The 69,646-nt window shown below is 37.6% G+C and overlaps 10 protein-coding genes and 2 non-coding genes across 14 annotated transcripts in view; 5 read left to right on the top strand and 7 right to left on the bottom strand.

Annotated features, from left to right (window-relative positions):
* Positions 1 to 12,705, top strand: part of Dhc98D (Dynein heavy chain at 89D) — a gene marked incomplete at its 5' end in the record, with an annotated part of 78,290 nt that extends 65,585 nt beyond the window's left edge. Inside the window, 7 exons of the mRNA XM_028321762.1 lie at positions 5,545 to 5,716; positions 6,529 to 6,660; positions 7,686 to 7,845; positions 8,792 to 9,011; positions 9,447 to 9,626; positions 10,818 to 10,964; positions 12,301 to 12,705. Of these exons, the coding sequence (XP_028177563.1) occupies positions 5,545 to 5,716; positions 6,529 to 6,660; positions 7,686 to 7,845; positions 8,792 to 9,011; positions 9,447 to 9,626; positions 10,818 to 10,964; positions 12,301 to 12,447 (1,158 nt within the window). The remainder of the gene's footprint in view (positions 1 to 5,544; positions 5,717 to 6,528; positions 6,661 to 7,685; positions 7,846 to 8,791; positions 9,012 to 9,446; positions 9,627 to 10,817; positions 10,965 to 12,300) is intronic.
* Positions 601 to 719, top strand: LOC114365265 (5S ribosomal RNA). The gene has a single exon (XR_003656931.1). It is a non-coding gene; the product is annotated as a 5S ribosomal RNA (ribosomal RNA).
* Positions 2,101 to 2,219, bottom strand: LOC114365260 (5S ribosomal RNA). Its single transcript, XR_003656927.1, has one exon. It is a non-coding gene; the product is annotated as a 5S ribosomal RNA (ribosomal RNA).
* A 58-nt stretch (positions 12,706 to 12,763) lies between the features above and the next one.
* Positions 12,764 to 14,159, bottom strand: Ufsp1 (UFM1 specific peptidase 1). Its single transcript, XM_028321772.1, has 4 exons — positions 14,010 to 14,159; positions 13,595 to 13,765; positions 13,096 to 13,308; positions 12,764 to 12,925 (listed from the first exon to the last, which is right to left on the bottom strand). Exons 1-4 carry the CDS (start codon positions 14,136 to 14,138, stop codon positions 12,779 to 12,781), a joined length of 660 nt encoding a protein of 219 aa, XP_028177573.1. The 5' UTR covers positions 14,139 to 14,159; the 3' UTR covers positions 12,764 to 12,778.
* Positions 14,160 to 28,944: 14,785 nt separating this feature from the next.
* On the top strand, positions 28,945 to 32,152 carry LOC114365228 (uncharacterized protein DDB_G0292186-like). The gene is made up of 8 exons (XM_028321761.1): positions 28,945 to 29,004; positions 29,939 to 29,978; positions 30,077 to 30,438; positions 30,475 to 30,613; positions 30,704 to 30,742; positions 30,962 to 31,003; positions 31,133 to 31,342; positions 31,497 to 32,152. Exons 1-8 carry the CDS (start codon positions 28,987 to 28,989, stop codon positions 32,150 to 32,152), a joined length of 1,506 nt encoding a protein of 501 aa, XP_028177562.1. The 5' UTR covers positions 28,945 to 28,986.
* Positions 32,153 to 37,466: 5,314 nt separating this feature from the next.
* Positions 37,467 to 43,302, bottom strand: LOC114365239 (uncharacterized). 3 transcript variants are annotated; one of them, XR_003656914.1, is made up of 3 exons: positions 43,003 to 43,289; positions 42,340 to 42,650; positions 41,679 to 41,888 (listed from the first exon to the last, which is right to left on the bottom strand). XR_003656914.1 is itself a non-coding variant. In XM_028321778.1 (2 exons), exons 1-2 carry the CDS (start codon positions 43,015 to 43,017, stop codon positions 37,940 to 37,942), a joined length of 216 nt encoding a protein of 71 aa, XP_028177579.1. In that variant the 5' UTR covers positions 43,018 to 43,302; the 3' UTR covers positions 37,467 to 37,939. The 3 variants fall into 3 exon arrangements, 2 of the variants coding, with proteins under 2 accessions (XP_028177579.1, XP_028177578.1); XM_028321778.1 differs by lacking the exons at positions 41,679 to 41,888; positions 42,340 to 42,650 and adding an exon at positions 37,467 to 38,140 and having other exon boundaries at positions 43,003 to 43,302; XM_028321777.1 differs by lacking the exons at positions 41,679 to 41,888; positions 42,340 to 42,650; positions 43,003 to 43,289 and adding exons at positions 37,467 to 38,140; positions 38,723 to 38,876.
* Positions 43,303 to 43,739: 437 nt separating this feature from the next.
* CPG18 (cuticular protein glycine-rich 18) lies at positions 43,740 to 45,442 on the bottom strand. The gene is made up of 4 exons (XM_028321785.1): positions 45,393 to 45,442; positions 44,520 to 44,559; positions 44,156 to 44,238; positions 43,740 to 44,068 (listed from the first exon to the last, which is right to left on the bottom strand). The coding sequence occupies exons 1-4, from the start codon at positions 45,402 to 45,404 to the stop codon at positions 43,790 to 43,792; spliced, it is 414 nt and encodes a 137-aa protein (XP_028177586.1). The 5' UTR covers positions 45,405 to 45,442; the 3' UTR covers positions 43,740 to 43,789.
* A 1,144-nt stretch (positions 45,443 to 46,586) lies between these two features.
* Positions 46,587 to 48,691, bottom strand: LOC114365238 (fibroin heavy chain). Its single transcript, XM_028321776.1, has 3 exons — positions 47,862 to 48,691; positions 47,730 to 47,772; positions 46,587 to 47,641 (listed from the first exon to the last, which is right to left on the bottom strand). Exons 1-3 carry the CDS (start codon positions 47,874 to 47,876, stop codon positions 46,755 to 46,757), a joined length of 945 nt encoding a protein of 314 aa, XP_028177577.1. The 5' UTR covers positions 47,877 to 48,691; the 3' UTR covers positions 46,587 to 46,754.
* A 659-nt stretch (positions 48,692 to 49,350) lies between these two features.
* On the bottom strand, positions 49,351 to 51,546 carry LOC114365234 (uncharacterized). Its single transcript, XM_028321770.1, has 4 exons — positions 51,442 to 51,546; positions 50,746 to 50,872; positions 50,307 to 50,401; positions 49,351 to 49,894 (listed from the first exon to the last, which is right to left on the bottom strand). Exons 1-4 carry the CDS (start codon positions 51,466 to 51,468, stop codon positions 49,496 to 49,498), a joined length of 648 nt encoding a protein of 215 aa, XP_028177571.1. The 5' UTR covers positions 51,469 to 51,546; the 3' UTR covers positions 49,351 to 49,495.
* Positions 51,547 to 52,914: 1,368 nt separating this feature from the next.
* Positions 52,915 to 54,008, top strand: LOC114365242 (uncharacterized). The gene is made up of 2 exons (XM_028321781.1): positions 52,915 to 53,116; positions 53,518 to 54,008. The coding sequence occupies exons 1-2, from the start codon at positions 53,087 to 53,089 to the stop codon at positions 53,827 to 53,829; spliced, it is 342 nt and encodes a 113-aa protein (XP_028177582.1). The 5' UTR covers positions 52,915 to 53,086; the 3' UTR covers positions 53,830 to 54,008.
* A 2,895-nt stretch (positions 54,009 to 56,903) lies between these two features.
* Positions 56,904 to 58,330, top strand: CPG17 (cuticular protein glycine-rich 17). Its single transcript, XM_028321779.1, has 3 exons — positions 56,904 to 56,960; positions 57,528 to 57,570; positions 57,862 to 58,330. Exons 1-3 carry the CDS (start codon positions 56,946 to 56,948, stop codon positions 58,236 to 58,238), a joined length of 435 nt encoding a protein of 144 aa, XP_028177580.1. The 5' UTR covers positions 56,904 to 56,945; the 3' UTR covers positions 58,239 to 58,330.
* A 10,669-nt stretch (positions 58,331 to 68,999) lies between these two features.
* Positions 69,000 to 69,646, bottom strand: part of LOC114365227 (tigger transposable element-derived protein 4-like) — an 887-nt gene continuing 240 nt past the window's right edge. Inside the window, exons 1-2 of the mRNA XM_028321760.1 lie at positions 69,473 to 69,646; positions 69,000 to 69,377 (exon numbers count right to left, since the gene is read on the bottom strand). The exon at positions 69,473 to 69,646 is cut by the window's right edge and continues 240 nt beyond it. Coding sequence (XP_028177561.1) covers positions 69,000 to 69,377; positions 69,473 to 69,646 — 552 coding nt within the window. The remainder of the gene's footprint in view (positions 69,378 to 69,472) is intronic.

Raw genomic sequence — 69,646 nt, 5'->3', positions numbered from 1 at the left:
AAAAAAAACATTTTTTTAAGAAAGCTTAAGAATAACGAATAAAATAAAAATAAATGTTGAGCTTCATACAAAAAAAAGTAATTATTGTCCATAACTTTTTAAATAATAACGATATCAAGAAAAGTTACATAACATAAAATATTTCTTTTTGGCCAAGGAACACATTGGCGTAGTTATTTTCACAAAATTTGGCAGTTATTTAAATTTTTTATTTTTTTTATTTTAAAGTCCAAAATGACAATGTTCCGAAGATTTCCGAAATGCGACACTTGGGGATAACATAGCTTATATGTTGCATTACATAATACAAAAGTCAATTTCTTAAGAAAGCTTAAGAATAACGAATAAAATAAAAATAAATGTTGAGCTCCATACAAAAAAAAGGAAATTGTCAATAACTTATTAAATAATAACTTTATCAAGAAACGTTACATAACATACAATATTCCTTTTTGGTAAAGGAACACATTGGCATATTTATTTTTCCAAAATTAGACACTTGATTTTTGAGCGATGCTAAGTCTATGAACTTATGAAGCTCTAATATCAGCCCACCGTGCTACGCCCTCAATATTCTTCCTTTATTTTACTTCGTCTATCGCCAACGTCCATACCACGTTGAAAACACCGGTTCTCGTCCGATCACCGAAGTTAAGCAACGTCGGGCGCGGTCAGTACTTGGATGGGTGACCGCCTGGGAACACCGCGTGATGTTGGCTTTTTACTTCGACATCCTTTATATTTTTACTATTTATTAAAACATTTTTGTTTTGTTTAGTGGTGACGGAGCCTCCGAACGGTTTGAAGCTCAACCTTCGCAACACGTACTTCAAGATGCGAACTCACGCGCTTGAAGAATGCCCTCACCCCGCCTACAAGAAGCTTGTATACGTGCTGGCTTTCTTCCACGCCGTCGTGCAGGTGACTATAAAAAAATCCATGATAGAAACAGTGTTAGAAGGACAGCAGAATCACGAAGTAATACGTCATAGATATCTGATGTTATTCTCAATATTTATGATCATGGCATGGTGATTTTGAATATTGTATGAAAAGCGGATCATTTCCGTTTATTCGCCACTTTGTCAATAACACTTCGGTTGCTCAACTTTGAAAAACAGAAGCTAGGAATGACATCATTATTGCCATACAAATTCAAAAAGAAACATTTACAGCTCATAAAAGTAATTTCTGTAGACAGATGGTTTCTGATTTCTGAGTCGCTACACATAATAAACTGCCAATACACGATTCCTAAATAGCTTTTGTAGAGCTATAAGAACGTGTGAAGTCACTTATTTGCCATCTCCTTTCATGTTTTCTTGCGCTACTGTTACGTGTTAAATAAGTGTCTTATGCCAGTTTTCACCATCAAGCCCTAATTTTTAAGTGATTCCTATGAAAACAAATTCCGGTTATTTACTAAGGGTTCACTAAAAAATTTGTGATTGTTGGTGAAAACGGGCATTAGGCCCTTAGCTCGTATTGAATAGGTAAATGTATTTTTCTTTTAATTCAACATTTACCATATTCAATGAAACAATCGTTCCCAGGAGCGTCGCAAGTACGACAAGATCGGCTGGAACATATCGTACGACTTTAGCGAGTCGGACTTCGTGGTGAGCATGCAGATCCTGCAATGCTACCTGGAGCGCTGCCACGCCGCCAAGGGACCCATACCCTGGTCTACGCTCAAGTATCTCTTTGGCGAGGTGAGTGCTTACATTATCAGTGTGCTTTGTGCTTAGTGCGAGTTTGCATAGAAAGTAGTCGCTAGCGAGTGCATCAAAAAATCTATGAAGATTTTAGTTCATGAAAGTATCCGCTAGGAACGCTCGTACTCGTATTACATAATTATGACATTTAATGTAATTTTTACGCAGTTTGATGTAAACTCGCACTAAGCCCCCTGAACAAGATAAAGGCGATAATATGTACCTCAACGGCTTCGGTATATTGTGTGGCTAGATTACCGCTTCAATTCGTTCGTAAAAAATACTGCCAAATCTACTATTTTTTCCAAAACTTACGACAAAATAAAAAAATGGTATCTATGTAAAATGAAGAAAGAAAGAATACAAATGTCATAAAAAAGCAAAAAGCCAACATCACGCGGTGTTCCCAGGCGGTCACCCATCCAAGTACTGACCGCGCCCGACGTTGCTTAACTTCGGTGATCGGACGAGAACCGGTGTTTTCAACGTGGTATGGACGTTGGCGAAAGAGCGTGCGAAAAACATCCTTTGTTTCCATTGTTCTTTGTAGTGGGCCGTGCGTAACAATGATGGAGAAAGAAAACCGGCTGAGTGTGAATCCGACACAACATTAAAAAAGAACCGCCTCATACAATTTACAACAGCTGCAATATATGTCAATTAATTTATTGGCACGGAGAAGTTTTTTTCTATAATACTTAAACTATAAAACTTGTTGTATTTTAATACGAAAATCACCCTGTTTCGGATTTTCGAGGTTATACACTTGGTAAATTGTTCATATTCAACCCCTACTCTTCCCGCGGGTGTCGTAAGAGGCGACTTAGGGTCCACACATCAAACAGAGAACGGGCAGCAGCGCTCTCTGAAAAACATCAATCTTTTAAACTGCGATCTCCAACCCGCCTGCCAAGCGTGGGGATTATGGCAAAACCCTCCAATACAGTGGAGGAGGCTCATAGTCCAGCAGTGGACTGTAAAGGGCTGTTGATGATGATGATGATGACGAATTTGTTCATAGGTGATGTATGGCGGCCGTGTGATAGACGACTTCGACCGGCGCGTGGTGCGGACCTACATGGAGGAGTATATGGGAGAGTTTTTGTTCGACAAGTTCCAGCCCTTCCATTTCTACCGGGACTCTGTTTTTGATTACGTCATCCCGCCGGACGGCGAGAGAGATCAGTACATAGGCAAGTAAGATTTTTTATTTTTTAAGAGCTATGTGTGTAAAAAAGTAAATAAATACGGTTCTGCCATGAACCGATACGATTGAGCTTAATCACCTGGGTGCTTATCCTTACAGCAGGGGGGTCTCCAAACTACGGCCCGCAGGCCATATCCTGCCAGCCACTGCCATCAATCCGGCCCGCGACAGCTTAAGACTTAGCCTATGTTTGCATAGTTGGGCAGAAAAATTAAAAATTTTATGGTCCTAGTAATATACCGAAAAAAATATTTATTATGGCCCCCAGGCTTCAAAGTTTAGAGACCCCTGTACCCCTGTTCTAAAGTCTAATGGAAACTGAGCTAGTAACTGAGGTTAGTATGTGTTATCAGAACAGTAGATCCTTGTGATGTTATCGTCTAATTTTGACTGCTAAACGCCGCGATACTGAGAATCCATCTGACAAACAATAATAAGTACTTACCATGAATTTGCGTTAAATGAACAAATATTGACTCATCAACGTTCGCTGGCGACTGAGTCTTGGAATTTGAGGTCTCAATACTCAATATGTTTATTGCTTCCTTAAGTACAAGGTCTTTTTGTTTATCTATACTAATACATATTATTAATGCGAAAGTAACTCTGTCTGTATGTCTCGCTTTCACGCCTAAACCAATGAACCGATTTTGATGAAATTTGGCAGGGAGATAGTTTGAGTCCCGGGAAAGGACATAGGATAGTTTTTATCCCGGTTTTTAAACAGGGACGCGCGCGATAGTTTTTCTGTGACAGACAAATTTAAAGACAAACGGAAAGCTAGTAATAAATAAGTGACTTTTTCCAGAATTCATCGACGTGCTACCCCTCGCGAATACTCCAGAAGTGTTTGGGCTCCATCCCAATGCCGAGATCGGCTACTTCAGCCAGGCCGTGCGCGAGATGTGGGGACACTTGATCGAATTGCAGCCGCAGACAAGTAACGTTCTGGCTCATTTATTTTGGCTATGACTTTCAGGGTGCATGGACTGTTCAGCAGTGAAGTTCCAAGTCTGCTTTGGTTTGACTATTTATAATTGTTACTATTTTTTTCTTTGGAACTATCTGGTAATAATCGCGGGAAATACCTGGATGCGGGCAGCGGCGCGCAGGACCGGTCCTTGTAGAAATCCTTGGGAGAGGCCTTTGCCTAGCAATTTTGGCTCAAACGACCGATTTGAAATCTTGTTTGAAATGTTCCAAGTAGGTACTCTTGGTCTCAAGTTAGAACCCATAATTGACATAATGATATTGCAAATTGCTACGGCCACAGTTTCGGTCAATGACAAAAACTAGAGACAGAACAAAAACCTTAAATTATGCCTATGATTCGGAAGAACGAATTATCATTTTTATTTACTTTTCATGCTGCTTTAGTCACCAAAGAGGAGGGTAAGTAATCAAATGGGTTAATAAACTAAAAATGCTTTTTTTTATTTATCTTTTATTAATAACGTCTTGATATTTTGTTCACGCTGCTTAGTTCGCGTGGTCATTGGTAAGTTGCTATTATATTTATTTACGAACAGGTTTTAGACTTGACTTATTCATTAATGGTACAAATATGTCTTGTTATGACAATGGTGTTTTCATACCGCAAAGACGACAGTCGACATGACTTAACGTGGTAGGGACACAACAATTTTAACATGTTTCAAATACTTATTTGCCATTAAGTTTCCTTCGACCTTACGTATTCATTTGTCATAAGGTCGAAAATTAATTAAAATTTTCACTATTAGTCCAGTCATTTGGTAGTTTAGCCTGGAAAGTTTTACGGGAGTTTTGAAAATTGGTATTTATATAGTTTTCTATGTACTCTTTCCCGCTTTCCGAATTTGCGACCTCCTATCGTTGCCGCAGGCGCCGCCATATTGGAAAAACTGCGCCTAAAAGATTTTGATTAATACCTACAAAATTAAACTACAGAAAATTTCCTGTTTTCGATATTCTGGTATTTTTTTTGTGAAATCAATCATTTAGGTGTAAGATCGCCGCAAATTATACTTCAGTATGCATTTCGGCTACTGTGGCTCTAAAAATGTTTTTCCATACGACAGGCGACTCGGGCGGCGCGATGAGCCGCGAGGACTTCATCGACATGATCGCGGTGGACGTGCTGGGCAAGCTGCCGCCGCTGTTCGAGATCTGGCGCGTGCGCAAGCAGTTCGAGATGAACATCACGCCCACGCTCGTCGTGTTGCTGCAGGAGCTTGAGAGGTTCGACCAGTGGCGGCGTAGCATGGGTTGGCACCCGGGGCGATCACNAGGATACCGGTATGGACGTTGGCGAAAGGCCATGCGAAAACATCCTTTTTTTCACATTATCCTTTGTTGTCGGCCGTGCGTGACAATGATGGAGCAAAAAAACCGGCTGAGTGTGAATTCGACACGAAAATAAAAAAACATACATACAGCCGAACATATAACCTCCTGCTTTTTTGAAGTCGGTTAAAAAGAACCGCCTCATACAATCTACAACAGCTGCAAACTTACCTACTTTATTTATTGGCACGGAGTAGATTTTTTTCTATAATGAACCGATACTAAAACTTGTTGTATTTTAATACTAAAATCACCGTTTCAAATTTGCGAGGTGATCACATGGTAATTGGTTCATAGGTGATGTACGGCGGCCGAGTGATAGACGACTTCGACCGGCGCGTGGTGCGGACTTACATGGAGGAGTATATGGGAGAGTTTTTGTTCGACAAGTTCCAGCCCTTCCATTTCTACAAGGACTCGGTTTTCGACTACGTCATCCCGCCGGACGGCGAGAGAGATCAGTACATAGGTAAGTAAGACATATACAAAAATACAGGGTGAACATGACTATACGACACCACCAGTAATTTTTAAGAGCTATGTATGTAAAAAAGTAAATAAATACGGTCCTGCCATGAACCGATACGATTGAGCTTAATCACCTGGGTGCACCTTATAGCAGGGGGGTCTCCAAACTACGGCCCGCAGGCCATATCCTGCCAGCCACTGCCATCATCCGGCCCGCGACGGCTAAAGACTAAGCCTATGTTTGCATAGTTGGGCAGAAAAATTAAATTTTTTATGGTCCTAGTAACATACCGAAAAAATTATTATGGCCCCCAGGCTTCAAAGTTTAGAGACCCCTGTACCCCTGTTCTAAAGTCTAATGGAAACTGAGCTAGTAACTGAGGTTAGTATGTGTTATCAGAACAGTAGATCCTTGTGATGTTATCGTCTAATTTTGACTGCTAAACGCCGCGATACTGAGAATCCATCCGACAAACAATAATAAGTACTTACTTACCATGAATTTGCGTTAAATGGACAAATATTGACTCATCAACGTTCGCTAGCGACAGGGTCTTGGAATTTGAGGTCTTTTCGTTTATCTATACTAATATTATAAATGCGAAAATAACTCTGTCTGTCTCGCTTTCACGCCTAAACCAATGAACCGATTTTGATGAAATTTGGCAGGGAGATAGTTTGAGTCCCGGGAAAGGACATAGTTAGGATAGTTTTTATCCCGGTTTTTGAAACAAGTTTTTCTGTGACAGACAAAATTCCACGCGGGCGAAGCCGCGGGCGGAAAGCTAGTAATAAATAAGTGACTCTTTCCAGAATTCATCGACGTGCTACCCCTTGCGAATACGCCAGAAGTGTTCGGGCTTCATCCTAACGCTGAGATCGGGTACTTCAGCCAGGCCGTGCGCGAGATGTGGGGACACTTGATCGAATTGCAGCCGCAGACAAGTAACGTTTTGTGACTATTTTGGCTATGACTTTCAGGGTGCATGGACTGTTCAGCAGTGAAGTTCCAAGTCTGCTTTGGTTTGACAATTTATCATTGTTACATTTTTTGGTAGATACTATCTGGTGAAGGTCGCGGGAAGTAACAAAAACCTTAAATTATGCCATAATAAGTCTGTAATTCGTTCTTATATACCTAATCAGTTTGATTCGGTATATAAGAACGAATTATTATTTTTATTTACTTTTTCATGCTGCTTTAGTCACCAAAGAGGAGGGTAAGTAACCAAATTGGTTAATACACTGAAGTACTTTACGTTTTATTTATCTTTTATAACGTCTTAACATTTTGTTCACGCTGCTTAGTTCGCGTGGTCATTGGTAAGTTGCTATTATATTTATTTACGAACAGGTTTTAGACTTGACTTATTAAACAATGGAAATAATGGCATATTTATGTCTTGTTATGACAATGGTGTTTTCATACGGCAAACACGACATGACAAACGTGTGGAAAAACAATTTCAACATGTTTCCAATATTTGCCATGCATATTTTCCTTCCGACCTTACTTGTTCATTTGAGTCGAAAATTATGAAAATGTTCACCATGTTGTGGCATAAAGTTGTATAAGGACTACAGCAGCGATGCTACTTTTAGCATCGATTTATATCGATGCAGCATCGCGAATTCGCGACTTCATGCGTTTGAACGCGGTATCGGATCGCTTTTTAGCGATGTTGCTGCGTCGAACTTCCGAAAAGAGACTCAATCGCCGTGTTTGGTGTTTTTAAGTGTGCGATGTAAAATGTGTTGGTCGCTGCATTCAGCTTCTAAAAAGCGACTAAATCATTGATCGCCGATGCTAAAAGTACCAAGTGTGAGTTTTTTAGACTGTAAGCTCTAAAAACAGTAAATATTAAAAAGCACTTTTACACGTCCCCGTATTAACCCTACCACTGTTTCGGGACAATAAATGGGCCCAGTGCTGAGAAGAAGCAGCGCATAATAAAAATGTTGTATGGCAGGCGACTCGGGCGGCGCGATGAGCCGCGAGGACTTCATCGACATGATCGCGGTGGACGTGCTGGGCAAGCTGCCGCCGCTGTTCGAGATCTGGCGCGTGCGCAAGCAGTTCGAGATGAACATCACGCCCACGCTCGTCGTGTTGCTGCAGGAGCTTGAGAGGTTCGACATTGATTTACTTACTAGCGGCCGCCCGCGACTTCGTGCGCATGGACCCCGTTTTACCCCTTTAGGGATGGAGTTTCATAAAATCCTTTCTTAGCGGATGCCTACGTCTTAACATCTACCTGCATGCCAAATTTCAGCCCGATCCGTCCAGTGGTTTGGGCTGTGCGTTGATAGATCACTATGTCAGTCAGTCAGTCAGTCACCTTTGAGTTGTATTGTATATTTAGATTTTTATCATCAGTAGGTCAATCCTTTCGTCATCATCACTTCAACCACAGGACTCGTTAGCCAGGCGAATTGAAGGCCTGATGTTCGCATATCTGCCCCTTTGCCGCCTTTTACGAACGCAAAATGGAAGTTATCCTGCAACTTAGGGCTGATTTTTCAATCGTTGGATAACTTTTAACTGAAGAATAAGTTTGGCATATTATTTACAGTTTCAGTATGAGAAATATGTCAAAATGACAAAATCATTCTTTAGTTAATAAAAGTTATCTGACGATTGCAAAATCAGCCCCAGGACTTCTATTCTTCTACCGTATAACTCGAGCGAAATCAACAACATTTTACTTGAGGATAATAACAAAAAAACATTCCTATTACTAGAAGTATATTTTATGTGATGATCTTTTATCATTTACACTAAGTCAATAGTGAAACGCTGTTTATTTAAAGTGGATTAGAGTAAATAGGCAGTGTCAATGGCAGACTATAATTGACTCAAGACAAAAAATGAATACATTAACTAGGCAAAAACTAATTTGTTTGCGTCATCGATTGGTGTCTGGGTTCTAGGGGACTTCCCTGCTTCTATGTACAATACAATAATTAACGTACCTACGCTCTTATTTCTTGCGATCAGTAATCTAATTGCTACCTATCGTCATCTAAGATATCCGGCCGTTTTTTGTTAATGTAAAATGTTTTTCCAACGGAATAGATTCAATCGCCTCGTGGGACGGATGCGTAGCACGCTATCTTTACTACGCAAGGCTTTGGCCGGCGAGATTGGCATGGACGCGGTACTGGACAACGTATCCTACAGCCTGTTCAACGGGCAGCTGCCTCAAGTATGGCGGAGCCTCGCACCCGCTACTTGCAAGGGGCTGGGCGGCTGGATGGATCACTTCACCACACGAACTAAGCAGTACACCGACTGGGTGAGTGTAAACTGGACTCCCTCCCCATAGTCTCATAGATGGTTCGATAGCTACTGCAACTATAGTTAGTAGACTACTTCACCGCGTGTAACAAGCAGTACACCGACTGGGTGAGTGTAAAGTGGACTCTCTTTTCTACAATTGGACTCATAAGCCATCCTTTGTGCTGTGCTGCTCAGAACTGTTGGTCGTTGGCTGTATCACTTTACCGTGCTCCAAGTAGTACATTGACTGGGTGATTGTGCGAAGAGAAGAGAACTCCCTTTTCCTCATTTCGAAGGTCCATTAAAGAGAATCTATGAGGTACGAAGGCTACATCTACGCCCAAAGTTTTCCTGTATTTTCACAATCTTCACGATATGATTATGAGCTGTCAAGGGTTGCACGCTGTGATACCTCTTAGAACTTAATTACCCGTCTTAATATGTATCACAGGCAACGATGGAGGAGCCGATCGTGATCTGGCTATCAGGGCTTCACATCCCGGAATCGTACCTCATCGCGCACATCCAGATCGCGTGCCGCCTCTACACGTGGCCGCTCGACCGCTCCACGCAGTTCACACGTGTCACTAAGTGGACTAACGCGGACGACATCGAGGAGCGTCCGGTCACTGTGAGTTTACAAGTTTTCTTTTGTTGTCTTTCCCGGTTGCTGAGCTAAGTCAGCTTAGCTCTTGGTCTGCATCCGGCAATAACCTGTAGCTTAGATTCGTTTCCCTAAAAATCCCCCGATAGAGGTTCCGCGCAGGATTAGGGAAACTTAGTGCACGCAAATCCGGCGCTTATAACTGGATCCATAACAAAGTTCCTATGTTCTTCTGATTAATTTCGTTGCGGGTCCACTGACAGTTTCACTTTCCCCCGGGACAAACTTGGCTTTCACTGGTTGGGTTTTATCGGCGGTCAAGCTGTAGATCCTGGCTACACAGGAGTTGTAGCGGTGGGAACGAGAGACGGAGATAGTCCCGATCCATAACAAAGGTTTGCCCATGCAAGGCTGCTAGGTTTCAGTGCACGCTATGGTGAAACTTATAACTTGACCAGTAACAAAGTTTGTTCCATGCAGGGCGGCTACGTGTTAATGCACGTATGCTGGACCTTTAAAACTTGATCCATAAGAGTTAGTTCCATACAGGGCTCCTACATGTTAGTGGTCACTATTTTGAACAAGTGTACACTATTTTGAACCTTGTAACTTCCATATAGAGGCTGCTACACGTTAGTACACGCTATTGTGGACCTTATAACTAGGTCCACATCAGAGGTTGATCCATGCAAGGCTACTGCGTGTTAGTACACGCTATATTAAACCTTATAACTTGACCCATAACAAAGTTTGTTCCATGCAGAGCTGCTACGTGTTAATGCATGCTATGCTGGACCTTAAAACTTGATCCATAAGAGTTTGTTCCATACAGGGCTCCTACATGTTAGTGGTCACTATTTTGAACCTTATAACTTCCATATNTCGCTAACAGGCAGAGTAAATACAAATGAGTAGGTTATCTTCATAGAAACGCACCGAGCGCGGTTTGTATGTGAGCGCGCCAATACGTATACGGCGCGCACGCACACTGACAAAATTCGGCGCAACTCCCCGCTAATCCACGTTAAATTTTGTCAGTGTGTGCGCTGTGCGTTCGCGCTGCATACGTATTGGTGCGCTCACATACAAACCGCGCTCGGTGCGTTTCTATGAAGATAACCCACTCATTTGTATTTACTCTGATATAGGGTCGTACACGTTAGTACACGCTATGTTGAACCTTACATCCTGATCCATAACAGAGGTTGTTGCACGCAGGGCTGCTACGTGCGAGGCCTGTATTTGGAAGGCGCGCGCTGGGACCTAACAGACGGCTGCCTGCGCCGCTCGCACCCCAAGGTGTTGGTCACCGAACTGCCCATCATGTACATCATCCCCATCGAGTTCCACAAGCTCAAGCTGCAGGTCAGACTTCCTTACCCTTTATAGCTACCTTAAATTGAACCTTATTCACTTATCATAGGATTGAAAACAGTTGAAAAAGTTGAACATGTCGTGCCTTAGGCCTTAGAGCAGTGTTTTTCAACCTTTTTCATGACGCGACCCCCCTGTATGAAAAAATATTTCGCGACCCCCCGACCGCTCGCTTTTTTTTTCATGCATTTTATAATGTTACAAAGATGTTGTAGGGACCGAATATTTCAAAATTTCAATCCATACAACATTTATGCATTTGTATAATTAGATTTCGGATAAATATATCATTATAACTTTACTGATTCTTTTACTGAGGTAGTTTTTACGACCTCTCGTGACCCCCCTACAGAAGCTTGGCGACCCCCCAGGGGGTCGCGACCCACAGGTTGAAAAACACTGCCTTAGAGGATAAAGCTAAGCGTCCACTTGTCAGTATCGTACGCAACGGACGCATCGTACGAAACACATCGTATCGGATGTGCGATGCATACGATGCGGACAGGTGGACGCACTTATATGAGTTTTTATATAAATAATTCTATGATCCGTTGCGTGCGATACGTCCGATGCGTACGATACCGACATGTGGACGCTTAGCTTAATGCAGCAGCGAAGCTTACAACGTGTCTATTTCTGAATGTAGTCCAAAGGACGTCCACTGAAGGAAATACACTTCCTCACAGGGATTGATGAGAATACAACTTCAATAAAAAAAAATACCACTTTAACTGGTTTTGGGCATTATTTTATCGAGTTTCCTTAATGTGTTTATCAATAGATTTCTTAAAATATAACTATTTGGCCATGACTCGGCTTATACAGCAAACATTGCCTAACCAACAACTATACATTATTATGTATGTTGACTTTGAATAAACCTTGAACTTTTCAGATAGCCCCAATTTCAAATACTCATTATTGAAGTCTCTCAATGTGCATTATTAATGAAAACCGTTTAAATATGAAAATCAAATATAATTATATGGAAAAAATCAACATACATGATGACAGCCAATAGCTGTATAGGGTACGGTTCCCGAATGGTGGTCCGCGGAACCCTAGGGTTCCGTGGAAAGGCCGCAAGGGTTCCGTAAAAAATGTTATCCCACGTTTCGTGACCGACGTCGTTCGCTCGCACCGACTTGTTTACGCACAAGGGAGGGGCAGGGCGTGCGGGCAGAGTAGTACGGGGGTTCCTCTAGGAAAAGTATAATCAATTAGGGTTCCTTGGCAAAAAAAAATGGGAAACCCTGGTATAGGGTATGAGTTAGTCACTGGGGCTGCTCTTGTACGCATCAAATCAATCATATTGTCTGTTCTTTAGAACACCCTACGGACGCCGGTATACACGACGTCGCAACGCCGCAACGCGATGGGCGTCGGACTGGTGTTCGAGTCGGACCTCTGGACCACGGAGCACTACAGCCACTGGGTGCTTCAGGGAGTCTGCCTCATCATGAACACTGACTGATTACATATAGTTTACTTCCAAAGCATGAATGGATCATATTCAAGCATGAATGGATCTTATTCTAATAGTTTTTGAATGCAAACAATGTTTGATTGCAATACTACATATAAATAAGTACACAAGATCAATGTTTTTAACTAGTCTATAGTTATACCATTAATGCTATAACATAAAGCTTGTGTGCAATGACTAAGTAATGTACCTGAAATTGAACTATTTTTAATTTTATTCAGTATTATTAGATTTATTACATTTAAATAGTAATAAAATAAAGGCTGATTTGTAAAAATATATTTCTTTAATTTCATAACACACATATTATACCTAACAATCAATCAATTTTATTTTTAGATTTTACTTGAGGTAAACATAGGTTGTAAAAGGATGAACTCAAAAAATCTTTTAGTGGCTGCCATTTAACCCAGCCTTTGCTTTGTAAGAACTGATTTGACTGTTCTTTACCCACATAGTGAGGATCCTGGAACAACAAAATGGATTTAAAAAACTATCCCATGGCTGGCTAACATAATCAATAATTCTATTTACTCAAACTTTAGAATAAAACCATTTTTATAAATTGTGGATAGATTGGTTAGACTAATCCAAGATATAAAAAGGTGGTAAGATAGATATGTATTTGATACTTACCACTACCAATAAACTGGCATCACCTTGTTGATTGACATATATTCCCATGATGCCTTTGGAGGAGCAATCAATGTCTCCGCCCATCATGATCGGGCTGCCAAATTGTTCAAAGTGGGTCACTAAAGTATTCACTATGGTTTTTAAATCTTCGCCTTTGTTTACATGCACTATTTTGCATGGTATGTCATATAGCTTGTCTATTACTAAACATACCTAGAAAAGGAAAAAATGAGACCCAATTAGTTTCAAAAGCATTCATTTGAAAGATTGAGCTACTTTTAGGCTCATAGGTGCTTAAATACGCACACCTAATAGAAGTACAAGTGGCAGCATGTAAGTTTAGCGTATAGGTCGGCACTACAGAGATTTGTGCTGCTACTTGTAACACAAAATAAAATAATCCAAAATTAAGTTATAGTGAATATCAGATTGTTTGTATTTTAAATTGTACTAGTATTTATCTAGGTGTGCAAATAGTATTTTTCGGAAGTAAACTCACTTCAAAACTGCCAATCCACTGTCTGGATCTCAAAAATGACTTCGGCTTATCCTCTAGCCCAACCAGAATTTCTTGAATTTGGTGAATGGACGGCACTTCACCATTTTCTTTATAGTTAAAGTTTATCCATGAGCATATTGTTTGGAGTGTTCTGTATCCACAGCCCCAACCCTTCAGAAATAAATATGTTTTTAGGTTATTATTTCATGTTAAAAAAGGTCTCTCTGTTAGAACTTCTCGGATGTAATTAGCTGATTTACTTTCTTAATTTAATTTATTTACTGTGTGTACTTAATACATGTGTGTATTAAAATGAAACATTTTAAATACATGACATACACAAATTACAAATCCAATTTAGGTTATGACGGGAAATTAAAATTCGCATCTGACTACCTATTTTAAAAACACGTACCCTGTCATCAAAACCATCGCATAAATAATGATAATATTCATAGTTTCCTGATACTAAATACACTTTTCCCAAATGTTTCTGAATTTCAAGTCCTTCGTGAATGTTTATCAACAATTTTGACGTTGTCATCTTGACATTTTGTTTTTTTTTATCACGCGTTTACTTTATTAATAGAAGGCATGCTCAGTAATGTGCCTAATTTAAACTTCCAAGATATTTCTTGACAAAATCGAAACAACGATAATGCAGTGTAATCGGATACAGCTTTGATGGTTTTAAATCTCATATCTTGGCAGGTTTTATCTGATTAAAACTTTGTAAATGAAACAAAATCTGCGACTGAATACAATGACTATTTAGGTATCCATGCACAGTGTGCAGTGCACAGCACACCCACCATGCAACCAAACCTGCTATCGGCATTATCAAAAGGCTGTCGTCGCTCCATAAGTAGGTACCTACTAAAAGCATGGCGGTCTCCAAGGTAAGGCTTCGTTCGTTTCAGCCAAATGATTTCCCCTTCTAGACAAGCCTTATTTACTTCGTTAGTTCTTTCGTTTCAGCCAAATGACGTCCATTGCTGGACAAAGGCCTCCTCCAAGGTTTTCCACAATGCACGGTCCTGCGCTGTCCACATCCAGGCTCTTCCCGTGACCTTTACCAGATCGTCGGTCCACCTAGTAGGAGGCCTGCCCACGCTACGTCTTCCAGCCCGTGGTCGCCACTCGAGAACTTTTCTGCCCCAACGGCCATCGTCTCTACGCATGTCTACGAGCTATAATGTGCTATGTGTGTGCGAGCTATGTGTATTATCTACTTGTAATTACATAATTCATCGCAAACAGAGTTTGGAAGAATTTATCTATAATATAAAAAAAAATGAATCGCAAAATGTGTTGGTAAGCGCATAACTCTACAACGCCTGGACCAATTTTACCAATTCTTTTTTTTAATGTTCGTTGAAGTCCAAGGATGGTTTTAACGGCGAGAAAAGTTCGAATAATTTCTGGGGAAACCCTAAAAAGAACTCGAAACTTCACCCCTAAGGGGATAAAGCGGGGTCCACATGTACGAAGTCGCGAAAGTATAGAAGTTTATAAATAAAGCGGTAGCGTTGATATCAGCACTGTAATGAATGGGGTCACGGGTTCGAATTTTATTTCCAAATATTAAATGGAATCCCTACAATATTATTTAAATACTCTCTATACACTTGTGAGCCTTATCACTAAAAATTACCTAGAATATTTAACAGAAAAATCTCGTTGAATCATTTATGTAGGTCGCGAGTGTATCAAACTCAGATTAATATAAATGGTGACATCTGAATAATGAGACTAGTAAACAACCGATTTTTGTACATTAAACATTAAACTTGCCTAAATCGTTATTCGTTTCCAACTATGAAAGCTGCTTTGGTAAGTAAACTATTATATTAAGTATAGGAAGTGATTAATAATTAGACAAAGCAATTCCTACTCTACAAAGTCTATGAGTTCATAATATGGTTTAGCCAAACTTTCATGGAATCCTTTCAATTTCAGGTTTTTCTGTCTGCTATGCTAGCACTGGCCTGCGCACAAAGCGGCAGTTCAGGTTAGTGTGTCTTACTTTTAGCGATTGTTTTTCCTATGTTTAGCTGTAGAACTGTTCACAGGCGCGGATCCAGCCACCAAAAATGAGCAAAGTGAGAGTTGGATCACTACATGCCCGGACAAGCCGGACATACATACATGCCTATCGATCTTATCAATAGATCATAATAAAACAAGCAAATTAGGGTTGTGGGCATGCCCACAGTGCCCACAACGGTGGATCCGCGCCTGACTGTTCAGCAATCCTGTGAAGCCGCAGACCACCGATTTTTAGTCGGCCGATAAGTTGGGTCGGGCTGTTAATCAGTACGGAGATGTATGAAAGTAAGTACGCACATCACACTGATTTGGTATCGGCCGATTCTTCATACTAATTAGAATCGGGTCCAACAATCGGCCAACTAAAAATCGGTGGTCTGCGCCTAGGCTTAAAGGATATTATTTTTTATTACTAAGGCTGTTAGATACTTATTATTAATTTATGAAGTTTACCTTATCTAGAGGTACCTACTAATTCCTTAAACAGTGTGTCCCAAAACTTAATTACAAGCGGGCTTATTTACTTAAATAAACTTACGGTTGTTTTGTTTTTTACAGTGAACTTCGTGGACAATAATCCACCTGCTGATTCTTCATTTGGTAAGTTACTACTGTACTTACCTATTTATACTTTTATTAAAATCTATCATTTGTGCCAATGTTGCGCAGTTCTTCTGCACTGAAATTCAAGTTATTCTGTTTATCTTCTGTTGCTGTTCTGTATATTTATATTAATTTAATGTTCTTACAGTAATTGACCCCGCATTTTCAAGGCCCAGTGTCCACGATAACCGTGAGTATAATATAACTAAATAGGTACCTACTTATAGGTAAAAGCTGTCTTATCTATGAATTGGTATACTTAGTAAACATTTTACTAACTACTTAAGTAACCGTACTAAATTTGCTTGCAGCTCCCAACAATGGCGGGTACCAACAACCAAGTAAGTTCTTCATTATCAGTATAAACTAGTAATTTTATTTAATAAAAAAAACTAAAAAATCATATTTTTTACATATTACAGGCTTCGGCCCCACCTTCGTGAACCAACCAGGTCAAGAACCATACCCGTACCACCACCACAACCAAAGTATGTAACCTATCTCAATAATACATTATAAATACTACTTAATCTTAGGCCATTTCCAGGGCGCTTATACAGGGTGTGGTTTTGTAAAACAACGCCCATCTCAGGGGTGGTAGTATACACGACGGAAAATTCCATGAAATCAGGAAAATGGTAAGTATTATTACGCGGGCGAGCTATCAGTCAGTCCCCCCGATCTCACGGGGCGGCGGCCGCATGTGCTCGGTGATGTAGCGGGGTACGCGGGGGTGGTGCGGGCGGTAACAAGCGCCGTCTCGAAAGTTTTAGGAGATGTTTGAACAAGGTTGTATACTAATAAAGTATACTTAGCTAAAATTTTATTTATATTTTTCTTGTAATTACTTTCAAGTGTAGGTACTACCACCCCTGAGATGGGCGTTGTTTTACAAAACCACACCCTGTATACTCGTCCCAAATAGCTTGCCTTACCACCACTTCTGTACAACATGTTATTATTATGAACCGGTGCCGCGGTCCTGGAGAAGGAGTGGCGGAAAAACTACTCAGTCACCTGACATCTACTCGTATCTAAATACTGCGACACTGTAGATACGCATTTGAAATGTAATTTTGAGCTATTTATTATAATAAAATAAAAACATGTGTAATTTGATATTCGGGGTACCTGAGCACGAATAACACTTGTATAAATGACCATTCAGTAGGTCGCATTCCTTTTTAATCGACCGATGATCGACGCTGTTAGAACGATATTCATTCGTGCTCGTGGTACTGAAGATTCGATCAAGTGCCAGTTATAGCTGTCCAGTTTTTAGAATTTTCAAAGTATTTCAGCCATTTGAAATATTTTTATGTTGTTTCAGACCCAAACCTTCGTAACAGCAAGTAAACCCGACGAGAATGGACGTCCCCCTGCTCGCAGATGATAACAACTTAACAACTGACCATTTGTTGAATTTCTCACGCTCTTGATGTTAAAAAGCATTAAAAAATAAATCTCTTGAATTCATTTGAGACTTATTTATTTTCCCGTAAAATTAAAGTTTTCCTAAAAGTTTAACAAAATACATATTTCTAACATTCTGTGTCTTTTCAAATTAACAATAAAGTTACGTTATATTTTATTCTTGCACTTAACGATAATAATAACAAAAACCATTGTTTTGTTTACAATATTGCAGTCTAGACAAACAGACGACACGCAATAAGTACACATGTGAACCTTATCAATTAAATCTTGTCAATAAATGTTTACAAACACTTGAGATTACCAGAATTTTAACAGGAAAATCTCGTCTTCACAAAACAATTCAATTACTTGTGTACATAACACCGACTTATGGCTATTTACACGAGCAGATGGCGAGTGTATCGAACACAGATTCATATAAAATGGCCCCATCTGAATTTTTGAGACTAGTTGACAACCGATTTTTGTAGAATCAACATAGACTTGCCTAAATCACTAAAAATTCAGCTATGAAGGCCGCTTTGGTAAGTGAACAATCGTTTGTTAAATCGAGGGAAGTGATTATGCTGTTACTATTGTTAGAATAAATTGATTATTATCGCCAGCATAACTGCATGCATTGTTATTAAGTGTAAAAAGTGTTAGCGTTATTCTTCTGCCATTTGCATAACGAGTGTTTTTGTAAAGTATTTGCTGTAAGTGACTTAAGAATATAGAGGCCTGAATATAAACTACGAAGTCACGGTCATTTTAATAATTAACTAAAGTTAATTTTAAGGTAATTGTTCGTATTGGCCGCTGCGATTTTCCTGCTTAGTGCAGAGACCACCAGAATAATTTGTAACTACAATGTGTCATTTTTTTTAGTAATAAATACTTTTTTACTTTTTTTTTTTACTTTAGTTCATAAAACCAACCACCATGGTTCCTGTAGACGTATATTTTAAATTTACAGATTGTTTTGTTCGCTGTGCTGGCAGTGGTTTGCGCACAAAGAGGTTCAGGTAAACTATAAGAGAGGATATTTTTTATTAAATACTAATTAGATCACTTTTTATAGAAGCAAATTATAAATTACCTAAATGTATACTAATTCCCCCTAACTCTGATAATTCCGAACATGTAATTAACATATAAGTAAGTTATTCATCCTTAATAACTTAATCTTACCTATTAAGTAGATCAGATCGACACCGGTATCGGAAATGTCAGTCGCTTGGTTGGCTATTCTTCATATCTTCTGCTCTTATTACGTGTGTAACCATCGACGTCTAGTAGCCTTAGAGAGATGCCACACGGCGTTGCCGCAGCGGCGTCGCAGCGGTACCTCACCGTAGTTTCTACAATGCATAATTCTAAACGACATGCCACACGGGGGTTGACATTGTGTTGGGGTGCTGCAACGCGCCCGTAACGCCCGTGTAGCATATCGTTCAAATTTTTCAGAACTACGGAGCGGCATCGCTGCGGCGACGCACCGCAACGTCAAAACCCGTGTGACATCTCTCTTATGCCCGTTTTCACCATCCCTAATTTTTAAGTGACCCCTTTGAAAACAAAATTCCTGTTATGTGTTACCATAGGGGTCACTTAAAAATTAGGGATTGATGGTGAAAACGGGCATTAGACTAACATTTCTATTTATTAAACTTTAGGTCACTTTCCTTTTTACAGTGAACTTCGTGGACAATAATCCTTCTGCTGGTTCTTCATTCGGTAAATTATGGCTTACCCATACTTATATTAAAATCCATCCATTCATAATGTAATACTGTGCCTATAAAATAATGCGCAGTTATATTTCTGTTTCTCGGCTGTTGTTATGCTTCGACACTAAAACATACCTATTTCGATGAAATTGTGGAATAATTATATTAGGTATTAATAATAATAATATTTTCGTCTTATTTTTCAGTAATCGACCCGGCATTTTCAAGGCCTAGTGTCTACGACCGTCGTAAGTACAATTTAATAAGAGTTATGTATTTTACTGTAATTAATTAGATGGATTATTCTCGCAAGCCCTTTTGAATTTGATTTTTAAGATCTTTATTATCTAAAACTCTTAACTGTTGGATTTTTATCAAGTTTATTTTGTTTGAGGTAAATAAAATTATAAATAACCGTACGAATTTTCTTCTAGCTTCCAATAATGGCGGATACCAGAAACCAAGTAAGTGTTAATTATATAATTAAAGTTCAAATCTCACTACATATATGAGTATATATTCTAATGGCTTCATTTTTAAAAGTCCAAAGACACCTAAAGGATGTAACGTGTAAGTTAGTAGCATAACCTTGTAATTCGAAATCGATATTTTTTTATCTAACAGCTGCTATGTCTAGAAGAGATCGCTTCCTAGCGATAATAGCACATAAATGGTGACATTCCCTCGTTTAGTTTACATACAGACACAGTCCATTTAAGTAAGTATGGAATGATTACGACCTCATTTTATTTAGAATTTGGATACTTATTGTTTTTATAGGAAAGTTTGTTGCATTTGGGCAGTAGAATCAATGGTTTTGTTTGATCCATACTTTAACGGACAGCCTGTGTAATATAGGTAGGTACTAGTGTTATATTACTGTGACAATATCCTCAAAACACATACTTTGTTATTACAGGTACCGGACCCGCCTTCGTTGGCCAACAATACCCACGGCCTTACCAGAGTATGTATCCCAAAGACCTCATAATTTATTACCACAGTCGATTCAAATCCTAGCAAAATCGGTCAATATTGTTAAAATGTTCAATCTAAGTAACTACGTACTTAATTCGTTTAAAGTAGGTTTATTAAGTTTATTAAGTAAAGTAGGTGTCTGACTGGCAGAATCAGTACTCGTAATTGTATTTACAATAATAATATACTAGCGAACCGCCCCTGCTTTACATAAATTATACTTAAAAACCTTCCTCTTGAATCACTCTATTTAAAAAAAACCGCATCAAAATCCGTTGCGTAGTTTTATAGATCTAAGCATACAGTCATAGGGACAGACAGACAAATATGTAGTGATTATCACTAATATTTAAAAAAAACTGTATTCATGTGCTCAAAAAGTGAAGATGGTATGAAATTCCATTAGGAGATGGGGTGTTGAAATTCCGGTAGAGGAGAGCATGAGGGCACGGGACCCTTAGGTTTTTAATATTATAAGAAGGCATTTAACGTTTTTTTTTATTGTTTCAGACCCGAACCTTCGCAATGGAAAGTAAATAAATCAAGTTCCTGCTGTTCCTGATTTCCCGCTGGTTTATTGAACTTGTATACTTACCTACTTATATGACAACACATTAACAAGGATTATTAAATAAATATCTTGAAACTTAATCAATGCCGTCTATTATTTAACTGTTTTACTGGCACATAGCTCGTAGGTAGAGCAGTAGAGCTGATGGCAGCTGGGGCAGAAAAGTTTTCGAGTGGCGACCACGAGTCCACGAGTCGAAAGACGTACTAGTGTGGGCAGGTCTCCCACTAGATGGACCGACGATCTGGTGAATGTCGCGGGAGGTGCTGAATGCGGGCGACATACAGAACCGGTCTTTGTGGAAAACTTTGGGGGAGGGCTTTGTCCAGCAGTGGACGTCTTTCGGCTGCAACGAAGGAATGAACGATTTAACTGTTTAATTTAATTGGAGCATTTTGATGTAGGTAGGTGGGTACTCTCAGATGGGTAAATATAGGTACCAATTCAGTTTTAAAGCACATACACACATAAACACTTAACTCTGGCAATTATTTCCTAATCACATCTCCCCAAAAATCGGACTCGTGAATGAATACGGATAGGACGACTTCTAAACGTCAACGACATTTTGATTTACAAAATAAATACGTGAATTTTAGGCCACTGTATAGGAACCAGGACGTGGCGCTAAAAATGTTTTCCTGAAACTGATAACTCTTTTGTTGTCATCGTATTGGGGACCTCAAACCGAGAAAAAAAGGTCATGTAGTTCAGCCCCGTAGGACCAACCCTCTGACCACTTTAAGCGATTTAACGATTTTTCAAAAAAATTCGTATTTTCGCATATCTATGCGTTATCTAGATGATGTCGAAACCAAGGCGAAAAGGTCATGTAGCCCACCCTCGTAGGACCCTACCCCGATCATGTTTAGAGACGAGTGAAGTTCTAAAGCGCTTGTGACCTAATTCACGTAACAAAACTTCGACATGCTAAGTAAGGTAGGAACGTAACTTTAAAGATGACAATTTTAGAAAGATAGATGATCTTTTTCTTATAGGAACATTTTAAGAAACACTCATATTAAATTATGATAGGATGGAGCGGCAAGAAATTGTCCAATTTTGCTTTTCTTAATGAACCCAAGTAATTAGATGTACTATAATTATTATCCTCAATTCAAATATTTCATACAAACGATTTTAAATAATATTCGAGGCAATGTTTACAAACATTGAGTATTTAAGCGGAATTTTGTAAGGAAAATGTGTTCTCATAAAAAATTCAGTTCGCATATCAATGTGTACTTAGCTAATGTTTAATCGTGGGTCGCGAGGTGTTATCTATAGTCATAAAAGGTTAACATCCAAATTTTTTTGATTAGTACACAACTGATTTTTGTGAAGTGCAGTACATTTTTACAACAATGAAAGCAGCTTTGGTAAGTAGGACACGAAAATAACTATGCACAACGTGTTGACGAAGCAATGGCATACCTGTATAGTTACGATAAATATTGATTCCAATATCTATATTACTTGATAACGCAATCAAACACTGCTGAAACGGAACAGTGAAATGTCTGTGTTAATTTCGTCATAGCAAGTAAATAAAATATAACTAACTATAGTACCTTTTCACTAAGGACGATTACGCACAAACTCTACCCTATTAATTATTGTGCCTTATGAGACAAACTCAGATTCGAATCAGTTGCAGTAGCTATTGCAGCAGTACGTAATGAGTGGCTCTACATTATTCCATGCTGTGCTAATCGTGTGAACTTGGTCTAAAATAATACACTAGCTTAGGTATGAGCTATACATATAATCCTTGAAAGAAAAAATCCTGTTTTGGTAATGAAATTTCTTGGGGACAAACGATAGGGACAAATTGATTACCCCAAACTTTATTATCCGTCAGAGATTATAAATGTTGATAACATTGCCCAATGCAGCGGTGAGTAATCTACGTAAATCCACTCAGATGCCTAATATAATGTTCATAGGTAGGTAATTAATGTAATGTGTTTTTTTTATACTGAGCGGTTTTTTTTTAAATATTTTTACAGATTGTTTCATTGGCCTTGATGGTGATGGTCACCGCTCAAGAGCCCGGTAAGTAAACATACACACAAAGAAATAAATAGGTACTTTATTTCATCAAATTAGTACCTACATCACTAATTACATACTAAACTCACTCGGATGTCTATGTGTCGATGACAATTAAGAAAGTAAAAAATTAAATTTTGCACATCACTGAACTAAAGTTATACGTTTTATTTTTGTAACCCTACTTTTATAATCATCTAATCTTTTAATTTTTCAGTGAACATTGTGGACCCAGCCCGTAAGTAACCTAGGCGCTTTCTTTGGTAAATGGGTTTGGGAAGATTAATCGCTAATCAGCTAGTGGTGCAAAGAGGCAAAGCATGTTTGTAAGATGGGGACAGCGGTGCGGGTTGTACAATAACTAAATGTCGATGTATAACTTTACTGCATATCTGAATTGTACAATTGTTTGTTATCCTAAATAAAATAAAATAAAATAAAAATAAAATAAATTAATTATTTTGTTAAGAGCAATTATCTTAAAAACGGATTCTGATTTTCTTAATTAATTAGAATTATTAGAATAATTTCCAAAATAAAACGTGCGAACGGAAGTAATTTTGTCTAGACTTTAACAGACAGACTTTTAAATTTTCATAGAGGCACTAGACATATTTAAATTATTTAGGTATAGAATAACGATTTTATAAGACTTACCATCATAAAACATCATTTATTTAATATTTAATCATTGTTCCACAGTTTTTGATCCGGCCTTTTCTCAACCCAGCATCTACGACAGTAAGTAAATAATATTGAAAAATTTTACCTGTTGAAGTGTTGATATTTAATGCAAATTGAGATTACGAATCTATCATAGTACGCTCCTTCATCCTAGAGTATTCGTATGTACCATCGGCAACAGTGTTAACTATCCATTGCCTGTCATGTCGTCTCGTTCTATCCCAAAGAATCGCCATTTGATGAGAGCGAGAGCAAAAACGGAAATGTATAGTTAACAGTGTGGCCGTGTGTACAGGTCAAGCACTTAACTCAGTGAGTCTGAGGTAAGGGAGCGGCATGAGGGGGGGTATTTTTGAGACAGCGAACGTTATCGAGACTAAAGTTGCTTACATAGCCTGACGGATTAGCAAGCTGAAGTGGCAATGGGCAGGGCATATAGTACGCAGAACTGACGACCGATGGGGCAGCAAGGTTCTGGAATGGAGGCCGCGTACCGGAAACGCAGCGTGGGACGTCCACCTACAAGGTGGACTGACGACATCGTAAAGGTAGCAGGGAAGCGCTGGATGCAGGCTGCTACCAATCGATCAACGTGGAAAGCATTAGGGGAGGCCTATGTTCAGCAGTGGACGTCCTATGACTGAAATGATGATCATGATGAACGTTATCGAGACTTCAGCTAGGCTTCAGATTTGTATGCTCTGTGACGTCATAATATGTCAAAATCACCCCTTCCGTGGCACTCCCATACCTCATACACAGGCTGAGTTAAGGGCTACCTAGATCATATTGCAATGCGAGATTCCATTTTTCAGCTCTGCGAGAAGCAATTTTACTTTTATTACGCTAAGCTCTGCATAAAGCTCTACATCAAATCTTGCATCGTTAGATTACATGCGAATGCTCCAGAAGAGGTACCTTCTCACTCGCATGTAATCTAGTAATTACCCACCTTAGAAACATATTTTTTTTGTCAACAGATCAGAACCAAGGCGGTTTCCAAAACCCAAGTAAGTTTTAAAGTTTTTACTGCCCGAACTTTAACCGTTAACTCTATTTTCTCATAAGAAATTAAAAGTGTAAGTAGGTTAAAACTGTAAAGAGAACCAACAAGATTCTATTTTATGAACCCGCTATTGTGTATCTGAGGATTGTATCTGAAGAAAGCCTAATTTACATAATTATAGTTTTTATGAGATGAGATTGAAGGACTAAAATTGGTTTGTGTTGTGATTTCTATTCTTTTCTTATAGTTGACCCTGCCTTCTCTCAGCCCAGCATCTACGACAGTAAGTGATTTTAATTTATTTTCAAATATACGGTATGTACTTTTCTTATATGTAGATTTTCAAATATACGGTATCGTACTTTTCTTATGATTTCCAAAAATATTTTATATCTCAGTCATGTGGCTCAAAAACACAAATCTCTCCATTCGTAGATCTAGGTTCAATTTCTAGATGAGAATGAGACACACAAAAATTAAACCTTGTAGTTAAACAATTGACNGACCATGCCACGCACCAAAACGTCCGGAAGTTGTAATAGTATTATAGAATAAACGTTAAAAGACTTATTTATTTAATTTTTCAATGCTTAAGTGTCCATTAGAATGAAAGGGTGCTTAATGTATTAAAAAAAATAGAAAATAATTATGATGGGTTAATGTTTTTGGGCGGTTTTTTAGGCGGTTTCTGACAATGTCCTTTAATGCAAATTGAGATTACGAATCTTTCATAGTACGCTCCTTCATCCTAGAGTATTCGTATGTACAGGTCTAGCACCACTTAAAAAACTCAGTCAGTCTGAGGTAAGGGAGCGGCATGAGGGGGGGTGTTTTTGAGACGTCGAATGTTATCGAGACTTCAGTTAGGCTTCAGATTTGTATGCTCTGTGACGTCATAATATGTCAAAATCACCCCTTCCGTACCTCATACACTGGCTGAGTTATGGGGTAGACCTAGATCATATTGCAATATGAGATTCCATTTTTCAGCTCTGCGAGAAGCAATTTTACTTTTATTACGCTAAGCTCTGCATAAAGCTCTACATCTAATCTTGCATCGTTAGATTACATGTGAATGCTCCAGAAGAGGTACCTTCTCATTCGCATGTAATCTAGTAATTACCCACCTTAGAAACATATATTTTTTGTCAACAGATCAGAACCAAGGCGGTTTCCAAAATCCAAGTAAGTTTTAAAGTTTTTACTGCCCAAACTTTAACCGTTAACTCTATTTTCTCATAAGAAATTAAAAGTGTAAGTTGGTTAAAACTAAAAAAAAAGAGAACCAACAAGATTCTATTTTATGAACCCGCTATTGTGTATCTGAGGATTGTATCTGAAAAAAGCCTAATTTACATATAGTTTTTATGAGATGAGATTGAAGGACTAAAATTGGTTTGTGTTGTGATTTCTATTCTTTTCTTATAGTTGACCCTGCCTTCTCTCAGCCCAGCATCTACGACAGTAAGTGATTTTAATTTATTTTCAAATATACGGTATCGTACTTTTCTTATGATTTCCAAAAATATTTTATATCTCAGTCATGTGGCTCAAAAACACAAATCTCTCCATTCGTAGATCTAGGTTCAATTTCTAGATAAGAATGAGACACACAAAAATTAAACCTTGTAGTTAAACAATTGAGGGCTGATTTTTCAATCGTCGGATAACTTTTAACTGAAGAATAACCTTGTCATTTTGACATAATATGAAAAATTATTTCCCATACTAAAACAACTGTCAATGTGCCTAACTTATTCTTCAGATAAAAGTTATCCAACGATTGAAAAATCAGCCCTACAAGTACCTAAGTATTAAGCTCATTGTTTTGTTTCTTTATGTTTATAGATAGCCAAGGCGGATTCCAAACTCCTAGTAAGTAATTTCTTTTTGAATTTGTTACTCGTCTCACTATTTATTTTAAAGTAACCTAGTAATTCGTTGTATTGTATCTAATTATTTAACAATGTATACAAGTTAGTGAAAGGCGAAAAGAGTGAGCCAAAATATGAATTTTAATATTTTTTTTACAGATATTGACCCCGTCTTCGTGGAACATTATAATTCACAAGGTACGTCCAAGGTCCCTGGGACTATAAAGAGTTTTAAACATTTATTTTATCTATATTTATTTTATTTATTCTATCTATATTAAAGATCCGAAAAATAATTTAAGGTCTACCTACTGTCAGCATCAATAGTTCGTGACATCCAAAGTGGCAAACAAATTGATAACACAACCTTATTGCAATTATTGTAACAAAGACGTGTTGCAAACTTAGGCTGGCTTGCATCATCTTACTTTAACTTTGACAAACGTCAAAAATCTGTCAAACTCCATACAAAAAGCACCGGTTATCGATTTACGGTCAAAGTTAAGTGGTGCAACTCAACCTTATTGGCTACTATGGGTCTCACGAACTGTTTGACGCTGACAGTGTGTACTAGGCAGACTTGAGTCAGANAGACTTGATTGCTGCTTAGAAAACATAATTTTTAATCGTTATCCATCAACGTTAGGCCAACGAAATCTTTCATACATAAATTTTTAACAAATCAAACTACTTTATTTACAGATGCGATGGCTCGAGATGCCTGAATGCGACGTAACCTGAACTACACATGCTGCTAGATTGGCATCACATTCTCGGAACCCTACAACAAAATTTTGAAAGCATTGTAATAAAACACATGTTTACAATTTAACTGTTTCTTTTTTTTCACTGCAACTCTAGCCCCAAACAGTTTAAAGTCATAGGATTTTTTTCTGCTAAAATAGAATGAATGGGATTAACATGACGATGACTTCAAATTCTATTAGTAGCTTCTGTTTAATTGTATTTTAGTTAGCCATAACGGAATTAGTCACATTAATGTTACTTCAGTTGTACAAACATTATGTTATTATGATTCAGTTAGCATTATATAATTTTCAATTTTATAATTTTGTACCTTGAAATTATAAATGTTTGTACAGATGACCTAAGACGTAATGATAAGTAAAAATAACAGTAAAATTGTCCAAAAAAATCCTACAGTTCTACAAATACTCCGAAAATGCAATATTTTTAGAGTTCTCTGACAACCAAGATATTAAGATACTGTTTGGGAGAGCCTCGGAAACCTAAGAACGATATCGCAACAAAAATGTAGATAATCTGAGTTGTAAGTCCTCTCTCTGACCAATTTTTGTAGGCAAATGCGTACTTAAGTTTGATTTGACAACGTAAAACAAATTAGGTACTTTGAAGAGGTTTTTGAGTTAGAGAAGGGTCTAAAGTGGCACCAAATGGTTCATGTACCTAATATTAGGTACACTCGGCGCTGGCTAGCTAGTTCCTTTACTTGAATTTGGCTTGACATGCTGCCGCGTGTCTAGATCTAAATGTTAGGTACATAATATGATCGCACCCTAATTCCAATCAATTCAAAGTCTTTATTTGCACAATAATTACAAGCTTTTTTAAGTTTTGTAATATTATGTGTATCTGCTAATGCGTCGAACTCTTTTGTATGTAGCGATGATTATGTAATCACTATACACCCTTAATTTTGTATCGGACTTGTGAAAATCACAGGAAGCGCCTGGATGAGGGCAACGAAGCTATGAAAATATACAACAGGCAATGGAAATCCTTGGAGGAGGACTTTTTCCAGCAGTGAACCTGAACGTGTTTGGGTTGATCGCTATCGTAGTTCGTAGTATAGTGATAGAGATTTATTACTTCGGCTAAAGAAAAATCTTCATGAACATAGTGCTCATTTTAACAATTGCATCTTATGATGATTAAAATAATTTGTTTTTTTTTTTTAATTCTATTGTTTATTGTAAAAAAAATCTTTATTTTTCTTTCACACACAGGCATCATCAATAACAGTTTCAATTAACATGTACAACAATTTATTTTTTAATTAATATGTTCGCAAGCTCATGTTAGCTCAGCTTGTTAGAAGCATGTGAAGACACTGGTCTTCCGCGGACACCACCGTTACTTACGTAACTACGAGAATGACTGAAGCATCTACATTTCTAGAATTGGTGACGCTCACACAATACAAATATTTTGTTGGGTAGGTATTTCAACGGCAACGTTAATCCACGTCAATTAATAATTTATGTACAAACAATATCAAACACAATTGGAGCGGAATCCACCAAATTCTATGGAACATCTGTTATTTTTGTGCTATATTTGGTAATCAAACATCAGTTTAAATGGTTTAAACCGGGTATAAAAGCCAAAGATACCGGTAACCCATCACTAAGCTCCATACAGCAAGCAAAGGTACAACCAGCTCCACCATGAAGTCTTTCGCCGTAGTAAGTATCACTTGCTTTTATTTTTATTACTTGTACCACTTGTACTTACTAATATTTCGAGTTCTGTAATATTCTGCGCCTTAGTATTAAGCATTTTATAAAAATAGACTGCATCATAGACACCACCCACCGGTCTAGGTCCACCCAATGGTGTCGGTGTCGGATCAGAGGTGGAATTGTGTAAAGCAATCGTAATCATTTGACAGTTCATAACGTACGATAAAGTCAGTTAAACAAAGTGTTTGACAGAATAATCGTACGTTATGAACTGTCAAATGTTAACGATTGCTTTACACAATTCCACCTCAGGTTCGATCCTCGCTGCGCTTATGAACTATTGTTGTGAACCCACTCGTAACACAAGCATATTTCGCTTGCCACAAAGGTAACGGGACTTCTTCTTTTCGTGTCGACAACAAACCTACACAGTGACTGACTTGTACTAATATTCTATCACAATCGCATTTCTACTTGGTCTTAACCAGGTCTTCCCTAATGCCTGCCTTAAAGTACAAGGGTAAATAAAATACCTTTCAAAAATTCACTCTAAAGCCAATGTCCACCCAATGTCATGTACGCAGTTTGTGTACAGTCAAATGCAAAAGTTGAAGATCAAAATCAAAAACTCATACTAATGATGTACGAAGTTTGCGTCCAAACTGTATGTTGTTAGTAGCGTAGTACTTATAGGTAATCTACTTTAATATCATCTCAATGCTACAGATAAGAGTTCTAACGCGAATATCGTTCATTAGTGTATTGAATTTCTAATAATCATCGACTTATTGCTGTTGACTGTACCTGATGAGTTAACGAGTAGCTTTCCTGGAAGCGATAATGAAGGATAACGCACTCACACTTGTAAAGAAAGTTATATGTAGAAGTTACATTATTTGTTTGTTAGTTCCTAACCGAATATTTGTTGCAATTTCAGATCCTTCTTTGCACTATTGTTGCCTGCTCGGCGAGGCCAGGTACGTTAATTTATATAATTGTTGCTTGCAATTTGCAACTTATTATCGTATGTTATTATTATTATCGTTCCTTTGTTATATTTATGGTATTTTTCCAGAATGGAATGGCTACCAAGGTTGGAACCAAGGGTCAGGTCTAAACAACGCTAACCAAGCACAACAAGGCGTGAACAATGTTGCTAATCAGCCTGCATACCAAAACTTAAACAACGTTGCCAATCAAGGAGTGAACAACATTGGCTACAACAACCAAGCCTACAACAATGCTGCTAACCAGGCCTCATACCAGGACGTAAACAACATCGCTAACCAAGTGTATCAAGGTGTAAATAACGGCGCTAACCAAGCCCAACAAAAAGTGAATAACAATCAAGTCTCATACCAAAACGTTGCAAACCAGGCTTCATACCAAAACGTCAACAACGTTGCCAACCAGGAAGTCAACAATGTTGCTAATCAGGCCTCATACCAAAACGTCAACAACGTTGCTAACCAGGCCTCATACCAAAACGTCAACAACGTTGCTAACCAGGCCTCATACCAAAACGTAAACAACGTTGCTAACCAAGCCTCATACTTGAATAACCTGAACAATGCTGCCATCCAAGGCTCCCAAAGAGTGAATCAATGGCAAGGTATTCATAATGTTGAGCATATAAATGCATTAAATATTTTTTGAAACTTTCAATTCATTATTCTGATTAATTACTTATTTTTTTATACAGGTAAAAATTGGAACGTAAATCGCTACACAGGACAGCAAGGTAACTAAATAAGCTTTAAATTACTATTTACATAACTTCATATTTACAATTTAATATATTTTATACAAGAGAGACAACTATGTAGTTAACACGAGTTTTTTAGAAATTAATAAAATTGTGAATACGAACTTGGCGGCAAGTGTCAGTCATCTAATAACATAAAGCAAAAAGTATCATTCTTTGTATTTAATACTTAAAAAGATTTACTTGTATCCACAGCTGAGGAAACCGCTACGTCCTGGCAAAACTACGCAAGCGATGGTATGTCACGGAAACATAATCTAGCCAAAAGTTTAAAAAACATTTTAGCTGTAATTAAAATCGACTTTGGTGCTACGTTTCTAAAAAATTGTGTTTGGCGGTGAGTTTAAATGCTTTTTTTCGTTACAGTTACTAACTTTGCCAAGAACGTCATTGCTGAATCCAACCAAGCTCAACCTCAATCTCAACCTCAAGCTCAACCTCTAACTCAACCTCAACCTCAACCGCAACCTCAAGTTCAACCTCAAGTTCAACCTCAAGTCCAACCTCAAGTTCAACCTCAAGTTCAACCTCAAGTTCAACCTCAACCTCAAGCCAAGGAACAGTACGCAAACCAAGGTCTGTGAACAATGAACAAATTATTCAAGATATTTTTACCAAAACACATTTTTTTCGAATTGCTTGCTTTCATTTGTAACCAAATATTTTTATGATAAACCCTAACATTTTTTTTTAAATCGAGAAAACTAATCGTCTCTGCATTTATTTTCAGTAAGCCCTGTCGCTTACCAAAATTCGTACCCAGTCGGAAACCAAGCTGTGAACCAAGGCGCTTACCAAGTTCCAAACCAAGCCGCGAACCAAAATGCTTACCAAGTCGGTAACCAAAACGCTTACCAAGCCGTTAACCAGAACGCTTACCAAGTCGGCAACCAAAACGCTTACCAACCATTGAACCAAGTTGGAAACCAAGCCGTCAACGAGAACGCTTACCAAGTCGGTTACCAAAACGCCAACCAAGTCAGTAACCAAAACGCTTACCAACCATTGAACCAAGTTGGAAACCAAGCCGTGAATGAAAACGCTTACCAAGTCGGTAACCAAAACGCTTACCAAGTTCCAAACCAAAACGCTTACCAAGTTGGTAATCAAAACGCTTACCAAGTTCCAAACCAAAACGCTTTCCAACCCTGGAACCAAGCTGGAAACCAAGCCAGAAACCAAGTCGTGAACGAAAACGCTTACCAAGTCGGTAACCAAAACGCTTACCAACCCTGGAACCAAGCTGGAAACAAGGCCGTGAACGAGCCAAGCCAAGCCGTTAACCGAAACGCTCCCCAAGTTGGAAACCCCGCCGTGAACCAAGAAGCTGCTCAAAAAGAAAATCAAGCTGTGAACCAGGCTGACCAAGAATACCTTCAAAATTAAAACCAAAACCAAGGTACACATGCTTTCTGATTTAATATTGCTAATTTTATTCTATGAAGGTTACCGCTTCTTCGGTCAAAATTACTGTAGAGTAACTATTTAGTATTGTAAATTGTTATTTATGCTGATATTAAACCCTTTGACCCATTATTACATCCTATGTAAAATCGATGNGTATAGTATAGTATACTTCCCTCTCAAATTATTCAAGATATTTTAACCAAAACACATTTTTTTCGAATGCTTTCATTTGTAACCAAATATTTTTATGATACACCCTAATATTTTTTTTTTAAATCGAGAAAACTAATCGTCTCTGCATTTATTTTCAGTAAGCCCTGACGCTTACCAAAATTCGTACCCAGTCGGAAACCAAGCTGTGAACCAAGGCTCTTACCAAGTTCCAAACCAAGCCGCGAACCAAAATGCTTACCAAGTCGGTAACCAAAACGCTTACCAAGCCGTTAACCAGAACGCTTACCAAGTCGGCAACCAAAACGCTTACCAAGTCGGTTACCAAAACGCCAACCAAGTCAGTAACCAAAACGCTTACCAACCATTGAACCAAGTTGGAAACCAAGCCGTGAATGAAAACGCTTACCAAGTCGGTAACCAAAACGCTTACCAAGTTCCAAACCAAAACGCTTACCAAGTTGGTAATCAAAACGCTTACCAAGCTCCAAACCAAAACGCTTACCAACCCTGGAACCAAGCTGGAAACCAAGCCGGAAACCAAGCCAGAAACCAAGTCGTGAACGAAAACGCTTACCAAGTCGGTAACCAAAACGCTTACCAACCCTGGAACCAAGCTGGAAACAAGGCCGTGAACGAGCCAAGCCAAGCCGTTAACCAAAACGCTCCCCAAGTTGGAAACCCCGCCGTGAACCAAGAAGCTGCTCAGAATAAAAATCAAGCTGTGAACCAGGCTGACCAAGAATACCTTCAAAATTAAAACCAAAACCAAGGTACCTACACATGCTTTCTGACTTTATATTGCTACTTTCTATTAAGGTTACCGCTTCTTCGGTCAAAATTACTGTAGAGTAACTATTTAGTATTGTTATTTATGCTGATATTAAAGCCTTTGACCCATTATTACATCCTATGTAAAATCGATTAGCCAATACGATTTACTTACACTCTATATGGTGCCTATCTATTATTATTTAACCATTATGATTACATGAACTTAATAATGACTCTATACTCTATATTATTGATACTTGCTAAAAAAGATTAAAAATTAATGCTTTTAATATTTTCAGGCCCGCAGTCGTCCTACCAAGGCTACCCCCAATATAACCAATGTGAGTAGTAACCGTATACTGTAGCCGTATACTTTATCTCAGCTGTATTTGGTTGGTCGGCCGTTTGGTGTAGTGGTTTCGATACGGACTACTATGCCGAGAGGTCCCGGGTTCGATTCCCGGCCGGGCAGAAATTGAAATGATGAATTTTAATTTCTGTGATGGGTCTGGGTGTTACTATGTATAATATGTATGTATTTACAAAAAAAAAGTATTCAATTATGTTTATATCCGTTGTCTAGTACCCATAGTACAAGCTTTGCTTAGTTTGGAACTAGAAGCGTAGTGTAAAATGTCCAAGGATATTTATATTTATATATTTATCTATAGTAGAGGTTCAGTATTTTCTGAAGGTTAAATTTTATTGAATGTTATTATATTATAAACCACTTTGTGCTTTACTGGTCAAAGGCCAGTCATAGCCTTAGCCTCTTTTTAAAAATATAGTATTACCGCATAATAACTTTTCTTTTCTGAGAACCTCTGTTTTTGTCTTACATTTTTTTATCAAAACTAGATTCATCATTAACTAGTTCTTGTAACGAGCATAATCATTTGGTTTCATCCTACCCATTAGATCAGTTTCACACGACCTCCAGTTTCACTTATTTATCTCATCACGTAAATAATTCAATATTTTCTTTACAGATTCAAATGGCCAGCCTGCTCGCTATTAATAAATAATTAAATTAACTAATTAGCTATAAGTGTTCACTGTTCCTGTTGTAAGGAAATAAATTATTATATTTTATAACAACAAAAACTTTATTTTTACCTTCCTGAAATTATTCCATTTATAATTTTATACCAAAACTTAAAAATTGAGAGCTTAGTGAAAGAGGGTTTTTTAAAAGTCTGTTAAACTCCATACAATAACACCGGTTATGGGTTACGGTTAAATTAAGATAGTGCAACTCAGCCTAAATTGTTGTTCACAAATCCGTGGATTTTGTACCATAGCTTAAAATAATTAAATGTAATGTTGAATGTGAAAGTTTGTGAGGATACTCTTTTATGCAAAAACGGATTTTGATGACTCATTATTGTTCTGTACGTGTTTAAAAAATGTTTTTTGCTATTATCATTAAATTAAGAATATTAACTGAAATACGCGTGAACTCGCACGTGCAGCCTTTAATTAGGCAATTAAGAAATGTAACTTCTATTGTTAAGTTTGTAATTGGTTTGATTGGTATTGTCAGATGACACCAACACGCTGTTCTGCGTCCTATACATTAACGACATACGCAGTGCCTAAGTAGACACACGTATTATATTTTTTTTATTTTATATTGAGCTATGTTTTTTTTTATTACGGCATCACAACTTTAAGTATTCTTTAGGCTCTATAAAAGTTACAATTCCATTCGAGTTTGCTACATCAAACAATTAAATTAACTATGAATAAAATTTATACCTGTCTAGCTACTTATGGTAACTACGAGTATTGCCTTTGAGATCAATTCCCAGAGACATTTACGAAATGAGTTTGTTAAAAACACATCGACATGAAGTCCCAACAAAGTTGGATAGTTACATTTCATTACTTTACGTTATTTATTTTTTACATGAATCTATCTTCATTTAATTATACGTAATAACCATGTTCCTACATGAACCACTATTTGTCGAAGCAATTGCATTGTTTTTGTGCTAATTACTGTTCTTATTGTGTATTAATTAATGTCTCCTGGAAAATGCATGGGTAATGGATGGGTATAAGAAGTGTGCTGCGAAGTGCTAGCCACTAGTTCTTTATCAGCAAATCTCCAAGATGTCTCGGGTTGTGGTGAGTTTTTATCATTTCTCTTTTTATTTTTGAGTTACTTCAAACACAACATAAACTAAGGCGCACAGATCCATCGATCCATGTATGTCTCGTAAAATTTATTCGGCGTTACAAAAAACCGATTTTATGGAAAACTGTTACCAGAAATGGTTTTGATTTACCTTTGCTACGAGTTTAACTATTTATTTTTGATCTTACTTACGATAGGCTTCCAATAAACTTAGGTCAAACTTTTTACTAACTATTGTCACTATATTTTGTAACATATCAAACGCAAAATATTCGATGATTGTCTTGAAGTAGACTGACTACTTGGCAATCGTGATAGTTGATAGTTGAGGACCTACTCTGGAAATTAAATAAATTAATGTAACAATGAGATATCCAGAACCCACATCCAAGTCACCTACAGCCAAATTAAAGACACCCATAGAAAAACAATATTACCTACTTGTAGAACTATTCATTAGAATAAGAAAAATCAGTTTCTACTATTTTAATGAATAGGTATTATTGTCTTTTACTTACCAACAATGACATTTGCAATTGTCTTGCGAGCACCGATGAGGAAAACTATCCTTATTGAATGTCATATTACTCTTCATCTGTTACTTTGGATCATCCTTAATTTTTTACACATTATGTGGAATCTCTTGACCTGCTTATCACCTTATGAAAGTGATGATCAGGTTTACGGTGGAAGCGAACTTCACCCGGAATCCTCAACCACACTAACATAACTGTCAGAACACAACAATGCTATACATTGTTGTTATGGCAACAGACTTAGGTAAGATGGTTGTAGCTAGTCAGGCGGACATAAAACTACCCTCACTTTCCATTCCAATCCAATCCAATCGAACCCAGAACCTCTGGGACTGAAACAGGTGGTTACCACTAGGCCACAGAAATGGTTACCACTAGGTCACAAAAGTGTTTACCACTAGGCCACAGAGGTGTTTACCACTAGGTCATGAGGTGGTTAAACTGTTCATTGACTTACAATCTGTTTGTAGATCTTCGTCTGCTTACTGATGCTGGCGTCAGCGGTGGTGAGCCTGGACCTCCCCGGAGGCATCAAGCCGCCCAGTGAGCTGCCCAAAGTGCCAGACGCGCCCAAACTGCCCGACGTCCCTAAACTGCCCGACGCCAAAGGACTCCAAGACCTTGGAGGGAATTAACTAACTACTGAAAACTGAAAAATCTGAAGATGCAACCGACCAAAGCTTGATTAATATTATTTATGTAGTTGAAGCAAATAAATGGAGCTCCAAATTGTGTTTTTTTCTCATTACATTGAAGGTACCTTTAGCAGCGCCAGCTTAACTCAGACTTTTCAGTAAACGTTTGCAAGTTGAGAGTTGACTCGTCAAACATGTTTTAAACCACTGGACTGATTTCAATAATAAACACACAAATACTTCAATTATTTTATTAGAAACAAAATATTTAAAAAGTTAGTAAAATAACTGAAAGATGTCAAGATGTTTTCAAGATCAAATTAAAAGCTTCAGTCCTATTTTGCACATTAAAAGCTTCAGTTATAATTGACATCTACGTAACTTATGTAGGTACCTCTACATTATCTATTAACATAGAGTTACTTAATCAATTGTTTACGACCCGGATGAAATTAATATCAACTTCAGAAGGCCTTGCTTATAATTCTAACTATTATAAAATTGTGACATATGACCCTAAACATAAACTACAATATGGCTCACGTTTATCGCACTGGACGATAACAAGACCAAAACATGGAGGTAATCAATCACTTCTAGAATATCTATTCAGTGGTCCGAGCTACAAATTATCTTACGTAGTTACTTATGTTAATAGCTAATGGTAAGTAACTACTTAGGCGGGTGAGTATGCTCGTTCTCACCATCAATCCCTAATTTTAAGTGACCCCTATGAAAACAAAATTCCTGTTACGTGTTACCAAGTTACCATAGGGGTAACTTAAAAATTAGGGATTAGAGTCCTGAAATACAGGATTGTCAGTATCTTTCAGTTTTCTCTGGAGTATCTTAATAAGTATTCCTAACCCGTTTTGATGATAGTACTCTATAAGAGATACAGAGATACTTATCACAAATATTGTCTCCAGGTTGGATTCCAATAAAAAATGCTTTCATTTTGAATTAGGGCTAATCCCTAATTCAAAATGAAAGCATCTTAGGTATACTTCAGATAAAACTTCAATTTGTTTGAAGATTATTGACTCTATCTTATTGAGAGTAGTATAGAATGAAATTCTTATCCAAATTAAAATAAATAATAATCGGTAGGTTACTTTCAAAGCACTCGTACCAATCCTAGATCTTAAAACAATAAAATGAATTAAATGTATGAACAAAAAGCGTTTTTATCAGGAAATTATCATTAACTTCTTTGTTTATTGGATATTGAAGTGACAATGAAGTATTTACTCGTATTATGTATAAAACAAACAAATGAAAGTTACAGAAGTCCATCTTAGGCTAAGTAGCATCATTTTAATTTAATAGTGACTGTAATCTCAACCGGTGAATTTTGTATGGAGTTTGAAAGACTATTAACGTTTGTTATATTTAAAGTAAGATGGTGTAACCCAGATGTTCAACCAGTAAACACTTTGTCCATTTGCTTTTAGCTTGGTAAACATTATTATTAGATACTAGATGACGTAATAACTTGGTAAACAAGGCACTACACGTCATCGGTGCTCGCACTAGAAGTGTTATTGCTAGTCTTCGGGCCATCAGAGGTGGTTGAACCATCTTTGTAAGGTGCGACGGTGGCGAACAGATCCTTTTTCTGTTCTGTGGGTGCGCTATCACCCTGTGGCGTGGGATCTTCAGTAGCTGTTGAAATGGTGACCAGGAGTAACACGGCGAATGTGAGGAAAACCTGAAATTCGTAGATAGTGGAAAATTTTAAGTCAATAATCGAAATCTACCTATTTTCATGAATAACGAAATCTGTTGTAGCTAATCGCAATCTGCAAAAATCTTAAAAAAGAGAGAAGGAACCAAAAAAGAAAAATTAACTGTATGAAAAAGTAACTGAACTGTGAATTGATCGGTATCCACAGATTCTACGATTCTGTGATCCAGTTTTAAAGCAGACTCTCGACTGCAAGATTTTATTTCGATGAAATGTTTCGAAGATATTTTACAACATAAACTTTGAATAAATAATAATCTATAGAAGACACTATAATGTAGATTATTATTTATTCAAAGTTTCGTGTCGTAAAATATCAGGTACACTGTAAGCAAAAATCTTAATTCAGAACACATAGTTACAGAACAGAACGACATAACATGATTTAATTAAATTGTGCAAGCACTGTATAATATGATGTCACTGCATGAAAATTATTTTCCTGAATGGAAACTCAGTGAAAAACGATGTCTACAACTTCTTACGTTCTGTACTACTCGTAGTTACCTACTTAATTAAATAAACCGTAATTAGAACTTTACTTACCGAAAATCGTGCCATTTTAATCCAAGTTAACAGGACAGGGAATAAGAACGAATTTGCGCTAACCTTTAAAATTATAGCAGAAGAAGGATAGTAGTAGCTCAAGTAAACTATGATACACTTTATATACCTGGCGACAGGATACATGCGTGTGGCAAATAAGATAATAGGGTCATTCCACCGGCCAAGAAAATCACGTGTCCGGGGCCAAAAAGTACCCGAATATCATAAAATTTTAGTAACAAATATTTTTATCTAATAGTATAACTTTGGTTCTTGTTGTTAAACCACAGAAATAGTTAATAATAGTTAATTAAGTAATTTAAAAAAAATCGTAAGTCGTCAAAAATTGATTACCACGACGTGTCCGCGCTCCCGATTTCAGAACAAATTTGCTCGTATAAATTTATCCGTTATTATTACCGCTTTNTTGATTACTCGGTGACAAAAGTCGGGGTAATCAAGGTCGGGGTAGTCAAAAAATTAAGGTTTATCCTGAGCCCTGCCCAATCTGTAAGTTGAATCCCATATGTTTTAATACACAAAAATGCGGTTACATGGACCATTATTCCTGTACATTCTCAAGAACTTTCCATGTAAAGAAACCTAAAAAAACAGGATAGAGTAAATCAATCGTGCACTGAACCAAGGTCGGGGTAATCATATTCTTATCTCGATAACTCCGAAATCCTGCGACGAGTTGCATTACCGATCACCTCGGCACGCAGGCCACCACTAAAGGTTCACGGGGGAGGATAGAGCTCGTTTCTAAATTGCGTAGCTAGGGACGTAGGCGCACATTAGTGACGTGTCGGGGTAATCACGGTTAACGCCCGGACACAACTTCAAATAGTTATTTTACAAAACCTTTTAGTCATATAGTTATATCGTATTTAATTTATCAATGTTTATTTAATCAGTAATCGATTACATAAGCATTTAAAGCGGTAATAATAACGGATTAATTTATACGAGCAAATTTGTTCTGAAATCGGGAGCGCGGACACGTCGTGGTAATCAATTTTTGACGACTTACGATTTTTTTTAAATTACTTAATTAACTATTATTAACTATTTCTGTGGTTTAACAACAAGAACCAAAGTTATACTATTAGATAAAAATATTTGTTACTAAAATTTTATGATATTCGGGTACTTTTTGGCCCCGGACACGTGATTTTCTTGGCCGGTGGAATGACCCCTCTACATTATCTATTAAGATACAGTTACTTATTCAATTGTTTACGACCCGGATGAAATTAATATCAACTTCAGAAGGCCTTGCTTATAATTCTAACTATTATAAAATTGTGTCATATGACCCTAAACATAAACTACAATATGGGTCACGTTTATCGCACTGGAAGATAACAAGCCAAAACATGTAGGTAGGTAATCAATCAAACAGTGGTCCGAGCTACAAATTATTTATGTAGTTACTTATGTAAATAGCTAATGGTAAGTAACTACTTATGCGGGTGGTGGGACTTACACCCGTATTCACAAACGATACTTGCTTAAGTGAAGTAGGAAATCGAATGCACAGCATTGAATAGAGCTCTGTGATTGGTTCGTGTGTGACCCTGTGCCTGTGCGTCCACGCACACTATGAGACCTCATAGTAATGTTTGAGAATACGGGCGTTAGAGTCCTGAAATACAGGGTATTACAGGCCTTATTTTAGGCTCTCCACACATTTATGTCAGAGTCTCTTTTCAAGTATCTTATTAAGTATTCCTAATCCGTTTAGAATTTTAGATGATACTCGATGAGAGATGCTTATTACAAATAGGTATTGTTCTAGGTTGGATTCCAATAAAAATGCTTTCATTTTGTTTTAGGGATTAGGTATAGTTCAGTTCACCTCAGATAAAACTTCAATTTGTTTGAAGATGATTGACTCTATCTGGGGGCACGGCAGTGCCCCCACCAAGTCGAGCAAAAAAGCGGCACGGCCGTACCATCCTTTTCTCGAAACAATTCAGGCCATTTTCGACCGCCTGTAACTTCGTTGTGGATAAAACTAGAAGGCTGAATTTTCATTAGCTATGCAGGCATTGTAAAGACACGGTATATTTAAAATTTCATTCAATTTGAACCAGTAGTTTAAGAATTATAACGGGTCAAAGTTACTTAATTTTGTCACTCACTGACTGACTCACTGACTCACTGACTCACTCACTGACTCACCGATCATCAAAACTCTAAGGCACTTCTAGCAGACCTAGAAGCTTCAAATTTGGAATATAAGTAGTGTTTGGTGTATGAATCAAGGAAAAACTAAAATATTTGGGGGCACGGTAGTGCAACCGCCAAGTCGAGTAAAATTTTTCAATTTCGGTCCAGTTTTCTAGATACATAACTGCTGTCTACAAAATACAAAAAGAAATGAGATTTGGGGGCACGGTAGTGCAACCGCCAAGTCGAGTAAAATTTTTCAATTTCGGTCCAGTTTTCTAGATACATAACTGCTGTCTACAAAATACAAAAAGAAATGAGATCCCATCAAAAACAATACTTGTCAAAAAAACCAAGTCTCGCAACTCAGTTGTTCTACGGTAAAAAGTTGTGAGATCCATGTAATACCAAGTCCAGGCCAGGAAATCTTTAACGTTTTACATAAATATATTGACTTGGCCATCGCATGAAAACACGTGTAAATTAAATTATTTAGTGCGATGGCCAAGTCAAATATTTATGTAAAACGTTAAAGATTTCCTGGCCTGGACTTGGTATTACATGGATCTCACAACTTTTTACCGTAGAACAACTGAGTTGCGAGACTTGGTTTTTTTGACAAGTATTGTTTTTGATGGGATCTTTTTGACAGTAGTATAGAATGAAATTCTTATCCAGATTAAAATAAATAATACTTTCAATGCACTCGTATGCTAAATCATAAAATAATAAAGTTAATTAAACATCAAAAAGGGTTTCTAATCAATTAAATATCAGCAACTTCTTTATTTGGTGGAGATTAAAGTGACAAGGAAGTATTTATTTGTTCTCACAATTTATCTATAAAACAAACAAATGAAAGTTACAGACGTCCATCTTAGGCTGAGTTGCATCATTTTACTTTAATAGTGACTGTAATCTCAACCGGTGAATTTTGTATGGAGTTTGAAAGACTATTAACGTTTGTTATATTTAAAGTAAGATGGTGTAAGGCCTCAGCCTCGAACTTAGCGGGCAGCGGGGCGGCGGCGGCGGCGGCGCGGGAGCGGGGCGGGCAACGCAGACCCGTTCTCGAAACCAGCGGGCAGCTCGCGCGGCGCTTTAGCGGCGAAGTGTTGTGTTCGGGGATGTGTTGTCGAGATATTTGTTTTTATTCGCGAACGAAATGTCTGAACAACGGCGACAATTTTATTTCGATTCAAATTTATTCCTTACGCTCGATTTATTGTGGGCAAAAGAAGGAGTGCGCTGCCCGCTCGTTGCCCGCTCCCTCGCCGCTACCCGCTCGTTGCCCGCTCCGGCGCCGCCGCTGCCGCGCCGCTGTTTTCGAGAACCGGTCTATTTGATTTTACGCATAAGATCCTGCCGCTCCCGCCCGCCGCCGCTCCCGCCCCGCCGCCGCTCCCGCGCCGCTGCCCGCTAAGTTCGAGGCTGAGGCCTAACCCAGCCAGCCTTAGAATGTTCAACCAGTAAACACTTTGTCCATTTACTTTTAGCTTGGTAAACATTATTATTAGGTACTAGATGACGTAATAACTTGGTAAACAAGGCACTACACGTCATCGGTGCTCGCACTAGAAGTGTTATTGCTAGTCTTCGGGCCATCAGAGGTGGTTGAACCATCTTTGGAAGGTGCGACGGTGGCGAACAAATCTTTTTTCTGTTCTGTAGGTGCGCTATCACCCTGTGGCTTGGAATCTTCAGCAGCTGTTGAAATGGTGACCAGGAGTAACACGGCGAATGTGAGGAAAACCTGAAATTCGTGGATAGTGGAAAATTTTAAGTAAATGATCGAGTTTCATGACTAACGATATTTGTCGTAGCTAACGCAAATCATGAAAAAGATCTATTGAATAAAACTATGGCAAATGCCATAAGTTCATCTCCTTAAGTAGAAAATAAGCACGCATAAGCTTTAATTTCATACCTAAGTAGAAAATGAACACGCTCAAGATAAAAACCTCAAAACAGGACTAGCATACCCCTTTTTGAAATATTTGATTGTCACTGTATGAAAAAGATTTCCCTGAATGAAAACTCAGTGAAAAACGATGTCTACAACTTCAGACGTTCTAAACTACCTAAGTAATTAGATCTTTACTTACCACAAATCGTGCCATTTTAATCCTTGGGATAACAGGACAGGGTTTGAGAATGAAATTGCGCTAACCTTTAAAATTATAGTAGAAGAAGGACAACAGATAGTAGCTTAAGTAACCTGTGATACACTTTATATACCTGGCGACAGGATACATGCGTGTGGCAAATGAGATAATAACACACTACTAACAGGAATCCAATTAGGCTGACGATTGCGCACGATTGCCCACGCGCATCCGTCGCGCATGTATTGTGGTGCTCTCCCACATTAGTTACAATTACAAGAAACGCATAATGATGATTAAACAATTAATCATTATAATCATTACTAATTCTTCGATTCGTGTTAAGTAGTGCCCTCTGAAGCATGGAATATTGGAAAATCACTTTGTGTTTCTTAATATTTATTGAAGAACGATTCAAGCCTAAAAAAGTAGGAATACCTACCTACACAAAACTGATTTTCAATTTTGTGCAATACCTGGAAATTGAACCCAGGATAGGAATGGATAGTTAATTATGATACAAATGAGTTTTTACGTTAATTTAGGTGTGCTAATTTAAACTGTTCCAGCCTCAGATTCTATCATAGAAGGGAATGATCTGAAGTTCCAGCTTTTTATGAATAAGGTTTGATAAGTTATACTAACTCTCCATTATTGCTTATATTTTACTCATTTACCTACGAAATAAAAACAATGAAAGTTATTGTGATTATACATTTATTTAAAAATCATTTTTAGTTCAGTCGATCAACACATCTCGATAATACAATTGTTCGATAGTCCCAAATTAGTAGCCGTGTTCCTGGTAGCCTCCATGGTGTTGTCCGTGACCTCCCTGGCCGAAGCCCTGTTGTCCGTGACCGCCCTGACCAAAGCCCTGTTGTCCGTGACCACCCTGACCGAAACCTTGTTGTCCGTGACCACCCTGGCCGTATCCTTGCTCAGATTGGTGACCGAAACCACCCTGACCGAATCCTTGTTGCCCGTGACCACCCTGACCGAATCCTCCCTGTCCGTGGCCACCTTGTGATCCAGGGCCACCGAAGCCGCCCTGAGGACCACCGAAGCCGCCCTGAGGACCACCGAATCCACTTTGTCCGCTGTGTCCTCCCTGACCGAATCCACCTTGTCCGCTGTGTCCTCCTTGACCGAATCCACCCTGTCCTTGTCCGAATCCACCCTGGCCTCCCTGGTTGTAGCCGCCGTTACCGGGGCCACCGCCGTAGTGAGGCATGCCTGGTAAAAAAAAAATGAAGTTTAAAATACTAAGGTTTTATAACCTTCACTACTTGTTTCGTTTTTAACTGTACGATTTCGTTTTCAGACTTTTTGTGGTATTAACAAGGTTTGATGTAGGTACCTATTATTTAAAAAATCTAAATCGATATTATCTTGCTACTTATAAACAAAACTGGATTCTTTGTAAAGAGTTTTATTATAGTAAAGTAAATAATGTGTAAATTGTAGGTAAAAGATCAAGGTTAGATAAGTATTAGGATAAAAAGTTAAAAACTTACCGTAGCAGGCGACAGCCAACGTCAACAGTACACAAGCAATCTGAAAAATTAAAAACTGTTAAATAGTGTTCACTTAAATATTGGCTTAATATAAATAATAAGGTTTATAAATATTTCTCTCCGTGAAACAAAAGAGCAAAGAGAAAGAAGTTTCTTGGTCAAAATCTCTTTACAAATGAAATAGGTACCAACTGAATGTAAGACAGACATATTATTATTTTATTATTAAACAGCGATAACCTCTGGTAGTAAATAAACGTCGATGACATAATTTATTGTTGTGGACTAAATAAATAATTACTAAATAATTTTCCACGGAGTCTTATCCACTTAGGCTTGCCTTCGGATTTGCTCACAAGGATTTCGTTCGACCCTCAAAAACTGTGAGGATTACCAGGGAAATATGGATGGATGGAGTTCTTCCTGAAACTATTTTTAGGATACTGACACAATCCTTACTATCTTTTTTACCAAATTGATAAATGTAGCTTAAATTAAATAAATAAACAATTTAAGATTAGGTACTCTCTGCTCTACAAATAAATAAATAAATGGAAGTGCGATAAAACTTTACATTTCTTAAACTTAGGTATCCCTTTTATAAATAAAGAGTACAACAATTGCAAAACTAAGTACTGTAAGTAAGTAGGCCAATTAAGTTTAATTTAATTAAGTCTTAAAGTCTTAATTAATTAAAGCTTTAACCTAAGCAGTGTTGCATCATCTTACTTTAACTTTAACAAATGTCAAAAACTGTCAACCTCATAAAAAGCAACGGTTATTATTATAGTTACGGTTAAAGTAAGTTGGTGCAAATCAGCACTAAAGTTAATTTTACTGAATCAATAAGGTATATTAGGAATGGGAACTCACCTTAAATGCCATGTCTAGTTCTGGAGTAAATAATACTTTTACACACACTGTCTGTTTGTTTTTGTAACAAGATAATGCTACAAACCTTTATATACGATTTGTTATCTCCAGAATTCGAACGCTTGACCCCACCGGCTTTTGTTTATAAATATGAAACAGTTGTATTGGTGTCTCTACTAAAATATAGTTACCAACTTTTGTCCGTAAGTTTATCACAAAATTATATAACAATGTTTCATTAACGTAACTTTTATCTTAATTAATAATTAACTATATAAATGTGATGAAATCCATTTTAATCTTACAGCAAAAGTTAAGTTGGCTGAAGAAAAAGCTTAACCCAAACGAAGTCCCGAGCGTTCGCTTTAGTTTTTTAATTTAAACTTTAATAAACAAAGTATTTTGTACCTACATTGTTGTCTCTTAACTTTGCTTTTTTCTATGAGATATTCTATGAGAAAATCAGACAGGTAGGGCACAGGGTGGGAGTGTTCCCATTGGTGTTAATAATTTCCTATGGTTTGATTGATATTTTTTAAACAATCATTACCGAATTCATGAAAAATACCCAAGCAACATACAAAGCCGCGTTACTATATTATATGAGTTATCATGAATTATGTATTTATCGTGTTGACGCGATGCAAATGATCCGTGGAGTTGATAATTATCTCGAGTGCGATGATCACGCGTCAACGTTCTGTTTCGGCGTTAGATTTATGAGTAATGGGGTTTTTTAGATGCTATTGATAAACGACACTGACAATGGATTAATGTTTTGGAAACTGAAAACCCGATTTTGTTAAAATTTTCAGATTTGACCGATTCTGAAAATTTTCTTCTAGACTGTTCCAGGTAGTCCAGTATGGACTGACTGATCACACCTCAAATATACTCGTACATATGAAAGTTACATTACGTTTCAATAATACTTCCAATTAGTTTAATTTAATTCAACAAAATAGGTACCTACTTCGGCACTTGATCATAGTTATGACTTATGATCATGTTTTATCATTGTAATAAAACATTATAATTAGATGTTGTATTACATTTCAAATACTCGTAATCAATTTAATTTGTAATACAACTAACTGTAAGTAAGTACCTATTCTATCGAAGCTTTTGTTTGTTATTTTTCCTCATTAAATATAATTAGAAATAAAAAACAGTTCAGTGATATGCTACGTTTTATTATAACAAGACATAGACTATCGTAATTTTGGAAAATAATATTTACATCACCTGACCAAATCTACTGAATGCCGCTAACCATTTCTGTGTAAAGAACGAAATGGATGTAGAATTTTGGTTGTATTGACTATGGAGAGTTCACTGGAGTCGGTATAAATAATTTGTCGTTTAGTGTTTGCCGATGCCGATGCCGTAGCCGTAGCCGTGTCCGTAGCCGACTCCGGCGCCGTAACCCAGGCCGACGCCGGCGATGCCGCCGAGGCCGCCGACGGTGACCAGGCCGGGGCCGCCGACCGCGACTAGGCCGGGGCCGCCGCCGAGCAGCAGGCCGCCGGCGTCGTGCGCGGTCCTGGCGACGGAGTCAGCCACAGCCTGAGCCTGGGCGGCGCTGGATGCGACAGCAGCGGCCTGCGCTCTCGCGGCGTTGGCGATGCGGGAGGCCTCAACAGCGCGGGTGTTGGCGATGGCGACGGCCTGCACTCGGGCGGCGTGCGCCAGGCGCTCGGCCTCCACGGCGCGGGCGACCTCGGCGGCGCTGGCGGCGGCGGCGCGTCTCGCGGCTTCGATGGCCCTCGCGTTCTCCCAGGCCGCGGCCTGAGCTCTCTGGATGTTGGCGACGCGGGCGGCGTCGAGAGCCTGGGCGTTGGTGATGGCGTTAGCCTGTCCGGCCCTCGCGGCGGCCTCGGTCACACGGGCACCCTGGATGGCGGCGGCGGCGGAGTTGGCGATCTGAGCGGCTTGGACGGCCTGGGCGTTCTGGATGGCACTAAGCTGGGCGGCACCGACGGAGCCGGCGTTGTTGAGGGCGGCTCCGCTTCCGATGGCGGGGCCGGCGACGAGAGCGGGACCGGCGACGAGACCGGGACCGGCGACGAGACCAGGACCGGCAATGACGGCGGGGCCGGCGGCGATGATACCAGGACCGCCAGCGATGAGGCCGGCACCGCCAGCGATGGCTGCCCCAGCGAGGCCAATTCCGTGGCCGGCGCCTAGAGCGGTGCCATAGTATCCAGATTGTTCTGGTTGAGAGTCTGCGGCCTTTTCCTTTGCAACTCCTGTTGCGACAAAAAAAATGTTATTATTCTCTTAGTCAATTAACTTGTTAAATATATTTTTATAACTGTATATATTTTCAATAATTACCTTCTCCAACTACCTCATACGCTACTGCGATGACAAATAAGATCTGAAATAGTAAATATCATAAGTTGACATTTTTATTTGTAAAACTTTTAAATCACACCATTGCACTTATGTTGTCCCATCACATCTTACCGTAAGTCGAGACATAGCTAAATTTATGTTTTAATGCTCGCTGCAATACGACACTAAATCACGCAGTGCGTTGCAATTATGTTCCATTACACAAAAATGCTTGCACTTTTATACCCCCACGAAAATTATTAACATCACATTAACAATGCTAAACAGCCGGCCGATGCCGCCCTATTTGAATATCATTAGGTTGTCCAGTAAAAACTAATCGTCGGCAAGCGCGGGTTGCAATCGAACAAACGCTTGCAAGAGATATCAGACCATGTCGGATGCGCGCACATCCCTTGCGGCTGCGGTCGCGAGAAATCAGCGCTCGTTGTCCATTGCAGCCCGGACCAGTGGAAGCTGATTCAAGAACGGGCGAAGTTTCCGTAAGGCCCTTATTACGTATGCTCATATCCGCCTGTAATTGAAGGTTCAATTGTGATGACAGGAAGCGCTCCAGCGAGCGGTACAAATCGATTCTTTAATCGGTAATCTGCATAATAGGTTCCTTTGCGAACGCAACCGATTTGCATGTTACAAGAGAGCTGTCAGACGGTAACTCGTATTGCTGGCGCTTAATAAATCGCGTCCACGCTCGGTGCGTCGGCCTACTTGACCGCTTCTTTGCCCAAAAACTGCATGTCAAACGACTCCACGTTACGTACCGTCGGGAACAAAAAATTATAGAGCGAAAACTCGACTTAGTTGCACATTGCGTGTCATTGGTATTCACCTATTGGGTAATCGATTTTACAAATTGCTATCAATTTGTGTTGATTAATGCCAACGCAAGTAATGCCACAATCAAGAACCATCGAAAAGTGTCTTCATTATGGGCTACTAAGTGTTTGTGTAAATCGTGCTCATTACCGCCCACGTTCATATAAACCTTGTTTATCGTGCAAAGGGTGCACATGCGCCTGCACATACTTACTTTTAACACCTTTTAACTCTATTCAGCACCACTTAAGATTTACAGTACTGTATGTATTAGTCATCATTAAGCAGTAGTTTAACTTCCAGAAATATTTTTCAAAAGTCAAAGTGTCAACTTGTGAAATTTCTAAATTTGAATAATGATGATTTAAATCTAATCATCAATCAATCATTTATTTTCATCATCGATATTATTGCAAGCGAAAATGTGTTGGATGTTGCATAAATTAGTGATACTCTTTCAAAATGATTTTAGTATCTTGTTCTTACGTATCTTTTTACGTCGACGAAAATGACTATCTTCATCTTAAATCAGTGTTAGGCAAACCCATGGGAAAATCCACCGAAAATATCCAAGAAAGTGATATGTTTTTGTTTCTTTACTCTTATAAAACTAACAGTGTCACCTGGTTTTGCTCTCACAACTTCCACTTCAAATAAAACTGAGGTATTTTTTGTATGATATTTTATTATCATAATGACATTACATTCCAAGCCAATAGAAATTAGCAATCCTGTCTATACATTGAAACAGAAACAAAATGAGATGTTCATTAAAACTCATGTCCAAGGTTGTTGAAGTCTATTGGCGTGTAATAAGTTAATAAATATTACATTTAAATTACGCTTGTTTTAGTACATTACATTATTTTGGTTCTGAATGACTAGAGTGGCCTAACACCAACTTTAAAAGAACCTAACGCTTTTGAATCTCAGTTATAAACTACTTCCATGGTGGGCCCTATAACCGCTACAGAGGGAGGGCAAGGGACTACTTTAGGACGTGGCGGCACCACGTATTTAGGGACTTCCACATATTTCGGGACCTCGACGTATTTAGGGACCTCCACGACTGTGGGGACCTCAACTACTTTCTCGACTTCCACGACTTTCGGGACCTCCACGACAGTTGGGACTTCGACGATTGTGGGGACCTCGACAACTTTAGGGGGCTGGACGACGGTCTTCGTGGGCAGCAGTGACAGCAGAAGCTGGCCGACAGCGGCGCTTTTGTTCACAGCAGCAGCGTGGACGGCGCCGAGGAGACCTAGCACTCTACCTTTGATTGCTGAGAGACTGGGCGGGCTTACGACTACCGTGCTTTCTGGAACCTGAATAAAAATAAAATTGGTTTTAATTATAAAAATCGACACGATAAAGTATTTAAAGACGCCCGTATTCACAAACGATGTTTGCTTAAGTGACGCAGCAAATCGAACGCACAGCGTTGGATAGAGCTCTGTGATTGGTTCGTGTATCACCCTGTGCGTTCACGCGCACTGTGAGACCTCATAGTAATGTTTGTGAATACAGACGAAGAATGAAGAGTCATTTACATGACTCATCTTGCATAACATGCCAGTAAAATACCATAATGCTCAAGATCGTATTTTAATTATAATTAACTTTCTATGCCAATGTATTTGGTAGCAATTTTGGTAATTAGTATTTTAAGTTCTTGATAAAAACCATATATAATATCAGAAGCTTTTAGAAAACAGCCAAATTGCCTATTTGATGTACCTTAACAGGAGTGGCAGCGACTACAGCGGCGCCCACACCAGCCTTGGCAGCCAGCACCTTCGAAGCGACGGCCTTGGCACCCAGCGCTACGGCTCCTGAAGGAAGACATCAATTTGTTGATGATATTCAACTTTTCTTCCACGTAAATCTAATAGGTACTAATCATAAATCAAGAGACGAATAAAGACTTAAGTGTACATAAGGTAATAAAAATGTTGTGTTAGAGTTAAGAGATTGAAGAATGTGGTTTTCGTAAGCGGTCTATCCTACGTAAAAGGACTACTTTTGCGGTGCAATTATAGCGCGTGCTGAGCTTGGTATAAAGTTTTAAGAGTCTTCTTAATTTCATTCTTCATTTTTGTCGGCTTCCATCTCACAACAACAGTTACCAACTGGCCCTTGGCATTTGGGGGCAGATACGAGTATTGCCTTTGCCTACCTTTAACGGCGAGTCCCTTAGCAGCCAGTGCTCCAGCGCCCAACAGGCCGACGCCCTTCACCGCCGCCGCCTTAGCGAGCAACGCTGAGCCATGGGCGGGCGGGACGAGGCACGACAAGCATGCTAGCTGGAACAGTAAAAACGACGTTAGTAAAAAGCTAAGTATTTATAATTTGATCAGCTAAAGAAAATAAGCAAAAATAATAGGTATCACTGAAATCTGAATTAATTTAGCGTAGTTACCAACTACTTATAATTTTATAAAAATTCCATATTTTAACCAACATACTATGAGTGTTAAAACTGATGTTAACGTATAGGCAAACACTCTTACTGCAATCACATTATAGGTGAACGTAGGTGGGCGCTTAACCTCTAGTGTAGACATTATTTTACTGTAGACAAGTGCTATAAAGGTAACAGTAGGCGTTATGAAGTTAGTTTGAAAGGATGATACATATTCGTATTGATAATTACCGTTGTCGTTAGAGAGTTGGATTCTCTCAACTCAAAGATTCAGGGTTCGATATCCAGGTGGAACAAATATAGTTTAATAATAATAATATTATACACTTAATAGTACCTATAATAAATCGTAAAATCCTGACCTCACTCATTCCTAAACCAGTTTTTAAGTAAGTATCTAGGTGTAAGTATAAAATGAATGCCTTAAAAAGCCCATAGGTTTTAACTTACCGACAATATCACCAACTTGAGCTCCATTTTGCACTGAGTGCCCTTCAAGGTGAAGGGCGCTCTTTTATAAAAGTACTGTTGCAACAGTAACTTGTCTTTACCAAATTGCTACAAAATATCTGCTTAAAATACCAAATCAAACTATTATTTTGAACTCTATCGTAAATCAATTACGCGTCAAAAGAAATTGACAGCACAATAATTACAAGTGCTACGATCGTATTATACAGGTTTATTAATGAAACTGCGTAATTACCGAAACCTGCCGATATACTCGTAATTACAAACAGTCCCATCGTGTGTCATAATTTTGTAACAGTTAGGTACCTACATAATTGAAGCAATTTACGCACAAAACAAAAAATAAACAAATTATGAATGAATGGGACTCTTTCATTACTTTAAACATTAATAACGGTGAGATGATATTTTTTTAATGTTTGCGACAATTAAGAAGAAAAATATACCTACTGAGATAAACGATAGTTATCTGACTTTTAAGAATACCAAGAACTGTTTAATGGTTATCAATATTTTTTCCTGGTCCCTAATATTGACAATTATTGTGACTGAGTTTTTTGCGCTGCTTCTTAGTACTGGCCCGTTTATTGTCCTGAAGCAGTGGTCGGGTAGATAGTACTGGGACGTGTAAAAGCCTTCCTGAAAAAACAAAATAAGCTTTATGAGTACACATGCTACATTGTTACATGCTGGATTTGATTGTTTCTTTGTGTATTCAGGAAGGAAATGTATCTAGGTACTACGGCTCCCTCTTCTATTTCGACAATATCGAGGTGTGCACCTTTAGACATTGCATACTAGCCTAAAATCATAGTAAATTTTCAACGAAAACCAAGTATAAGTACGAGTATATTCTAGTGCCGTTCAAGATGAAAGTATGACCAATGACTGTATGACCGTGTTAGTGTAACTGAGTGTGCTCGCAATACCCCGCTAATCAAATGTTGACACTCTATGACAAGGAATATGTAGAGTTGTTTTGTAGATGTTTTTTTTATTAAATAAAGACATGGAAGAACCTAAGATATAAAATTTCGATTGTTCATGTAAGACTAGATATTGAGCCAAATTAAATTAGAGAAGTTTAGTCATTCTAACTCTACATTTTAAGCACATAGATTGTCTGTGTCACTAACTCTACCTGATACTTATTTATCTATCTTACTACGAGAATAGCACTCGTAATAATAATTCAAATCTATGATTACCAGCCCAACCAAAAATATTTTGATACAGCGTGTTTTTTTGACAATAAATAACAAGCATTAAGATCTTAGTGGATCAAAAACACGTCCTATTATTTATACAAATCGATGCCAGCAATTATGCCCGATATAAAAATCTACTAACAATTATTATTTTTTATTTTGAATAGATCACGTCATCACGTTGCTTTTTGTTTTTTCTACAGAATTATTTAAAATTTTGAGATAAAACGTATAAAGCTACTCCAAGGATATTTTGTTCAAGAGACTTATTTTCTAGTAGGTCATTTCTCACGAACTATCACTATAAATACGAAAATCAAGTTCAAAAATGGTTTACTTGCCCATAGAAAATTGCAACTTGTGTGCAGATTTGGCCTCAGTAGGCTCTACATTAGAGACTGAGCGAGTTTGTGAACATGAACAACGTCCGTCTCTACATTTTGCGGGTGAGTTAACCATTTGAATAAGTAAACGTGACCGGTATCAGTACGCAAAGCACAAACAAATATCGTTCTTGTTATGTTTTTATGAAAAACATGTCGCTATAGCTGTATTAAAAAATATGATCACGAGTTACGACAGCTATTCGTGCTCAGGGTGGTACGAACGAAAGCTTAAAAAGCTATTACAAATTGCATAGGTATAACCTACAATTCTGTTAAGAATAAAATTAAAACAAGGTTTATATTTCTTAACAGAATGTTTTTTCATTTTTAAAAACATCTAAACCAATTGAGAAAATGACTGTATTTAAATACGAATCAATGGCTTTTTAAGTCAAATATTAAGAAAAAGGATAGTAACTGTATTATGTATGCTAGACTAATATTTTATACTTATTTTGTAGCTCGTCCTCGCATGCATAATACTGAACGCGATACTTGTCGCTGAGGCCAAGAAAAAACATCACAATGTTCCTGCTACCACAGCTGTCCACCAGGCGTCAAAACACCAAGATATTTCCAAAATTAAGAACATTCACAAACCCAAACATCCAAAGAAGTCAAAACGAAGTACTTATAGAAGGAGCTGGTCTTCTAAGGAGTACAGCTACATGCCTCCATACTTGGTGTTCAACAGAAAAGTAGGCGCTTACTACCCATACTACGTGAATCCCGAAAATAACAACCGACGAAGCATGGTTGCTAGACAAGGCTGAAAAACTATGAAAATTCTGTATTCATTATGCAAAGGCTGAACTTATTGGTAATTTTAGATAATTTATTAAGTTTTATTAGTTCTGTTTATATTCTAACTTGATTAAAGGGACCTAACAGTTGTACTTCATCATCATCATCACCATCTCAGCCATAGGACGTCCACTGCTGAACATAGGCCTCCCCCAATGCTTTCCATGTTGCGCGGTTGGTAGCGGCCTGCGTCCAGCGCCTTCCTGTACTTAATTAACTACTTTTAAATAAGTAGAGTTAGGTCACTTTAAGAAACAATAACATTTTAAGTCTTACTTTACTATATAACTTATATGTCTAAATGTATGTTTGTAAATAAAATGTTGGATTCAAAGTGTTATTTTTATTGCATCTTCTTCCGCCATGTTACGAATAAATGAATATAAATTGAAATAAATATTTCCTCAATCAATTTTTTTCTTACATAGTGTTTTGTACTGTACTTATTATAATTGTCAATATATCAATCCCACGCGGACTTGGATAATTCACAAGTACTTGTAGAAGTCATTAACGGAAAATTATTTATTGTAATTAGGTAGATATATGACGTAAGTATGAATACTATACCTATCGAAAACTGTTTTACGACAGAGGTTGTGCGTAATCTACAGCTGCCAAACCGCCTACTATTACTCATCAAATATGTTTACTTAAATTAATGACGTTATTACAGAAATGGCTTTCAAGAAAACTTCCAATATCCAGATTATGGGTAAGTCCCATTGGCAACATGGTGGCGCCACAAAACTAGTCTAGGTGACATCAACTTACGAGGTGTCGATGCCTGGCTCTTTACGCACTGTATTCGGTATGGAAAAGAGTTCCGTATATTATAGTTAGTACATAGTAGTTTACTACTGATTTATGCTGAAGTTTAAGCAAAATAAGTACATATTATGCGAGGCTTATTCTCGGTGTTTCTTTACATGATCGAATCAGAAATGAGGAGATCTGTAAACGAACTAAAGTTGCTGACATAGCCCGACGGATTAGCAAGCTGAAGAGGCAATGGGCAGTGCAAATAGTACGCAGAACTGATAGCCGATTGGGCAGCAAGGTTCTGGAGTGGAGGCCACGTATCAGAAAACGCAGCGTGGGGCGTCCACCCACAAGGTGGACCGAGGCGCTGGTTGCAGGCCGCTACCAACTAAGTACGCGATATGGAAATCATTGTTCAGCACAGCAGTGGACGTCCTGTGACTGAAAATAATGATGATGACGATGATTATGCGAGGACTACCATTTGAGAGTTTACTCACCTATTCTTTCTAATGATTCAGTAGTAGGATGTTAGTTGGTAAGTAAGTACATTAGGAGGTATAATGGTCCTTTCATTGGCTCCAGCAAGCCTTTCAAGGGTCTTGTTGTAGGTACCGCTAGACAACCAATGAAGTGATCCTGTAAGAACTAATAAGCTTTTTTTCTGAAAGAAATGCTGATTTTCCAAGCAATTTGGACCGTTTTCTTGTGATAGCGTACGTAATTAATGCACTAGTCACACTTAACTGTTTTTTATGTGTGTGTGTTGTGCTATGTGTAATCGTCCAAAGATTTATTTTATTTATTTATTTTATCAGATAGCTAAAATGATATTTATAGCAAGGTACAATTAATACAACTACTATTAGATAGATATTAAAAAGGAATTAATATTAAAAGAAACAGTAACGGTATAAAATTTTTGAAGCATATAAAAATATCGAAGGAACCTTAAATCAGGTTTGGATGGACGTTAATTTTTATTATTGTTATTTGCATAACAACAAAACCAGTTTAGCATTTTGTTTTGTTTACAAAAATTTATTGGTAGGTATAGGTTCAGGAACATCCATGCATAGTTACAGTACAAATTAAAATCATATAATTTACAAAACTTCTGAAATTTTCATAGTATTTCAGAAGAATAGTAATTTTCAGGTAGAAAACACTTCATCTACTACCAAAACCAATTTTGATGAAAAATTCCTACTGCTAGAAGCTAACAAGAGATAGGGTAAAATAGAAATGGCACGTTTTGGGGGAAGCCTATGTTCGTGGACTGGTTATAGGGTAATGTCATAATCATCAGCATTTCAGCCACAGGACGTCCACTGTTGGACATAGGCCCCAATGATTTCCACATCACCCGGTTGGTAGCGACCTGCATCCAGCGCCTTCCTGCTACCTTTATGAGGTCGTGGGTCCACCTTAGGGGTGGACGTCCCATGTTGTATTTTCCGGTTCGTGACCTCCACTCCAAACCTAGGGTGATGTGATGATGATGATGCAAGTCTGCAATAGGTAGGTACTATCAATTATTGTACCAATATGAGTAACATAAGTACCTATATTTTATATTTTCTAAGGCTACGGTTCTATTCCTATCATTAAACACAAAGATTCTTATCGATAATCATTTATGAGTAATAAGAATCAACGCTGACAACCATATTTACAACAAAGTTGAAGAGTATGTTTGTTTCTTTGAACGCGCACGCAGGAAGGCTACTTAGATAGGTATCACGCTCCGATCAATAGGAGCAGAGCATCAATGAAAAATGTTGCAAAAACGGAAAAAGTTACTTAAAAACAGGAGTATGAAGTCACGGGTAGATACGGCTAGTTTGAAATAAGGCTGTAAAGCAGTAAAATACTTCAAGACATTGTTATGACTTATTTAAGTTGCAAGTAACTAAATTGTTATTTTATTAGTACTTAGTTTTTTAACACAATCTATGACATAAGTGCTATGAAATAGCAACACTGTTGCCCCGATCAATCGCTTGATCTTTTTAACCGACTTCAACAAAAGGAGGAGGTTCTCAATTCATTTGGTATATTTTTTTTTTCAATGTAGGTACTTATTTAGTCTATCAAGTATCGGATAGATCCGTAACATTCTTGATCAATATCTGGCCATTTCAAAAACCTGAGGATTTTCCTCAATTGACCGCTACTAGCCCCACAAGTTCTCAACGAGATGAGATGTCAATTGAGGTCAGATTGGGAACGCACGTACTGCTCTACCACCTATATAAGACGAGTTCATCAAAATTTACCCACAGTTCTTGTGTGGTTTTCAAAAGACAACAATAACATTAAAATGGCCAAGATTTTGGTAAGGATTTGTATTAATTGTTATTCCAATTAACTAACATTTAGTTAAATACCTACCTCCTTCTTTTCCACCGCAAATTTTTAAAGATATTTCTGATTGGTTTCTTGTGTTGTTAATAAAAACTACTTAGCTTTTCTTCTAATCACAGGCATTTGTTCCCATTGTCCATCCCTTTTTATGTGGCTCTATACATAGGTTCACCAACATGGGGAAATTTACAACCAAGCTTAATTCATTAGAACATCCATCACTAAGGAGGATGATCCCTTTGCATAGGTCATTAAGCCTTTGTTTTGTCACCTGTCATCCTCTTTGCACTGGAGGGAAGTGGAACCCTAACTTCGAACTCCTCATAGAAAATATTTTCTTCTGATTAATCTCGTTGCGAGTCCAATGATAGTTTAATTTTGCCCCGGGACAAACTTGGCCTTGACTGATTGGATTTTTATTGGCGGTCAAGCTGTAGATCCTAGGCTGGCTGCACTGGAGTTGCAGCGGTGGGAACGAGAGGAGAGAATAGTCCCGTATGCGTATATCTAAAGTCATATTTTTTTCATTTTTTTCCAGATTGTCGCATTGGCGCTAATGGCTGTGGCGTTAGCCGCACCAGGTTGGTACAGTTTCCCTCTTAAAAGTCCTTCTCTCATTCGCCCTGTTTAATATCTATTATGCTATACGTGGTGCTTAACAACTCTACAAACAAAAGTTAATAAGTCTGTAACCTATAATCTGTTTAGTGAAAACCACAGTACCTACCGCAATTAATGAGCAGTAAAATAGCTATGCAAGGTTTTTCTTGGTTATTTATTTATTTATTTTATATTGTTTGGAAAACATACAGTGAAACAATAACAGATTAATAATAACCACTGATACTAATCGCGCACAAATTTTATTTTAGGTTACGGTGGCGGCTTCGGGGACGGCTACGGCGGGTATGGTGGCTTCGGACCCGGCGGGCAGGGTGGCTTCGGACCCGGCGGGCAGGGTGGCTTCGGACCCGGCGGGCAGGGTGGCTTCGGACCCGGCGGCCATGGTGGCTACGAACAGGGTGGGCATGGTGGCTACGAACAGGGTGGGCATGGTGGCTACGAACAGGGTGGGCATGGTGGCTTCGAACACGGCGGGCACGATGGCCACGAACACGGCGGTCACGGTCACGGACTTCACGAACTAGTTCACGACCATGGTCACCACGGCCACGAACATGGACACCACCATTTGGACCATGGGCACCACGGGCACGGTGGATATGATGATCACCACGGACACTATTAATTAGATAATCACCGATTTCCAACTGACTGTATAAAAAGTATGAAGTGATAAAAATATTAATTATAAGTAGGAAATAAATAGAATACAGTCAAGCTCAGTGTTTTTCTTTGATAGTCATACAATGTAGCTAGCGTCACTGTCCACGGTGGCGTGTACTAGACTAGTAATAGACACGCGTACGCGTCTTTGTACGCATAATCCTGTTTGCAGCTTACATACAAAATAACATTTTCTTCGTGGACAGTAGCACGTAGCAACTAGCAGTACATCCTGTACAATACTTGGTACCTACTAATATGTGTTGCAGTCACCTACCACTCGCGAGCAAAAGTATGGAATCAGCCAATTTGTTCCGATCGTAAGAAATATCTACTATATAAAAATAAGTCGGGTTTTCCTCCCTGACGCCATAACTCCAGAACGCACAAACCGATTTCCACGGTTTTGCATTCGTTGGAAAGGTCTCGGGCTCCGTGAGGTTTATAGCAAAGAAAATTCGGGAAAAGGGGGTAAAACAGGATCCACGCGTACGAAGTCGCGGGCGGCCGCTAGTAGAAGATAAATAATAATTATTTATTTACTTTAAATTAATTGATATCATAAAATAAATAAATGCAAACCTGCATACTCATTAGGAATCAAACAAAACGGGATGATTCCATACTTTTGCTCGTAAGTAGGATGTAGGTATCTACACTAATATTATAAAGAGGAAAACTTTGTTTGTTTGGTTGTAATGAATAGGCTCAAAAACTACTGGACCGTTTTTAATTCTTTCACCATTTGAAAGCTACATTATCCACAAGTAACATAGGCTAAATTTTATTTTGGAAAAAATAGGGTTCAGTAAAATATGTAGATAATGTAGTCCACGCGCGCGAAGCCGCGGGCGGAAAGCTAGTAATGTATAATTTAATAGCAAATTCCTTAATCATGTGATTGCCACTAAATTTTTGACAGTTAATAATTTACAAATAGGTGGCTCTGTATTTTATTTCTTTTCCGAACCAACATCATCAAATTGTACCGTCCAAATGCAACCATTTATATTATTCTGTGATACAACGAATTTTTTTCATCGTTGGCTTAGTGCTTTGGGCGAAAAGAGTCTATGGATAAGAGTAGGCGCACCGCACACCGTTGATTTTTAGTAGGCCGAACTCAAATTTTTTTTGTCAGTGTGGATAACCTTTGAGTTATCCACACTGACAGAGATTTATCAACGCAGAGCCCAAACTACTAGACGGATCAGGCTGAAATTTGGCATGCAGGTAGATGTTATGACGTAGGCATCCGCTAAGAAAGGATTTTACGAAACTCTACCCCTTAGGGGGTAAAACGGGTTCCACGCGTATGAAGTCGCGGGCGGCCGCTAGTTTTAGTCAATAAAATGCCAAAACAATGACTAATGCCCGTTTTCACCATCATTCCCTAATTTTTAAGTGACCCCTATGGTAACACATAACAGGCATTTTGTTTTCATAGAGGTCACTTAAAAATTGGGGATTGATGGTGAAAACGCGCATAAGTATCGTTTTTATGCTCCACATTTGGCACCACTTGCACTGGTAAGAGAGAGACCTGACTCTACAGTGGCGTCCGCGTCATCCTGGTAAGTGAAAATGCTATTGTCCTCCTACCACTTTAACGCTCACCAGTTGGCGTCACCAGTAGCACCAGCAGTAACTGGACCTTACTCTCCAGTAGCGCCAACTTGAATCGAATCGTAGAACAGTTTTCTTAAGATTCGGATTTCCATATAGGCTTAATTTGATTGTTTATTAATTTTTTAGTTTATTTTTAGCACAACACCTAGAGATCAAAGTTTAAAATAAAACCAGTTCAGCATTTTTTGCGAAAAAATCTAAGTAGGGGAAAGTAGTACGAGTTGATCCCTTGGGGTAAGATAATCTTTCGCGATTGTGCTGAAACCACTAACGTCATTTATGTTCTTTAACTGGTAAAACATAGCTCTGGACACCTCCCCGCCTCAGTCAAATCGTAATGGTGGCGTGAGCGATACATCGAATTTGAAGAGAAAAAAGAAAAAATGTGTAGTTCTGATCTAAAAAATAGGCATGAGTTTGAGCTTATGTTACTTTTATTCTAACAATGTTAAATGTAATTACTGTTGTGGTTAGGCTTTTTATTATGTTTAATTTTAATATTTTGGCCATAAAAACGTAGCCGCGTACTTGTAGATTATTTTAGTAAATAATTTGACAAAAAGTGGGACTTGGGTCAAGATTATCCCTTCCTATATGTAGGAGATGATCCCTGGGAATGAAATCAAAAAAGGCAATGGAGTAGGTAAAGGGAAGTCAAATAAAAGAAAGAGAACTTCATATAACTCACCTGAGTCTGAAGAAAATGATACTGAGTGGCTGTACTGAACAAAAAAAAATTTCAAGCGATACCAAGGGTGAAGGATGAACATAATGTTGTGCATGTGGAAAATGGGGCCATAAAGCATGTGCTGGGGTAAAGGGTGATGAAGCAGGTGAATTTATTTGTGATATATGCAACCCAGCTCAAGCCAAAAAGCGCTTAAATGATTTAAACGTTAGGTACTCAGAAAGGAATACAACCAGAATAGAATATATCATAGAATAGAATCATAGGGATCATCTTACCCCTACCTGGGGGATCATCTTACCCACAGGGGTGTACAAGATGATCACTTTGTAAGGTTTTGCAAAAAGTTAAATATTTTAATGAAACCTCAATTCATTTCTGGTTTTGAGTATAAGAAAAGTTGGATAGATAAATATACTAGTAGTAATCGTCTTTATTTTTGGTTTACCTTGGAAAATATGTATTTTACAGCGATTCCCGCTTAAGGGGATCATCTCGTACTACTTTCCCCTATAGATCATAGTTACAGTACAAGATGAAATCACATTTTACAAAAGATGAGAGCTTGGATAAAGAAGAAAATTCGTAATTAGCAGTTATTTTTTAATTGCAAGGCAGGCTTTTGATTAGATATATAAAAAAAAATTAGTGATAGTAAAAAAAACCCTCAATGGGGTAAATATTTATGTACCTAAGTTTAGAGCTATTCTGATGTAACAAAAAAAATATAGGACAGGGTTTTACCAGTTTTTGGAATGGGGACAAGCACGCAATTAAAACTTTCTGTGGCAGACCGAAATTCACGCGTAGGTACGCGGTCGCGGGCATACTTAACTTATTTAAAATAAATCCCTGTAGATACTTAATATGAAAACTAACTAGGTACCTTTATCAAAATATCGAGCGACCACTATTTTGTTAGCGTAGCAATTTCATGATCAAACTTATACGTTTAAAAGGCTTGAGTTACGGCCATTTAGAAAACTTGCTGTACCTATTCTAAAATAACTGCAACATTCGCGACTAATTGATAAAAAACATAATCAGATGTTAATTGAAAACAGAGGAACGCAAATCGTATATAAGACGTGTCCATCAAAGTTAACCCATACTTCTTGTGTGGTTTCCCCATAGGCAACAATACTTACGATATAAATATGGTGAAGGTTCTGGTAAGGATTTATTTTTATATTCAAATCCTTTTTACGGCCCTATAGCCATTTTCATTTGCCTTCTACTTTTTATTGAAATCATAAATATCTAATTACGTTAAAACCTGTTATAACGACATCGAAGGGACTACTCATATTTAGTCGTAAAAACCGATAGTTGTAACAACCAGTGACAGGTATTAATAGGAAAAATAATATGTATATTTTATATATTATACAGGGTGACTGGAACTGAACCCGCCATAGCTAATACGCGTATAGAGGAGGTCATTTGCTATTTATTGAACCTTACTTTCGATGGCTAAAGTTTTATAGTTTAGAAGATATGTCAATTTTTATAAATTTTTCAGATTTTTCCGAAATTGGACCTCAAAACTGCTTAATTTTTTTTTCTCGCATGATTTTAACCGATTTTCTTATCTGACACTAATATCAAATAAACCTTTAGTCAAATAAAATAAATTTCAGATCCAGATAATGATTGAATAACTAGTTACGAGCCGCCAAAGTTCAACAAAAGTACAAACAACGATAAAAAATTCAAGTTCGAATTCGATTTGAAAAAAAACTAATACTGATAATGGATTGCCAATGATCTTAAAAAAATCGCTACTTTCTCTTCTTTCCAATGATATATCACACGTAGTAATTAGATATTAAAATTTATTAAAAATTCAAAGTTTATGGAAGAAAATGGAGTAATAATACGAAAATTATCCATACAAAGTTTCTTCAAACATCTCATATTTTCTGCTATACTCCTTTTCATAACTATTTTTGTGTGTTTTTTGAAAAATGAATTTAAAAATAATAATCACATTATGAAGAAAAGAGAATAAAACAATTCAAAATCAACTTTGTATAGATAATTTTTGTATTATTACTCCATTTTCTTCCTTAAACATTGAATTTTTGACAAATTTCAATACCTAATTACAACGTGTAATATGTCATTGGAAAGAAGAGAAGCTAGAGATATTTTTAAGATTATTGGCAATCCATTATCACCATCAATTTTTTTTTAAATCGATTTCGAAGTAGAAATTTTTATCGTGGTTTGTACTTTTGTTAGACTTTGGCGGCTCGTAACTAGCTATTCAATCATTATCTGGATCAGAAGTTTATTTTATTTGAATAAAGACATATTTGATATTATTATCAAATAAAAAAAACTGTTGAAATCACGCGAGAAAAAAATTTAAGCACTTTTTAGGTCAAATTTCGGAAATATCTGAAAAAAGTATAAAAATTGTCATATCTCCTAAACTATAAAACTTTAGTCATAGAAAGTAAGGTTCAGTAATTAGCAAATGACCTCCTCTATACGCATATTAGCTATGGCGGGTTCAGTTCCAGTCACCCTGTATAGGAAATTAAACCACATTTTGTTTACTTCAATGCAAACGTATAATATAAAGGAACAATATCATTTTCCATCATTTTTGTATGCATAAAATCTATAATTTTAGTTAGTTTGGAACACTTCTGTCGTGCATACACATTTTGTAATTCACGTTGGATTTTAATCAACGTATCATCACCATTTCCCTGCATGTGGAACAGTTCATTAAAAAGAACAATCTTTCGTAATACACTAACAGCATTGAGACCGTCAATCAAAGTTGGCACTGTAAATAAAATTGTTCTTCCGAGTCTTCCTGTTCGTTTTCATTTTCAACCGACTTCAAAAAAGGAGGAGGTTCTCAATTCGACCCGTATGTTTTTTTTTTTTTTTTTTCTATGTTTGTTACGCGATAACTCCGCCAATTATGAACCGATTTGAACAAATCTTTTTTCGGCGTATAGGTATTACCTCAAGGGTGGTCCCATTTAAATTTAATAATAAAAAAACAACCCCCAAGGGTGGAAAATTGGGGATGAACTTTTTTATACGCAATATCTCCGCCGATTATAAACCAATTTGAACGATTATTTTTTTGTTGAATAGGCTATAGTCCGATTTTTAATTCGACGGAATTCTGACAGCTGTCATTTTTTGACAATTCAGATGTAATAAGCCTTTTTTGCTTTGAATTATTAATAAATAATATGAAATGAAATTTCATCAAGTACAATTTACAAGAATGAACTATTTTTTGTTTTGTAAATTCAATGAACACTAATTATTATGTACATTTTAGAGATTAAATAGAAAAAAACGTGTTTTTAACGTAGTAAAACAACATATTATCTTAAACGAAAATATGTATTGATCATCAATCATCATTATCGTCATCATAATCAACTTGGATTATAAAATTGGCATCTTGTTAAGTTGATTATTTTATGAAGCTAAGATTTTATTAACAAAAGGATTTTCATAAAAAAGGTTTGTAACCCATGGATTATTGGCCAGGGAGACCAGTAATAGAAAAATAATTTCCCAATTTTTTTTGTAACTTCAAAAGTATGATAATAAAAATTCAATTAACCATTTTGAAATGATCGGTACATTTTTAAGCCTTAGTTTTTCAAGTGAAACCTTAAATTCAAGAAAGGATTATTTTTTAATTCATGAAAATGCTCTCCATTCTTAGTGGGAATGTTTCAGTGTTGACAACACTTCTGAAATGTCAAAATTCCGTCGAATTAAAAATCAGAGTTTAGACTAGTACTAGACACGCGTACGCGTCTTTGTACGCATAATCCTGTTTGCAGCTTACATACAAAACAAAATTTTCTTCGTGGACAGTAGCACGTAGCAACTAGCAGTACAACCTGTACAATACTAATATGTGTTGCAGTCACCTACTACACTCGCGAGCAAAAGTATGGAATCAGCCAATTTGTTCCGATCGTAAGAAATATAGCAGATAAATAATAATAATTTATTTACTTTAAATTAATTGATACCATAAAATAAATAAATGCAAACCCACATACTCATTCGGAATCAAACAAAACGGGATGATTTCATACTTTTGCTCGTAAGTAGGATGTATATAATGTATAATTTAATAGCAAATTCCTTAATCGTGTGATTGCCACTAAATTTTTGACAGTTAATAATTTACAAATAGGTGGCTCTGTATTTTATTTCTTTTCCGAACCAACATCATCAAATTGTACCGTCCAAATGCAACAATATATATTATTCTGTGATACAACGAAATTTTTTCATCGTTGGCTTGGTGCTTTGGGCGAAAAGAGTCTATGGATAAGAGTAGGCGCACACCGTTGATTTTTAGTTGGCCAATAGTTGTGCCCGATTTTAATTTGTATGAAGAATCGGCCAAATCGAATCTGCGTAGTGTGCGCACTCCCATACATGCCCATACTGATCAACTGCCCGACTAAACTATCGGCCGACGAAAAATCAACGGTGTGCGCCTACTCTAAGAATTAACAACACGTACGCCCCCTATCGTGACCACACAACGCGATAAAACAGAACTCAATGCGCTCGTGACATGTAATGCTTGCTCATGACCGATTTTTTCAGGCTTGATTCAATCCACACTGTCCGAAAAGAATAAGATGGGATATGGGACCTCAGTTGGTGCAAATCATTTACCAGAAAAAGATTTTAAAGAAGATTGCTTCAGTTACAATTTATATCGAGTAATCTATCTAAATACTCGTATATACGGGGTGTCAGAGAATGGGTGAATCAGACTGATAGGGGAGGTAGCTCTACTAATGTACTATCCCAAAAAAATATAAAAATTTTTTTTTTTTTAATAGTGAAAATAAATCAGCTTTGCCTAAGTATCTGGCTATAATTGCTGCGTTTGGAGTTTATTTGTACTTTTTTCTTACTAATATTAATGGTACATGATCGCTTCGTTTATCTGTAAACAAACTTTTGAAAATTATGACTAATTTCGAGTTTAGAGCACTTTATATAAAAAACATTTCGAACTCAAAATTTTTTTTCCATATTTTTTTGGGATAGTACATTAGTATAGCTACCTCCCCTATCAGTTTGATTCACCCATTCTGGGACACCCTGTATGTTACAGTCAAAACTCATAATCGATCAAAACCACTTTTGAATGCAAAAAATCAGTCAATAGTGCTTTCGTCTGATTTAAAATTTTACCAATCAGTCCAAACTTCATACAAAGTACTTAATGATTTTGCTTATATTTCGCCCCACAAATACCTAGATTTCTTAAAAATATGATAAGAATTAAAAATCAACATTACAGTAACTAGTACCTATTAGATTTAATCTCAAGTTGCAATACCCTAGCAGGGTCCATGTTTTGGGTCTATGTCTATATGTAAGAACTTTTATATACCAACATTGGAGCAATAAATAATTTGAATTTGAATTTGACCTAAGGTAGGTGTAATCACGTTGTAGGTATGCACAAATTATATTAAAAAAATATACTTTAAAATGGTTTTATAACACATTTTTAATGATTTCCAAGTAATGTTCACTAATCATAACACTTTGTATGAATTAAGACTGATGTTTTGCAGCTAAAAGTGGTTTTTGAGTAACGCATTTGTTCAAAACCACTTTTGACTGGAAAAATCTGTCAAAAGTGATATTGACCAAGAGCATCAGTCAAAACCACTTTTGACTGATTTATGCACTCAAAGTGGTTTCGACCGATTATTATGAGTTTTGACTGTAACATATGGATAACTCAAAGGTGACAGTCAGTCACCTTTGAATTATCCACACTGACAGAGATTATCAACGCAGAGCCCAAACCACTAGACGGATCAGGCTGAAATTTGGCATGCAGGTAGATGTTATGACGTAGGCATCCGCTAAGAAAGGATTTTACGAAACTCTACCCCTTAGGGGGTAAAACGGGTTCCACGCGTATGAAGTCGCGGGCGGCCGCTAGTTAGTCAATAAAATGCCAAAACAATGACTAAGTATCGTTTTTATGCTCAACATTTGGCACCAATTGCACTGGTAAGAGAGACCTGACTCTACAGTGGCGTCATCCTGGTAAGTGCAAATGCTATTGTCCTCATACCACTTCAACGCTCACCAGTTGGCGTCACCAGTAGCACCAGCAGTAACTGGACCTTACTCTTCAGTAGCGCCAACTTGAATCGAATCGTAGAACAGTTTTCTTAAGATTCGGATTTCCATATAGGCTTAATTTGATTGTTTATTAATTTTTTAGTTTATTTTTAGCACAACACCTCGAGATCAAAGTTTAAAATAAAACCAGTTCAGCATTGTTTGCGAAAAAATCTAAGTATAGATCACAGTTACAGTACAGGATGAAATCACATTTTACATAAGAAGGACAGGGACAAAAACAGAGTTAGCCCCAGTCATGCAGAGTAGAAGCTTCACTCATGGCTATTAAAGCTGGTTAAGTATTTAAGTTTCTAAGTGGTACAGGAGTACAGGATACTTCTGCTATTAAACGGATTGAGATAGTATAATTAACTTTTAAAAAAAATAAAACCGACTTCAAATGCGTGAACACAAAAAAAAACTAAAAATTAAAAATATTGCGTATAAAAAAGTTCATCCCCAATTTTCCACCCTTGGGGGTGAAATATTTTCTTCAAATTCGCATGAAACCACCCTTTTGATAATACCTATTCAACAAAAAAATAATCGTTCAAATTGATTTATAATCGGCGGAGATATTGCGTATAAAAAAGTTCATCCCCAATTTTCCACCCTTGGGGGTTGTTTTTTCTATTATTAAATTTAAATGGGACCACCCTTGAGGTATTACCTATACGCCGAAAAAAGATTTGTTCAAATCGGTTCATAATTGGCGGAGTTATCGCGTAACAAACATAGAAAAAAAAAAAAAATAAATACGGGTCGAATTGAGAACCTCCTCCTTTTTTGAAGTCGGTTGAAAAGATGAGCGCTTGTGTAAAGAAAACTCGTAATTAGCAGTTATTTTTTAATTGCTTAGGCAGGCTTTTGATTAGATATTAAAAACAATTTAGTGTTAGTAAAAAAAGCCCTCAATGGGGTAAATATTTATGTTACCTAAGTTTAGAGCTATTCTGATGTAACAAAAAAAATATAGGACAGGGTTTTACCAGTTTTTGGAATGGGGACAAGCACGCAATTAAAACTTTCTGTGGCAGACCGAAATTCACGCGTAGGTACGAAGTCGCGGGCATACTTAGCTTATTTAAAATAAATCCCTGTAGATACTTAATATGAAAACTAACTAGGTACCTTTATCAAAATATCGAGCGACCACTATTTTGTTAGCGTAGCAATTTCATGATCAAACTTATACGTTTAAAAGGCTTGAGTTACGGCCATTTAGAAAACTTGCTGTACCTATTCTAAAATAACTGCAACATTCGCGACTAATTGATAAAAAACATAATCAGATGTTAATTGAAAACAGAGGAACGCAAAATGGTATATATAAGACGTGTCCATCAAAGTTAACCCATAGTTCTTGTGTGGTTTCCCCATAGGCAACAATACTTACGATATAAATATGGTGAAGGTTCTGGTAAGGATTTATTTTTGTATTCAAATCCTTTTTACGGCCCTATAGCCATTTTCATTTGCCTTCTACTTTTTATTGAAATCATAAATATCTAATTACGTCAAAATCTGTTATAACGACATCGAAGGGACTACTCATATTTAGTCGTAAAAACCGATAGTTGTAACAACCAGTGACAGGTATTAATAGGAAAAATAATATGTATATTTTATATATTATACAGGAAATTAAACCACATTTTGTTTACTTCAATACAAACGTATAATATAAAAGAACAATATCATTTTCCATCATTTTTGTATGCATAAAATCTATAATTTTAGTTAGTTTGGAACACTTCTGTCGTGCATACACATTTTGTAATTCACGTTGGATTGTAATCAGCGTATCATCACAATTTCCCTGCATGTGGAACTGTTCATTAAAAAGAACAATCTTTCGTAATACACTAACAGCATTGAGACCGTCAATCAAAGTTGGCACTGTAAATTGTTCTTCCGAGTCTTCCTGTTCGTTTTCATTTTCCTCTTGAACTTCACGTACAATATCGTCGTCCGTAGCTGGTGCACAAATTGCAATAGACTGATCTACATCAATGAACTCGTCTGCTTCAGTAGTAGATAAAGCAGGTCGTAAATTTTGGGCTAATGGAGCCAAAGAAATATTGTCCTCTTCATCATCGTCAATCAAATCATCTGAGGTTCTTCTTATAAGACTTGTAAGATATTTAAAACCTGCATGCCCAAAGCAGTTAGCTATAGTTTTTTGTGAAACTTTTTCCCATGCTTCTGATATCATCAAGAACCGTAAAGCTGTTCTGATTAATTATTACTGTCAATGCTTTGTATTAACTTTAACACTTGCAGTCTTCTATAATGAGATTTTAAACATCTTATTACACCTTGGTTCATAAGTTGCAGTACAGATGTAACATTTGGTGGTAAGAACACGAGTTTAATGCACTTCAGATTAGTAACAGCCGGATGAGCAGGACAATTATCAACTAAAAGAAGAACTTTTTTATTGTTTGCTTTTAATTCAGCGTCCCAGTTTCGTACTTGACTTAACTTGTTTACAGTACTTACCGGCAGTGAGCGTGTGTTTTTAAAGCATCTTGGTTTCTTAGATTTCCCAATAACTAAAAGCTTCCTTTTACAGGATCCTGTCATATTTGCTGCAACCATGATCGTTAGTCTCGTCTTGGACATTTTTCCTCCCGAACAATTCTTAGACTTTTAAAGTCCTGTCTGGTGTCATATTGTAAAAAAGTCCGGTTTCGTCCAGTTTCGTCTGCATTATAAATGTCTTCTGGACTGTAGCCTTCGCATAATGTAGGCCACTTTTGCGCCATCCATTCGTTTACAGCACCTTTATCACCACTCACTTTCCCGCCGACAATGCCATGTCGAGCCCGGAAACGTTGAATCCAACTAGACGAGCAAACAAAATCTTCACCAAGACGTTGAGC

The sequence above is a fragment of the Ostrinia furnacalis genome, unplaced genomic scaffold (assembly GCF_004193835.3).
Source record: "Ostrinia furnacalis isolate ACB-3 unplaced genomic scaffold, ASM419383v2 OfSCF7578, whole genome shotgun sequence".
Classification (NCBI taxonomy): domain Eukaryota; kingdom Metazoa; phylum Arthropoda; class Insecta; order Lepidoptera; family Crambidae; genus Ostrinia; species Ostrinia furnacalis.
The sequence above is the reverse complement of the archived record's forward strand: the minus strand, read 5'-3'. Positions and strand labels throughout refer to the sequence as shown.

Excerpts from the sequence above, each read along its gene's own strand:
- LOC114365228 (XM_028321761.1), top strand. Across the intron at positions 29,979-30,076 it reads TGCCTGCTCGGCGAGGCCAG|AATGGAATGGCTACCAAGGT; the intron begins GTACGTTAATTT and ends GTATTTTTCCAG. Across the intron at positions 31,004-31,132 it reads GCAAAACTACGCAAGCGATG|TTACTAACTTTGCCAAGAAC; the intron begins GTATGTCACGGA and ends TTTTCGTTACAG.
- LOC114365239 (XM_028321777.1), bottom strand. The coding sequence starts at position 38,866 with ATGTATCCTGTCGCCAGGTATATAAAGTGTATCATAGTTTACTTGAGC. Across the intron at positions 38,141-38,722 it reads TTAAAATGGCACGATTTTCG|GTTTTCCTCACATTCGCCGT; the intron begins GTAAGTAAAGTT and ends TACGAATTTCAG.
- CPG18 (XM_028321785.1), bottom strand. Across the intron at positions 44,239-44,519 it reads GTTGGCTGTCGCCTGCTACG|GCATGCCTCACTACGGCGGT; the intron begins GTAAGTTTTTAA and ends TTTTTTTACCAG. Across the intron at positions 44,069-44,155 it reads TCGGACAAGGACAGGGTGGA|TTCGGTGGTCCTCAGGGCGG; the intron begins TTCGGTCAAGGA and ends CCTCAGGGCGGC.
- CPG17 (XM_028321779.1), top strand. Across the intron at positions 57,571-57,861 it reads TGTGGCGTTAGCCGCACCAG|GTTACGGTGGCGGCTTCGGG; the intron begins GTTGGTACAGTT and ends ATTTTATTTTAG.
- LOC114365238 (XM_028321776.1), bottom strand. Across the intron at positions 47,642-47,729 it reads GTATGAGGTAGTTGGAGAAG|GAGTTGCAAAGGAAAAGGCC; the intron begins GTAATTATTGAA and ends TTGTCGCAACAG.
- LOC114365234 (XM_028321770.1), bottom strand. The coding sequence starts at position 51,468 with ATGGAGCTCAAGTTGGTGATATTGTCG. Across the intron at positions 50,873-51,441 it reads TCAAGTTGGTGATATTGTCG|CTAGCATGCTTGTCGTGCCT; the intron begins GTAAGTTAAAAC and ends TTACTGTTCCAG. Across the intron at positions 49,895-50,306 it reads TCGCTGCCACTCCTGTTAAG|GTTCCAGAAAGCACGGTAGT; the intron begins GTACATCAAATA and ends ATTTTTATTCAG.
- LOC114365242 (XM_028321781.1), top strand. The coding sequence starts at position 53,087 with ATGAACAACGTCCGTCTCTACATTTTGCGG. Across the intron at positions 53,117-53,517 it reads TCCGTCTCTACATTTTGCGG|CTCGTCCTCGCATGCATAAT; the intron begins GTGAGTTAACCA and ends CTTATTTTGTAG.
- Ufsp1 (XM_028321772.1), bottom strand. The coding sequence starts at position 14,138 with ATGACAACGTCAAAATTGTTGATAAACATTCACGAAGGACTTGAAATT. Across the intron at positions 13,766-14,009 it reads GCGATGGTTTTGATGACAGG|GGTTGGGGCTGTGGATACAG; the intron begins GTACGTGTTTTT and ends TTATTTCTGAAG. Across the intron at positions 12,926-13,095 it reads ATGCCAGTTTATTGGTAGTG|GATCCTCACTATGTGGGTAA; the intron begins GTAAGTATCAAA and ends TTGTTGTTCCAG.